This window comes from Gossypium arboreum, chromosome 7 (assembly GCF_025698485.1).
Source record: "Gossypium arboreum isolate Shixiya-1 chromosome 7, ASM2569848v2, whole genome shotgun sequence".
Taxonomy (NCBI): domain Eukaryota; kingdom Viridiplantae; phylum Streptophyta; class Magnoliopsida; order Malvales; family Malvaceae; genus Gossypium; species Gossypium arboreum.
The window spans coordinates 85,626,549-85,698,637 of record NC_069076.1 but is presented as its reverse complement, the minus strand read 5'-3'; the positions used below and the strand labels follow the sequence as shown (position 1 = coordinate 85,698,637).

The following is a 72,089-nucleotide window of genomic DNA, read 5'->3' as shown; positions in this document are numbered from 1 at the left end:
AAATTGTATACATTATTATGTTTGAATTGAATGTTATATATGTGAATTATGAATTTGTTATATAAATGAAAATAATTATATACCCGAGAATTTTTTAGTCTCATTTGAATAGGTGAAATTCGATGGATATAAATTTTTCCCAAATTGGTTGTGGTCTTGCATATGTTGCGGACACACCATGGCTCGAAAGAGCATTCCATTATTAGCCCTCTTGAGCTTCCTGTTACATGGTTTAGCGAGCTTCCTGTTATAGCTTTTCGGAGCATCCCAATAGGTTGTGATCCTACATTTGTTGTGGACACACCTTAGCTCTTATGAGCTTCCCGTTAATTGGCTATTTGTGAGCTTCCCGATAATGCTCGCTTGAACTTCCCGATATTGGCTATTCGGAGCTTCCCGATATGATTCTTTGTGAACTTCCCGACAAGGTTCTTTGTGAACTTCCCGATTATGGCTCTTATGAGCTTCCCGTTATATAGCCCGGATAAGCTTTCTGATAGGCTCTTTATGAACTTCCCAAAATGGCTCTGTGTGAGCTTCCCGTTACAAGGCTCGAGAGTGTGCTTCCTGATTATGTACCCTAATTGGGTACCCTTGAAAGTGAATTGATGAATTATAATAGTGTACACTAAAGTGTACTATATGAGTGTTACCATCGATATTTCTAATAAATTCAATGGGTAAAGTTCTGACATGGCTAAACTAAATTTGAAATGATTTGTCATCAAAGTGTATACGTAATATTGAGTAATATTATGAAAAGCATATGAATATGAAAGACATTAAATGATGGGCTCATCTATGTTCTTGGCATTATGTGAATTACTTGACTAACATGATTTGGTGAAATTGTGTTTTAGGCTATAAGCTAAATTGCTTGGATGCATTATTGTATGTTTATTTTAAATGTAAATATATGGTAAGTTAAATTCTTGTTATACAAACTTACTAAGCATTAAATGCTTACTAGGTTTTCTTTTTTCTATTTCATAGTGCTCGGAAGCTTGTAAAGGTTGGAGATCGGTCGGAGTATCATCACACTATCCTCTAGTTTGTTTTGATATGAAAAGTAATCTTATTTTGATATAATGGCATGTATAGGTTAAATTGGCCTATGTTGGCGTATAAATAGTAGTTTGTAACTTAGCCATTGGAATGGCTAAAATGGATTGTTTTGATATGATAATATAAGGTTATTTATGTCATGTTTAACATATATGTATGTGGTTGGTTAGATTGAATTAGAGTAAAATATAAATCATCACCAGAAGCTAAGTTTAATCATATGAATATGTGATACTATTTCATATATATTAATGATGTTTGCATGATTCATATTATTTGAATTGCTTGGAAAATATATGCAAATGTTATTGTAGGTTGACAGTTAAATTTGGGTGAGAAATAAGGCTAGGAAATGGCCTTATTTTGTCCACACGGGTAGACACATAAGCATTTGTCTTGACCGCGTGTGATACACGGCCTGACACATAGGCATGTGGCTTGGCCGTGTGTCACCTGCATCCTAAAATTGAGAAACAAAATACTCAAAATTGGGCACACGGGTGGAGACACGGGCGTGTGTCTCAGCCGTGTATGCTATACGACCCAGAACACGGACGTGTGTCTTGGCCATGTGAAACCTACACCTAATTTATGAAAATTAAATTGACCACACGGCCTAGCACACGGGTGTGTGGCGGGCAATGTGGCACGAGTCAGAGAGCTACACAGGTAAGGACACGGGCTAAGACACGACCGTGTGCCTCATATCGAATGCCCACACGGCCTGAGACATGGGCATGTCACATAGTCATGTGAGCCACACGGCCTACCCACACAGGTATGTGACCCCTGTATATAAGAAAAATTTTAAAATTTTGCGAAAAATTTTCTAAGTTCCCGATTTAGTCTCATCTTGATTCTAATGTTTAAATTGTGCCTCGATGGTCCATTAAAGGAACAATATGATTAACTTCGGATATGAAAAGTAAATGACATGAATTTTATGAAATTACTCTGTAAACTCTAGTAATGCTCTGTAACCCTGTTTCGACAACGGATACGGGTTAAGGGTATTATATTTATTAGTATTAGAGCTACGGTTTAGTCGATTCTTGGACTAACAGATCAAGTATGAGTTTAGTTATACATGCCATTATATAATTTGTGATAGTGTGATATCTCCTGACCATTTGTATTACTATATGTATATATGTTTTGTTGGGCTAGGATATGAATTACAACACATTCTAGTGTGGCTAAGGTAAGGTTGGCAGTTTGTGACAGTTTCAGATGAACACTTAACAAATAAATGGTTTTCTACAGTTAATTAATTGTGTCAATATCCTTGTAACAAAAGCATCATGTTTATTACACAAGTTATTGTTAATTCATTTAAATACATTAAATATGACACAATTAACTGATTTAAACATGATTTACCTATTTAAATTTTAACACCAATAATAAGTTGTTTTTATATATCAACAATGTAATAAATGAGTTTAAATGGTCTAGATAGCTAACTTGTTAACACAATTCATTAAAAATGTACAAACGAGTTGTATAGTAGTTAGATAGGTCAACCTGTACGAAATATGAATGAGCCTAATAGGTTCAACAAAAAACAAACTTAAACATTGTGCAGTGATCGGGTTTAGGCTACATTATTATTCTTTTGTATTATTTCCTACCTGTTAGTAATTCTTGTATTATAGTAGATGATTGTGTTCTTACATTATCTTTTTGGTAGTTCTAATAAATGGTTTCTTGTATTATAGTAGATGATTGTGTTCTTACATTATCTTTTTGGTAGTTCTAATAAATGGTTGCCTTGTTAATTTGCCCTTTTTCTATTAGGTTCTATTTTTCTAATCATTTCAGAAGTGTATTTCCACACTTGCTTGTATCATTAAATTGTATTGTGCTTTTTGATGCAAGGTAGCCTATCATTGTTCACTTCTCACTTGTGACAGGCTTTTGTAAAGCCATCTGCAGGCAGTATGACGAGAACACTTGTAATTATGGTGGATATTGCAATTTTATGCACCTTTATAGAATCAATCGATAAGATGTTTCTCCAAATCAAAATTAGTTGTATATTATTATTGTTTAATAGGTCTTATTATTCATTGTATTCATCTTCATTAAGGAGATAATACGCTAGTTTTTTGGGAGGTCTAAAAGGAGGTGAAGTCATAGCCAAAGAAAAAGTAGAAGCTCTAGTAGGTTTTGTACTAGCTGTGAGGAGCACTTTTATGGTGGACATGGTCATAGTAAAAGGTATGATGATAGGGATAATTATCATGAAGGCTGAAGAAAAAGGAATAAAGTACAAGTCCTATCCATCGGAGAGGACGAAGTAGAAGCCCTATAGGAAAAAGGAATTGTAACCCAATCCGTGAAGGCAAGAAGGAGAAATGTGCTAAGATTGAGCAATTGAACTAGGAAAGAGAACAACAAGAAAATGCTAAAATTATTGATAAAGATGTTACCAATGATAACAATGAGAATCGTAACAATGGATATGTATAGAATAATGATAAGCACTATCAACAACAGTAGGAGTAGCCTCCGTTTGTGGTAGCACTCTAATCTAAATTAAATTACTATGTTTGGTTTGTCTCTCAAGCTTTTTATTAATAATTTTTATGTTCTTATTGAATATAACAATAAATATTTCTATCTAGAGTATGCATTCAATAAATAGCTTACAACTAATTTTCCACTATACAAGTGGTGTGCAAGTTCACAATTCTTTTATATGAATTGATTTTTTTCCCTTAAGTTCATGCTTGTTGCAACTGTTGTCATGGTGTTTGACTGCATTACTATTTGAAAAGTTTTAAACACAATCTTCTTTTATTCAGTTGTCCTATAAGTTATATTGTTTCCTATACTGTTTTAGCAACTAATTTTTCTTTACCATACCATATTTTCCCTCACTATCTATTTCTTCTCCATTGCTTTGGTCTTTTCAAATTTTGTAGAAGATATTTAGGGATGTTGAGAAATGAGGTTTTAACTTAATAAACAAATCAAAATACATTTTACTTTGTTTTACTCCTCCTTGAAGAGCATGTTTAGGCTATCTTCTCCATTACTTTAGTCATTTCAAATTTTGTAGAAGATATTTAGGATTGTTGAGAAGTGAGGTTTTAACTTATTAAGCAAATCAAAATAAGTTTTACTCCCCCCTAAATCTCATGTTTAGGTCTTGATCTCCTGTGTTCTTTGAATTTTTTTTACTATTGTTGTTCATTCCATTTTTAGTGGTGAATGCAAGATCATAATGTGTAAATTTAAGTCAAGTCTTTGGAAAGCAATCTTGTGCTATAAATTTTTAGCTTAACCTTCAGGGTTAGACAAATGCATGCATTCATTTAAAGTGTTATCTCTGTGTCTAATAATATTACAGTCAGGTACCTTATGATCATTGCCTATCCAAAATATTGAACTATCAAAATATTCGAATATTGTTTATAGAATCAAAATATTCGAATATTGTTTATAGAAGTAAGGCTTATAGAATAAGTTCTAAATAAATAAGGTGCTAGATATGATTAAGTGCTTAAAGTCTATAGAATGCACCCATGGGCAAAGTTTTTGTTAAGGTGAGCTTAGTAGTCTGGCAGGCTCTCTTGCAGGATACACGCCACTTTAGCTAATAGACGTTCAAGTTTATTCCTTAGCCTTAAGTCTTTAGCTTGAAAGAACTGTTGGTTATATTAATATTTTATAGTTTTGGTTAAACCTTTTAGTTGGTCTAAAAAGGACTTGTTAGAATAAGACAAGGTTTCTGAAATTGAAAAGATATGCAATTAAGATTGGAGATAAAGTTATGAGTAACAGGCACCGAATGAAGGGTAGTGGATAAAATAAAACTCCTCAATAAGTTTTCCTTTTGTGTGCACCTATCTAAAGTCAACATATGCTTCCTAAGTAAGTTTATGCTTTCTTTGGCAAACCTTAATTTCTCTCCAAATTTTCTCTGTATTTTCCCCAAGAAAAAAAAAACTCTAACACTAAGACTTACCTGAAGGATTGGATTTGATGTATTCAGCTAACTCCTCCATCATTAAATACTTACACAAGAATCTCATGAAAGGTCCCGAGATAAAGGAAAGGGTCCTGCTATCTAAACTTTTCTGCATCTATTTGTGAGTTCCTTCTTACTCTATATGTGTATGTGTATGCTTTTGGTTTATGTATTGTTTAAGGTAAGTAAACCTATCTTGTGAAGATGAAATGCTTGTGCAAGTGAAGTAGAAGGTGTTGTTAATGGTCTATTTTGGGTATGTTTTTGTGAAAGATGTAAAGGCCTTTCTTTGTCTCCCCCCTCCCCCCCCTGCTTTTGAAATGAACCATATGGTCTGAAAGGGAAAAGAGAATGGAATCATGGAGATGCCTTTAATGAAATGTGCATTGAACTGACAGATCGCAATACATGGAAATGGTTGTATAGCATCTGGTAGGGAAAGTGTTATTGCAAACCAGATTGGCAAGGCATGACAAATGAAAAGAAACGAATGAATGATATGAATCTAAATATGGACTAGGATTCTAGCTAACACAAAGAAGGTTGTCTGTATGATTGCACGGGCATAGTGTACACGCGAAATGAATAGCGTCTGGCGTATTGCCTGTCTGTGTTGGTAGGGGTGAGCAAAATCCGATTCGATTCGAAAAACTAGATAAAATTTTCAAATTTTGAATTAAATAGTTCGAGTTATTTGAGTTAATCAAGTTATTTGGATAAACTCGAATAAAAAAATAAGGTTTTTGGTTTAACTCGAATATAAATTACACAATTCGAGTTATCCGAAAATCCGAATAAGAAAAGGCAAAACTACGTCATTTTGATAAATGTCTACCTTTTCTAAAGTTAAAAGTCAAAACTATTAAGTTAAAAGGTAAAACTATGTTGTTTTGATAACGTTTACTAATTAAGTTAAAAGACAAAACCATTATATTGTTTATGTTGTTAAATAATTTTATACTTCGTTTACTAGTTAAATAATTGGTTCATATAAGTGCAACATTGAGTATAAATAATAGGATTCGTTAACTCGACTCGATTTGACTCGAAATTTCTTGACTCGATTCGATCCGATTCAAAAAAAATTCAAATTGAGTTCGGTTGCTAAAATAGGATTCGTCAACTCGACTAACTCGAAATTTTTTTACTCGATCTGACTCGACTCGGTCGAATACTCACCCTTATGTGTTGGTATTTGCCAACTAGTGAATTGTGTGACTATGCTGAAATGGAAAGGCTTGTTTGAATTGTATAGGATTTTGAATTGTTTACCTTGAAACTCACTAAGTTCTTCGAACTTACTTAATTATCTTTCCTTCTCAAGCCCATTGACGAAGCAAAAGAACCTCCAAAGACTACGCCAAAGGATAAATCACCACCATGAGATTTCTAAGTATTTTTTTATTATGTATGGCATGGGGGTGTTGTCATGAAAATGTCTTTTTGAATAATGAACTTCATATATTTGAACTTATGCTTTTGAAACTGTAGATTTAAAAAGAATTCAACAAAGTTATTACATTTCATAATAAGCCTAAATTTATACAACTTCAATTGATCAATGTTTCGTGCCTCTTTTTTATATATATATATGTTCATGAGTAATGGTGTAATATAATTTGTGGTTTGCGCCCAACATACTTTGAAGAAATAGTAATTTCAAAACAGTGACGCGTCATTTCTGAATCTTCCTTAAGGATCGGGTTTGAAGCATTACAATTTTTATAACATAACTACAAAAAGTATTTAAAGTTGTAAAAGTTTTTTTCTTATAAATTTGGTTTGTCGGAATTCTCAAAAGAGTCAAATTATCAAATCTTTTGGGAACATTTTCATAAAGTTCTTCTTGTTCATTTACAATATTTTTTGAGGTTTGGTTAGACTCTTAGTATTGGTTGAAGGTAAAGCTTATAGAATAATTGGTTCTATTAAGGAAATGAAATATCTCTTTGTTTTTGTATTCCCTACAGGGGCTTCTACTATCAGGATTTTTGGAGTACTAAAATTGCCCACAGGGATACTCTATCATTAACATGCCTAACCCATGATTAACTGAATTGTGTATCAATACTTAACAATAATAATAATAGATTAATAAAGATAGTTAAACTAAAACTTAAAAATATTAAAATAAATTTAAAAATTTCCAAAATTTAGAATTACTTATTCCTCCACTCGTATATCAAATGAGTCCCAAAAAACGAGCCAAAGATTTGTATCAATACTCAAAAAATTAACTGAACATTTGCATAAAAATTTAAGTTTTTAAAACATATAAATATATATTATATACAACAAACTATGGTGTAGTTTATTCAAAAATATTAAATATTTTTGAAAGACAAAATATTTAATATTTAAAACAACTATAACATGAATAAAAATTATAGTAGAAAGTAGGCTTATTGCTACGATAAGGTTTTAGTTTTTTTCAAAATATTCAATTAAATATCTTTGAATTTTTCATCAAATTGAACCCTTAAACTATTAATCTTAACTAAAAATCCTTTTAACCTCATTAAAACTAACAACAACATTAATGTGGTTGTTAATAGACATTACATTAACCAACAAATGTTGATGTAGCAATTCATGACGACAAAAATAAAAATTATTTTTAAAATAAGTACACAAAGAACTTAAACAAATAGTTGACCTAGTGTATTTAAACTCGTACATTAATGTGTCCAGATTTATTATGGAATTATAAAGAACATAAAAAAATTATAAAATTATTAGAAATTGATTAAAAATCATAAAAATTAAAAAAATTATAATAATAAAAAGTAAAGTATTAGTAAGAAATCTGATTTGGTAATTGTGGTCTAAATTAAAGGCAAAAAAAGGAAAAAGAAAAGACCTCATGTAGTGGTCTAACTAATCTTTAGCTTATGTAAACAAAAAGCAATAATGCAAACAAAATGGGTATCAAAATCATTCCAATCCAAAACACAAGTTAAAAGGATATGTTGCATCATATCATTGTCCTGTTTTCTCTTCTATATAACACACCTTTTTTTGGTTGAAACAACAAACCTTTCCTTGCTCACCTCCCAAACCACATGGGAATTTTCATTGATTGGTATACCTATAAATGGAGAGTTCCATTACGTTGCCCAACCATGGTTCCCACAACCAAAAGTAAATTCAGTGAATGAAGTTCCCGTAGTTTCTTTTGGGATCACAATTTTGGGGCTGGGAGACTTCTTCAACTTTCTATTTTAGAATCAAACATGTTTGTAGCCACAGATTAGGATTTATGTTTATATTTAATCGCAACATAGAAAGATGTATATATTTTGAATACAAATTAGGAATTCTTGAAATTATTATTTTTGAATATTTATATTATAAGTTGAAATAATAACATTATTGAAATTATATTTATATTAAATAAAATATTATGAATTAATATAATATTTATGTTAAATAGTAATTGCAAATTATTAAATTTATATGTTAAAAATAATAAATATATTAATTAATAGAATATTTATATTTATTTTGATTTATGAAATATATTAAAAGAAAATATAATTAATTAATTTATAAAAAAATGACACATCAACAAAATTAACAAACATTAACTTTTTCATTCATTTTGGGTGATTTGACAAAAAAACAAATTTAAGGATTAAACAGATAAAAAATTAAATGGAGGACTAAAATAACTTTTTTTTATAAAGTTGAAGGGCCAAAAAATTATTATGCCTATAAAATTGGTCTTCTAGTTATTTTCTAATATAAAAGATTTAAAAGTAAAAAATTCTTATACAATACAATTTATTAATTTATAAAAAATTTAATTATTTTCCAGTTTGAGTTGATATCACTAGGCTCGTGACATCAAACTTAACTAAAGATTTATTTATATTTTTCTTTGTATAATAAATATTCAATTCAGAAACTTTTAAAATATACAGACCAACAAGTCATAACTTGTGAATCAGTTTAAGAATTCAATAACACTACAAAATTTCTATTGCACCCACTTTATTAGTGAAAAATAATAATAATTTAAAATAATAAATTTATTAAATATATTATATTTAAAAATAATTAAAATTAAAAAAATAGATAGATGGTGATTTTCAATGATTATTTATTTGTAAGGATAAAAGAAAAGTAAACGAGTGAAAATATTCTTTTATAATAATGAAGATATTTAGAATAAAAAAAGTAAAAACTCAATTGGCATAGGTATTGTTGCTAATGCGGAAGGACGTGAGTTTGAATGTGCTGGAGTGTATTACCCTCCTATTTATGGGTCGAGGAGGACTGTAAGTAATTATAGGCATTGTATAAAAAATAATAAAAAAGTTAAATAGTACTATTAAAAATTAACTTTTAATATCACATGCATTTAATATTTAATTAGTTTTTAAATATTTTATTTTTAATTATAGTAATTAATGTAAAATAAGAAATTGAACATAATTAAAATAGATTAACTTTTTAATTCAAATATTATAACAGAAAATTTACAAGTAATAGTTAAAGCATTTTAACATATTCAGCATACAATATAGTTTTACTTTATGTAATTAATGCAACGTAACACTATTCAAAATAATAACAAATTCATATAATTAACACTAATATTATTAAGTGATAATTAAGATATTTAGATTTTTTTCAAGTAATAACTCTATTTTACATCAATAAAATTACCACAACTTTCTAAAAATAAAATTAGAATAACTTTTGTTATATTAAAATTTTTAAACTAATAATTGTGATTTATAAATATAATTATCACAACTTATTTTATAGTTTATGCTTAAAGTTTTGTTCAAGTAATAACATTATTTTACAATTAGCACAACATTTTTAACTAATAATTCTAAATTAAATATTATGATTATTTTTATGTCACATCCTAAAAGTAGGGCTAAAAGAAATAGGGATAAAATTTAGAATTTTTTTTTAAGCATAGAGTAAGAGAACTAGAGAGCCTTAAAAATTATTTGTAATAAAAAAAATTAATAAGAATGAGTCTACTAGTTCAATAGTAAAGCCCTAGTTTTCCCTTATGTTCTAAGTTCAAAACCTCTTGTGCACCTTTCAGTCAAAATATTTTATTTTCTTACTTTTTTCCCCATAAAAGTGCCGAATTTCCAGACTAGCCCAGCCCAAAAACTATTTTTTTAATTTAATCCTTAATTTAAATCAATCCCAATCCCAAATGAATTCCTAAAACTATTTCAACTTGGAAAAAATAGTTTTATAAATATAAAATCTTTTCAAACCCTAGATTATTTATCTAGCAAAATTTTCAAGACAAACTCCCAAAGTTCTTTTTTTTCTCCTCTACTGCCGAATCAATTTTCAACCAAGGATTTCAAAGATTTTCTAAATCATCCCTCTCCTCCCAGTAGATCATCAATCTCCTCATCCAAATTAAGGTTTTAGTGTTTTCAAATCAGGTGTGGGATCTAAACCTAAATCATTATGTATAATTAATTGAATTGTTAGAAAGTAGGAAGTCTATACACGAACCCCTTACATGCGAACATTCTATAGGCGAGCTCTGTATGCAAACCTCTTATAGGTGAACCCTCATGCGAACCCCTATAGGCAAGCCCTTGTATGCGAGCCCTTGTATGCGAACACCCTGTATGCGAACCCCTGTATGCGAACCCCCTACATGTGCGAACCTCTATGAAGGAGAACCTTAAGTACGAGCCATTATGTAAATTGTTATATATGTGAGCTCCACTAGGTGAATTGTAGCTAATATGTGCGAACCCTATTGCGAACCCATATGCAAAACCTTATAAGAATCAATATGCAATCCCTTTGTATATTTATACGAACCCCATATGAATATCTTGCGAACCCTATATGTTAATTATGCAAACCCTACATATGTATATGCGAACACTACATATTGTAATATGCGAACCCTACATATTGTAATATGTGAACCCTATATGTTTATCATGCGAGCCCTATATATGTATTTATGCGAACCCTACAAGTAGTAATATGTGAATCTCGTGTATTTAATTGTGCGAACCCTGTATGTGCAAACCCTAGATGTGCGAACCCTGTATGTGTGAACCCAACATGTGCTGTGAACCTGAATGTATGTGATAGCAGAACTAGGCTTGTTGAATACATATGAAGATACTTTATATGTGAAATTGTTTTAATCCATATAAATTAGTTGTATATGTGAAACTGATGTGAACAAGTGCATGAATACATGCTATTAAATGATAATATGAAATATTGAATGTAGCATCAATTGATGATAAATAGCATAACATGCTAAGTATACATAATACATGAAATTAGGTATGGAGGACGGAGGAGTTTCGTAGGAGAAAGTAGCAAATTAAGTCCACACCGAAAGTCAGTAGTGCACGAATTAGGTGGCAATGTCATCAAAACCAAATAAACCACGATGATAGTTTAAAAAGCCATCAAAATGAGGCAACCGAGATGGAAGTTATTGTAGTAAAAGTTATTGTCATGATAAGTGAACGCCCATCTTCACCGGGAAATCCAAGATGGTTAGTTATTGATATGTGTTTTGGAGTGTCGAGCAATGCTCAAGGGCGAATAGGATGGATGGGAGAGAAATTTAAAATTATAATTACATTGCATCATGAGTATAATCTGTACATGTATGGATTTACCGAATGCTTTTTATGATATGCTTAATTTGTTATTATGCCATAAATTGAATGATTTACTATTTGTATGTTTATATATAATGGTTTAAAAATTAGACTCATGCTAAGCTGTCACAAGCTCACCCCTCTTTTCTTTACCTCTCAGGTAACGCAGAGAATTAGGACCGAAATGGCATTGGAGGAACCACGGATTAGCAACTCATTTTCCTTTATATTTAAAAGTTCCCATTAAATTTTTACTTTATCATTTATTTTCGAGGTGTAATTATTAATTTATTGATTTTTAAGGTTTTGGGTTTGTTTAGCTTTTTAATTTTAAAGTATGATACTTAGTTAATACTATGATAATCGCATGCTATTTGGTTTAGAAAACTATCATTCTTAATAATGATTTTCACTTCTTCACAAATACTTTAAGTTTTGAAAAGTTTTTTTTTTGTTAACTTTTAACCATTTTCAAAATGTTACACTAATAATATTGCAATTGAATTACTAAGTAAGCCGATTTAATTAATGGATGTTTTCCTTTAAAACAGAAGAACGATTTTCATATAATCCATCTTAAAACAAAAGAATGGCTTTACATGATCAATTCGGTCATCAAATGTAACGCCTTTGACTTAGCTGAAACTCTTAGGTCGGGGTCAAGGGTGTTACATTTTAAATGTGAATTTAGTGTTATGACAGAAAATAAAAAGTATTCTCGTCAGTTCAAAAAAAATTTCAAACATGTGCTTTTATATATATTATAGATTGGAGACATAAAAGATATTAGATTATAGTATACACACAATGTGGGTTAAAAATTAGGTAAAAAATATATATTAAAAGTTTAGTTAAAATTAAATGAAGATTTGGTTGAGATAGTAAAATTGAAGTACTTAAATGCTATGATGTTAGGTTTAAATTTCATTATAGGTAGATTTGATTGATTTTACATAAAAATATAAAAAGAAAAAAGAAGTATTTTTATAATAATAGAATTTATTTACGATTTTTAATTATTTTTCAATTGAGTTGAAATTTAACTGATTGATGACACAAATTCATTGAGATACTTAAAGAATAATATAGATGATTTTTTTTTTCATAATAACTTATGATTTTATTTAGTCATTTATTTTTTCTTAATAGTACAGATGACACCTAGTTGAAAGATGGAAGTTAGAACGTAGTTGAAAGGTGGAAGTTGGAACATGAAATAGTTTCCAAGTTTATTTTGAGTAGCCGCCAAAGCCTCCAACCCTTATCGACAATTCATCAACCTTAAGACTCTCACCCACTGCTTTTATTACCTTCTCTACTGCTACCTCGACATGGGTTTAAATTGTATTTCAATAGAGGGGACTCACTTTACTTGTTGGAAGCTGCATACGTCGGCATACTGGTTTACTAAAGTGAACAGAAAAGGAACCATCTCAAAGACAATTAAATTAGGAAATATTGCTTTGAATTCTTCTAGAATTTAAATTTTCTCAATTTAATCCAAAATAATTATGATGCTACATTGTATCAACAAATTAAGGAAATGAGGAATGAAATATTCCAGATCCAGTCTAGAAAAAACTATACAGATATTCCATTAACTAATTTAAACAAAATAAACATCATTCAACATGCAAATTTACCCCAAATTCGCACGTATATCTTGTTCATATTCTAAATACACAACTATCTTAATTATTATAATTTTACAAAAATCAAATTCGAAAATGATGGAAAGCAACAAAAAAATTACATTTTTATTTTAACTAGAAATTCATGAATTTGAGCCAAGGTATTATTACGCTCTTTGTAACCTTCTCCGCTTCTTTGGAGCACGATGACGTTGCGTTGTCACCGTCCTTCGACGCCGCCTTTTTGGTGCACAAGAAGAAATTTCGCGATCCCAACGCCATCAGCTTCTCTCCCCTTTCTAAACCTGCGCCCCACCACACAAAAAATATTAGGAATCCATCTCAAATGTACACGAGTACTCAAAAAGATAAACATCACTGATTGAACGGCTAGTTATTCTTTATCAGAAGGTTTTGTCTTACTCTCTAAGCTAAATTGAGAATAATGGAGGTCCAACAGCGAGGCGTCCGTTGACGGTAAGATCGGACGGCGACCTTCCTTCGAATACTGACGAACGGCGGCGGTTATTAAGTCACCGACAGTGTTTTCCGGCGACAGCACTACTTGTACAGCTCCGAGACTCCCTTGAATGGTCACGTTAAACAGCAGCTTCGTCAACTTCGGCCTCGCATCCGGTAAGACGGAAATAGTCCTCTCTGAGAATAGGTCGGGCAGCGTCTTCAGCCGCCTCAGATCCGAGGGAGCCACCGTCGGGATTTTCCCGTGAAACGACGATGCCTTTTCAGATAACTTACCCTTCCGGTTCTTCTCCTGCTCCTTACGATTATTTTTGGAATTCGACATCTTCCAAGTGTTGTATTATACAATAATTCAAACGAGAAATATAAAGAAGAAAATAAAAAAGTAATAAATTAATGAACTTCTCTTCTCCGTGTTTTTTTTTTCTTGTTGGGAATACGGGTGGAGCAGAGTCAACTATTACCTCAAGCGCCGGAAACGGAAGAACCTAACGCGAGGGAAACCGAGAGCTGGAGCGGTGCGGTGGCTCTCGGGTTTCCGGTCACTAAAAGCTATCATACCCTGAATGCTATATCCGTAAATAAACAGAGAAGGCAAGGGGGCAAAAAGAGAAGCTAATAAGAAGCGGATAGGACACAAAGTGGCCTCAACCTCTGGTAGCCAATTTATATGGGAAGGAAAGCGAAGAAAAAGAGTGAGAAACGGCTATGAATCTCTGATTTTTGTTGGGTTACCTGCTACGTCCGGTTGATGGGAAATTCCGTCTTCCGCGTAGTAACTGATAAAATCAAGTGGTGACCGGCAATTGCCCGCTGATACGACATTTGTATGGCTCTGCTTGAGCCTTGAGGGTTAAGTGGTAAACTGCATCGTGCTAAAGTGCGCTGGTGTAGGTTCTTTCGGTGACTACAGCGTACACGTGGAGGGATTCTATGGCCTTTGTGGCTCCGAGACTCGCATGGGTGTTTAGGATGTCGGGTAACAATATCGTTTGCTTTAAGGCGGCTGTTGGTTTACTCGTTTGGAAATTGGGACTACTCACAAATGACATGATGTGCACGTGCGAATTATTGAAGGTTATTAGATATTACGTGGAAGTATCATTGGCCTAAACTATTACTGCTTGGAATCGCTTAGCATAGCAGTAAAAAGGTAAGATCCAGTGAGCTTATGGCACATGGCAAAAGATTGTCCGGAACTAGCAATTTTTTATTTTCAAAAAAATATATATATTGGCGTCTGTTTGCAATTATTTTTTGTCTTATTTATCTTAAATAAAATTATAGTATTTAAAAGTAAATTTCATAATATAGAATTCAAATTATATTTATTGAGAATCCTAACATATTAAAAAGTATACAGGAAACAATCATTCAAATTATTTAAAATGAATAGTAGAATAATATTAGGGAATTAATTGTCGGCACCACCTTGATTTTGGACTCAATTATTGTCTGATAATTGTGTCAGATTTAAAAAACTTAATTTTTGGGATTGGTGGATTTAATTGCCGACACTTGAATATTTTTTTTTATGCAATATCACATTGGTATACATTTATACCGGTATTTGAAAAAAAAATTGTTTGGGGGATAAGTGGCCAGCACCACTTTATAATATTAAAAAAAATAATTTTTTTGGGTGCCGGCACACTGATAGCTGGCACCCACTTTATCAGATAAAAAAATATTTTGGGTTGGGGGTACTAGATGGCTGGCATTAGTTTTTTTGGAGACTGAAAAAAATTTCGAGTGTTTGGCCACTGATGGCTGGCACCCCAATACCAAATTTGAAAAAAAATTTGGTTGTTGGAACACTGATGGCTGAAACCCTCCTAAGTCTCTATATATGGAAGCTATTTGGTTGTGGTATTGTAACTAGATGGGAAAAAATTGTTAAGATTATCTTCAAATGGGAGTGTTTGTGTATATACCATCAAATGGGGATACCGTATTTGAGAGTGTATCATCAAATAGGTGTGATGTAGTGGATTGCAGATGGGAGTGTGTGGGAGTGGACAACAGAATTTCGAGGTTGAATTATATACTGTTATGTTTTAACGGAGTTGAATTATATGTTGTCACATGAACCGTAAAGGCTATGCCATCAAAGGTTGGATGACTTCCTCCATCCTAGATGGCGAGCTGTGTAAACCGGTTACGGATAAAGAATGCTGCGGGCTAACATGGTCGAATTTACTAAATGCAACGTAGACATGATTCAAGCAGAAGACGACTAACTATAGAGAAACTACTATTCAAAATATTTGTATTATTTTGGTATCCATAAATCAATTTTAGTCTGTTTTATTTATTGCTCAAAATTTATATTTTCATATATCAATTTTGTAAAATGTTTGTATTATTTTTGGATCCGTAAAAATATTTTAGTCGTATTATTTACCGATCAAATTTTATATTTTCATATATCAAATTTTTAAAATGTTCGTATTAATTTTGTATATGTAAATAAAAATTAGTCGGTATTATTTGTTAGTCAATTAAATATTTTTGTATATTAGTTTTCTAGGATATTCGTATTTTTTTGTATATATAATTTTTTGGGGTCTTATTATTTTTTCAAGTATTATTTTTTACTTAATCTTTTGTACTCATTTATGCCTAGAAATAATTAAGTTAAAAATTTAAAAAAATTTCATATTGGAAGAATAATTACAAAGTTAATATTTACAAAAAAATCAAAACTGTCTAGATCCAAGCGACGTCCCGGTGGCCGGTGTATAACGATCGGGCTACCTCCATTGGCGATGGCGTGTACCTTAAGGAGACATTTGATAATTGCTTAGGGCGGCCTTCAGTGTCCCTCCCGGTGTACTTAAAGAAGTTGCATAATTGTATACCTCATCATCAAGGGTGAAGGGGTGCAAGACTGGAGGTGTCGAGCCAAAAATATCCTCAATGTTAGGTATAGGTGCTTGTCGATGGAGCACCTGGTGGTATGAGGAAGATCCGGAGTGTGCTGAGTGTTAAGGCTCAGGGTCGTCGCCAAATATGTCATCGAACAAAGGAGGATTCGAATGGGGGGTTTTCGAGGTTTCCTCAGATAATTCATATTCAGGCTCAGGATTGGGGTTTGAGATAGATTCTGTGTTCCCGAATGGTGGAACTCGATTACGACGTGGTCGTATCTCAGTCCTACGCCATCAAGTAAATTCTAATTTCGCGTGCTTTGGGATCATCATGTATCGACCCTGGTATATGTAGGGAAATCCGTTTTCTACATACCATGTTACGTACTCGAGCGAATGAATGAACCTTGTCTCCGAGAAAAACAAAGGAGGTCGCTTCTCATGTCGGGCGTTCTAAAGAATGATGTACAGAGCATGTTGGTTTACCCAATTTATATGGTCCCTCCCCCTTTTGTCCATCTCGTGTATTTCTTTGAAATCATATGGAGGGTTTGGGATAGACTGCATGCAACCGAACTGTCTCAAAACCCGATCCGAGGCATGGCACTCGACCATATAAAAAATTAATCAATGGGACATTTGTCACGAACAGTACTTGCTAGTCGTGAACCCATGATGGTATGAGTGGCGTAAATTTTTTGTCCGAATACGGTATCCATATAAACTGCACAGTATAGAGCATGCATTTTTAACTAAGTTTAATTTTTTTTTGAAAATATTATATTTGGAGAAAAAAACTCGGAAGCGTATTTTACTTAATCCCTAAAGTGAGTCTCTATCATTTGGAAGTACACGGGCACAGTGTATGATCGTCCAATTTCTGATACTATTGCCCATCTGAAATACACATGAATATATTCAATTTTTATTTTGTTTCATGCAAAAAGTACTATACTATAAAATTAATAAACAAAAGGTATAGTCGAATGATAAATCACCTATTTATGAGTGGGCAGGACAACGATTAGTGGTTCACATCTCCCAGAATTGGCATCTGGTATAAGGCCCACAACTGCAGTAGAAGGCAACAACCACTCATGGTCCTAGTAGATGGCTTTGTCACTCGACAAAGCTCGCAGTATAAGTACGCTAGTACTGCTGAGCCCCAACTATAGTTACCAGCTTGGGCTAGGTCTTCTAGTAAGGGGAGGTACATTATGTGGACTTTATTTTGATTTACGTTCGAAATCAATATCCCACCTATGAGCTGCAGAATAAACGCTTTAGTAGTGTAGATAATGTCCATCTCCATTAATAGACAGCCTTAGCTGGACTGCTACGTTTTACAGTGTGATTATTGCCTCCCCACATAGGAGATGGAATGTGTATGTCTCCAGGCACCATCATTCAACTAGTGCTGATATTAAATCAACCCGTAGATCAGTAATCTGAATGTACACGGCTACCCCAAACCTCACAACATCCAAATACAACAAAACCCTTCAATCCAAAAAAATATCCTGGATCATGGAGTCGTGATTTGACAACTTGATATCATTCCTGTATAAATAGTAAAAATAATAAGTTTTATTTATCGTTAAAAAAAACAAATTATTGTAAGTTATGTTTAAAGGTCAATTAGTGAATAATTTACCATATTGTGAACAAATTTAGTAATGTGGTTGACATGCTTTAGAAGAGATTTAGCAGCCATTTCAATATCTGCGTAAAAGTCGAATAAATTATCACTAACGATTTTAAAAATTAAAAAATAACTGAAAAATCTTTAATTTTGATGGAAATGTTTTAGTTAGTAACATATAAGTACCCAAAAAAATGGGGAAAAAAATTCGGTGACTGGCGGTAGCTAACGATGTTCGGCAATAGTCGACGGTGTTAGGCGATAGTGAACGGTGGTCAATGGTAGAACTTGCAATGGTCGGCGGTGGAACTTGCATTGGTGGGACGGTTGGGGTTCAAATGGGGGGTTTTATAGTGGGGGAACCATTGGGATGAGGGAAAAAATTATGAAGAAAAAAAAATACCTGAGAGCACCCGTGCTCGTTGGGTCACGTCGGTGCATGCTTGAAGCCAGCCACCACAGGACCGAGGCCCTACTGACTAGGCTGACACCGGCCATTAAAAGCACGGCCTAACACAGTAGGCTTGCCTGGACCTGACACTAGCCGTCTTATGGCCACCTTAGACCTGCTTCGAATGGCCAACTTGGGCCTAACGTAACAGGCCTAACACTAGCCATCCCTTTCCTAATTTTTTGTCCTTTTCTTTTCAATTAATTATTAAGTTTATTTCAATTAATTATCTATACTTTAATCTGGTTTTAATCTTTAAATTGATTTTGTAATTAAAATTAAGAAATTCATTTAATTTTTAATTTAAACTTTAATTATTAAGTTAAACTTTATGTATTTAATTTTTATTTTTAATTGAAATTATCTATACTTTAATTTATACATTAATTGAATCATGAGAAATTAATAAATCACTCGTCATCTTCCAATCTAGCATTAGGAGAATATTGATCGGGAACATAGACATGATATGGGCAAGTGGATCGGTTGTGGTTGGATGTTCGACATACTATGCATTGTTTAGGTTTGCACTTCTCCCTGACATCCATGTCATTTTGAATCCTTGTCGACTGTGGTCGACCTTTAGGATGTCTATAGAGACTATGGTTCGACAGCATCTCGAAAGCAAGCACTGAAACTTCCAAGTTGGAGACATCCAGCATTATTGGAAATTCATTGCCCCAGATATGCAATGTGCATTGCAGCGTGTAAACCTCATTTATGAGTTGTTTGATATCTAGATTTGCACGCGTATACGCTGAATGAGCATGCACATACGGATATTGAAGAGTCTGGAGCAACTCGTACTCGTACTGTCTATTTCGTAAATCAACTGCATATGACCTAGGCGGAAGACCTGAGCGACGACCAATGTGCTCTTGATCCTGGAAAGTCTCTAAGTCGCACGAATACAATTTTGCGTTCATGCTTTGTGCCCTATTTGCATTAACTTTCATTTCTTTTCGGATGCCCTCAACATACACGTGCCTAACCTCTATCTATTTTACTTGTCTCAGCCCCATCATTAACATTAACATGGCCAGCCTATAGAATGTTGTCAAGAAAATAGCATAAATTGGCAAATGACATGTACGCATCAAAATCGAGTTAATGTAGCTTAAACACACCACTTACAGGCACTTGAAGATTTCTAGCATTCTCCGACATATAAAGACTGCATTGACTTCTTGACTTTGTAGTTGACAGACAACTTCAACTTCAAGCTATATTGCTTTATTACATGTAAGCATTTTACTTGTTATCGAATTGTTGTCCTACGAACAACTCTTCAACTTTCGATTCTTCATCCAGTAGGTGAGCCGGCACTATATCTAGATATTTGGAGAACTCTGCATCAAGATCTACATCAGTTATAAAGGCCACTGGATTATTACGGATAACTACACCGAATCTCGTGTTTTCGGTCGAATGAGGATATACATTTTCACCCTCTATAAAGCCTTCATCGTCTATGTCTTTAGAGATGTCATCCAAATCAGAGTCACTTAAATCTTCACTATCAAACCCTTCATTATCGGAACTTTTATTACCAGACCCTTTATCACCATCTTTTATGATGGCCAACACCTCTAGATGAATCTCTAGACGATGGCTCGGGATTGGGACGTTATAAAAACATCGACCGTAGTTTGGATTTTGGGAGTTTGCAATGACCTTCCACAACCCGACTGATCTTCCCAGCAAACGTTAAGATCAAAATCAATTCTAGAACATTGACTTACTAGAACTACAACTTGAACAGGCTTCGGTTGGGATTATCCAAATCAAGGGGCAATAAATTGCTATCATTTTCCCTAGATCATCATCATCTTCAAGCTCCATTTCTGAAAACTTGAGCAGATCTGTTGAAATTGGAAATTTGTAAAACAATCTCAACATTCACTTCCAACAATGGGTAGCTATCTTTGTACTAATCTTCTATTTCAAATTCGTCAGCAAAACACATTTGTTGAATCTCATTTCAATTTTCTACCGACTTTGAAAGACACGACCTTCTTCAGCTGTATTTAACATTTCACCATTAAAATAAACATAAACAAATATTATCTGGGAACTCATTTTCAACAATTTCTACTTGCTCCTCAACAAACAAAATTGATATTCTTAGTAATGGCTTTCAATTTATAAAGCAAACAAAAAGTTAAAATGGTAGACAAAACAACTCTAGATATTTAAAGGGTGTTGACCATCAGTGTCCCAGAACCTAAATTTTTTTCGATGCCGGCCATATAGTTCCCCTAACCTAAATTTTTTTTATTTGATAAGGTGGGTGCCAGCCATTATTGTGCTAGCACCCAAAATAATTATTTTTTTAATCTGAAAAAGTTGATGCCGGCCATCTAGTACCCCCAACCCAACTTTTTTTAATCTAATAAAATGATGGCCGACACCCAAAAAAATTATTTTTTTAATATTGTGAAGCGGTGTCGGCCACTTATCCCCCCAACCAAAAGTATTTTTTTTAAAATACTAGTATAAATGTATTGCAATATGGTACAATATGAAAAAAAATACTCAGGTGTTGGCTATTAAGTCCCCCAACCTCAAAAATTAATTTTTTTTAAGCTTGACACTCATTAGGCAATGATTGGATCCAAAATCAAGGTGGTGTCGGGTATTAAGTTCTCCCAACTCCATTTTACTATTTATTTCAGGTTATTTAGGTGACTATTTTTTAATTTGAGTCATTTTTATAAGTAATAAATTTTTGGGGTTATTTTGGTAAAATAACTAAAATTTTAGTATTTAAAAAGTAAATCTCATAATATAGAATTGGAATTATATTTATTGAGAATCCTAACATTTTAAAATTGAATTTTTATCGATTTAAATCCATTCAATCTAATCTACGTTATCATTTAATGTTAATTTTAATTATAGAATAAACAAATATTTTTATATATTATGGTTTTAAATTATAATTGAATCAACCAAAATTAAATTTGAGAAAGAGCCTCAAAATATTTCGTCTTCTTTTTGGGGGGCTAGATGGTTGATTGAGAGGTAGGTCGAGATTCTGATTTGCATAATAAAATATAAATTTCTCAGTAACAGCCAGGGAAAGTGACATATTAAATGGCCTCAGCCTGCAACAGAAGACTGAAAGCACCAGACCACTTGATCATAAAAAGGTTTGACTGGTGCAGGTGCTTCTCACAACTCATCATCATAGATAACCTTACATGTAATGCAAGCAGTGACTCAGCATCAGCCCACCACTCCTTCGGCTTTGTCTTTACTCCTTGCATGCTCCCGTATTTTATTTCACTCTGCCATTTACACCTAGATTTTAAATAGAATACCAATCGACAATATTCACATTATAAAAGAATAATGATTAACCACAGTAAAATATTAAATGAATAAATTAATGTAATATACATAGGAAACGACTGTAAATCTCAGATTTGTTATGCACGGATAAAAAAATAATGTAAATATTAAATAAAATATCTATAAATCAATAAACCATATACATTTTGATGAGAAATAGAGTTATGCACATTTCATATTTATGTTTTTGAAGATCTAATCGCTCTTACTTTTCAACCAAAAAAGAGGGTAAAAATACAGACGTGAACAAGTGGAAAAGAACAAATATTATATTAGAAGAGATATCCCGCCTCTATGATTATAAATTGGATGATGGCATGCCACAACATTATCCTCAATCTTGCGGGATTTTCAATGTGTTTTTTCTTTTTGTATTACTTGTTTTTAAATTTCCACTTTTCCGTGTTTTAACCAAATTTTAATCCTTTCATACGTCTTGGGATTTTTCATGTTTACCTCTTTTTTGTTGTGTTTACTTTAAATTCAAATAGCAAGGGCTTTCTCATATTAGGTTATGAATATAAAATACATGAGTTTAATTGCGAGCATAGGCCTTAAATCTTTGATATTTAAGTTTTAATTTTATTATGCGTGACAAGTGTGAGTTTCTATCTCACTTTATATATGTGTCATGTGTGAGTTATTTCAAATTTTTCATTCGCTATATTTTATATTAATTTTAGGATAAACTATAAAAATAGTCACTTTTGTTTGCTTTAGATTACATTTTAATCACTTATGTTTAAAATGTTACATTTTAGTCACTACATTATCGTTTTGTTACGACGTGGTCACTCTATCGTTAAGTTCCGTTACCTCCTTAACATCGGTCCTACGTGGCAGTCCAAATGAGTTTTAAATGCCAACTTGGATATCCAAATGATGGGATGAAAATAGGTTTTTAACAGCGGTCCTACATGGCCGTCTAAATGAGTTTTAAATGCCAACTAGGATATCCAGATGCTAGGATGAAAATAGGTTTTTAATTAAATAAAATTAATTTGGATTGCCACGTAGGACATCTAAGTTGACATTTAAAACCCATTTGGACTGCCACGTAGGACCGCTGTTAGGGAGGTAACGGAGCTTAATAGTAAAGTGACAATTTTGTAATAAAACGATAATTTAAGTGACTAAAACGTAACATTTCAAACATAAATGATTAAAATATAATCTGAGGAAAATAAAAGTGACTATTTTTATAATTTACCCTTGATTTTATGTATCATTGTAGTTAATTGGAAGTTGTACATTATTGTATTAATAATGACACTCAGAAAAACAAACATGAGTTTAATTTGGAAAAAAAAAATGCATGAATGAGTCAAGAGATGTAATTAATAAATTATTTTAAGTAAAAACAAGGAAATAGATAAACAAATTTGGCTTCAAATATTGTCATGAATTTATGAATCGTCTAAATCTTGTTAATATGTTTGATGTGCTCTCGAATTTTGAATATTTAAGTTAAAGTTTTATTATGTGGATTTATAATTTGTGGATCTTTAATTCTAACATATATATTTATTGTGAATGAATTTTACTTTATATTATTTAATTATTCGTCTGTTATGTTTTATATTAATTAAATTTTACTTTGAAATTGCTAAAATTTATATTTATATTGTAATATATTTGTAATAGTAAAAACTTTCAATTTTTTTTAATACAAACATATATGATAATTTTGGGACGGAACATTATAAGAAATTTATATGGCACAGTAAAAATAATTAAAATAAGATACAAAATGAACATATAAATATATTAATAATTTATATTTATGTCCAAAAGAATATTAAAATTTCCGCCAGACAAGTATATAAAATATAAACAAAATATATCAGAGAGAATAAAATTATGTTTAGGCCAGCAAGTTCGTGATTTAACATAAAAGCTATCGAGTACAATCCATTAATCACCTCTAGTTTTCATGTGTTCAACATCTAATTTATAATGATTTCTATCCATCAATAATAAATTTAACTAAATAAATACAAATTTAATTCAAAATTGGATGAATTTGAAAACATTTTTACGTGTAATGAATTTTAAAAATAAAACTAACTTTTAATAAATGAATTTTTTTGGTACACGTAAATAATTTTTTTAGTCGTTAAACATATTTTTTTTAGTCGATTGAGTATTAAGGTTAATTTAGTGTTTTTATTCCAAAAGTATTTCTAAGAAACAATGTTAAACTGACCCTTATCTCGATTGGCATAGACATTATTACCAGTGCAGAAGGATTTGAGTTCGAGTTCGAGTGCGTTGACGAGCATTACCTCTCTATTCATGAGTTAGGGAGAGAGGAGCTATGAGTAATTTAAGACATTGTATCAATGTTAAAAAAAAAATCAATTTTTGTATCTTTCAAATCCCAAAATTAGCATTAAAAATTAAGATAATAACGATATTAAAAGGAAAGCGCTACGACTCATGAACTTAGTTGGGAAAAGCTTGAAAATCCAATTAAAATTTTAATTTGTTTTTATAATTTTTTGATAATTACGATGTTGACATTATTGAAGTTTTACAATTCAGAATTTTTTTTTGAGAAAAAGGAAACATTAAATTAATTAAAAAACAACGTTTGAGCGAAAGTAACACCCATAGACTTGTCCTTATCAATAAAGGTACGAGCCATCACAGAAGGAACGTCAACAACTTGCAAATTGTCTTTCTCGATCAAAGCTTGCTTAGCTAAACAATCCACAACTTGATTTTGGTCCCTCGGAATATACCGCAGAAACCACTGATTTTCTTGAGATAAAAATATTATGAATTCGCCTCATCAAAGCGGAATTTGAAACAGTGGAAGAGCTTCCAAGAATGGATTTAACAACTTCCAAGCTATCAAAATGAATGATAACTTGATCATAGCCCCTTCGTTGAACAACTTTGAGATCGTCAAGAATAACCCAGAGTTCTGCATCAAAAACTGAACATTTACTAAGGAATTGGTGATATCCAACAATCCAATTTCCCTCCTTATTGCGAGCAACACCCCAGCTGCAGCAAGTCCAGAATACAGTTGCACTGCGCTATCAGTATTAAGATAGACTCGTTCCTCAGTGGTATGTGCTTCAAAAGAGCGTTTAAGGTATTTGGAAAGAACTTCTAAAGATGAAGAGAAGAAATGGATCGCCCAACGATAGGATCCTTGAACTATTTTTTTGGAGCTCTAAGGTTTACCTTGAAAAATTTATAAATTTTGATTTTTCCATATAGGCCAAATAAGCAGTCCAAAAAAAAGGCCCAACTAACTCCCCCATCGTGAATCAACCTATTATGCTGCATATTAAGAAAAAACCAACCCTGAGAATGAATAGAAAAAAAAATTGCAATGTACTTACCTGGATTAACCTGAGCCCAAACATCCTTAGCAACAGGACAATCTCGTATAATGTGTAAAATATCTTCTGAGTGATGCCCACAAATGAGACAGGAGGAATAATCCGAAAAACCTCTCCTAACTCTTTCCACATTACTAAGAATTCTTCCCTGTAAAGCAGTTCAAATAAAGATATGAATTCGTTGAGGGCCAAGAAACTTCCAAACATTTTTCCATTTCTCATCTTTTAGATCCCAGTCTCCTTTCTTAAGAGCCTTATAAGCGGTTTTAACAGAAAAAGCACCAGACGAAGTGTGACTCCAAGGAATTCTATCGGGACCTGGATGAGGAGGAGGGATACCCTTAATAGCCTGGATCATATCTTCAGATAACCAAACCTAGAAAAGATCAAAATTCCACAGTCTTTCCTCAGTAGTCATCTCATGCAGAAGGCAGTCAGAGTTGAGATTAACATTAGGAGGAATGTGTCTAACCAGATGCCCAATATTAGGAATCCAATTGTCCTTCCAGCACTGAATTTTGTGACCATCTCCAATAGACCAAAGTAAATTTTCATGAAGTAACACCCAAATTTTGGAGAGAGATTTCTAGAGAAATGAACTCCTATCCCTATCAATGCAAACTAGTAACTCATCATTCATTTGGTACTTCGATCTAAGCACACGAACCCAAAAAGCTTCCTTGTCAAACACCATTTTGAATCCCAACTTTAACAAAAAAGATATATTCTGATCTCCGATTTTCCTCAGTCTAAGTCCACCACACACTTTTGGTTGACAAATAGAATCCCAACCTACTAGGGACATCTTCTTTTTCCTTTCAGAAGACCCTCAGATAAACTATTTGACCGAACTTTCAATCTCATCACGAATTTTCCTAGGTATCATTATGGACTACATGAAGTAACTAGGAATAGATAAAAGGACTGATTGAGCTAAAGTGACGCGTCCAACTAAAGAGAGATTTTTGGCTTCCCAGCTTTGTAACTTACTACACACTTTTTCCACTATGAACTGAAAAGTGCTACTAGTGACCCTCTGGTGAAAAAGAACTCCAAGATAATGACCAAGATTATGAACATACTGAAAGCTAAACATAGTGTTGATCGTATCTACGGTAGATTCATCCACGCCTTTAGAAAAGAAAATTTTGGTCTTCCTAGTATTAATTTTATCCCCAAATAACATACAAAATCTATCCAGAATGTTTTTTAAAACTCTACCATACTTCGAATTTACTTTAATAACCAAATTATCAACAAAAACAAATGTGAGATAGTAGACCCATGTCTAGAAAGATGAATAGGGTTCCGAAATAGCAGACTGAATCAAATAACCAAGCCACTCCATACAGAGCACAAAAAGTTATGGAGAAAAAGGACACGCTTGACGGGTAACTCTAACAGGTCTGAATTTAGATAATGAAGCTCCATTCCACATAACATGCATAGTAAAATTAGAGATAAAGGATGTAATAACATTTTTGAGATAATCGGGGATACCTGTCGCTCAAAGAGAAGCGTCAATGAACTCCTAACTAACTCTATCATAAGCCTTTTCCTAGTCAATTTTAATCACCATCCATTTCCTTTTTTTTTTTTTACTTCTCATAGTATGAATTACCTCTTGTGCCAAGATAATGTTCTCATTAATATTTCTTCTTGTAATAAAGCCAGCCTATTCCTGAGCAATAATTTCAGGGAAGATATGCTTAAAACGATTAACAATTACTTTCATCGTCAACTTGTAGAGAACAGAGTAAAGGCTTATTGGACGGAGTTGACCAAAAACTTCAAGATTCTAAACCTGGGAATAAGAGCGATCAAGGTATTATTCAGATTAAGGTTAATAGAATTTCCATCGAAGACCTTCCTGGCCCAATCACAAACCGTTCCCCCAATAGTGTCCCACTGCTTTTGGAAAAAAAGGGGCATGAAAACCATCACTACCCTGTACTTTAAGAGGTGCTATATCAAAAAGAGCCTCCTTAATCTCCGCATTCGACACCGGTTTCCCCAAAAAACTAATATCAACTGGATCAAGCTAAAAAAATCCGCTATGAGGTAAAATACCCAAAGGCTCATAAATATCTCTATACAATCTTTAAAAGAACTCGTTCGCCTCACCTTCAATGGCCTCAGGGTCGTAAATCCAATTACCATCAGAATTGTAAATTACGGTAATACGATTATTTTTCCTCCTTTGTAATGTACGAGTATGGAAAAACTTGGTGTTCCAGTCACCCAATTTCAACCAGTTACACCTTACTTTTTACTTTCAAAGAAGTTCTTCGTGATGAAGTAAACTCTCAAGTTCTTGGCTAAGAGATAAATCCATCTGATTTAAGCAGTAAGAACCAGAGTATTCCCTTTTCCTTTAGATTTTTGCAATTCTTTTGATAAGTTCTCTTTTGCAAGTGGTAATATTACCATAAACATGTTTATTCCACTCCTTAAGTTTATGAGTGAGCTTACCAAGAGAATCAGACATATTACCAGAGAAATCTCAATTTTCTTTCAAAAAACCATCAAAATCATGATGTTTAACCCATCTAGCCAAAAATCTAAAAGGTCTTCCTCGAGAAAGAGAAATACTTGGGTTTAGAACCAAAAGGAGAGGAAGATGATCCGACCTAATCTTTGAAAGGTGAGAAACCATGCTGTTAGGAAAATTACGGATCAAAGCTTAATTTCCCAAAGCACGGTCTAATCTCTCGAACAGAGAGCCCCTATGCCAAGTGAAGGGTGGGCCTCTGAACTCTAAATCATGAAGCTCAGCTGAATCAACAAAGTCACCAAAATGTAGGCATCTCCTACCCCTAGAGAGGCCACTAGATTTCTTAGAGAGGAGAGGATTGCGTTGAAATCACCAATAGTAATCCATGGGTTCTAACTAAGCGGATTAGTAGACCTCAAATCATTCCAAAGAAATTGGTATGTTTTCCCGTTAGGACTACCATAGACAAAAGAGATGAAAATAGGATGTAAAGAAGACATTTGCCAAACCCGAGTCAAAATGAATTAAGGATGGCTATGGACCACCTCAAGGCGAACGAAATCTCTCCATCCTAGTCAAATACCCTCAGAAAAGCTGATCGTCTCCACGCGATAAGAATACTGAAATCCTAACTTAGCGATAATGCTGTCATCCTTGGCCCCACTAACTCTCAGTTCAGGCAAACTAACAATATCAGGATTGTAGTCCATATTGTATTTTCAAAAATTCTAAGGAATTTAACATTTGCACAACCCTGACAATTCCATGAAAAGATAGTAATATTCATGAAATAAGATAAAAATTAGGAGATCATACCTAACTTTCAAGGCCAACATTGCCTTTCGAATTTGAAACTATACCGTCTAGCTCGGCATTCGAACTCTTACTGAGAATTTGAGGAGATAAGAGCTCCGTCATTGCCTTCATAGACTCAGCTAATGGAATACGCGTGTTCCTAGAAGGTTTAAAATGATTCCCTCAACCTCGTAAAGTGAAAGAGGTCTTTCGGTTACTTCAGCTGCCACTGTCTCTAGCACCGCTCCTTCGATCTTTAGGGCATGTTAAATTCGAACCTGAGGCCGAATCCAGGAATTCCATTAATCACGAGCCTGATTTAACCTGTTGATTAGATTGAACATTTTTTAAAAGTTACTGCTGAGTGCTTACCTAGATCAAAATGTATTATGGAATATAGGAATAATGAATCCTTCGGATTCGTCAAACACAAGATTGTAATGCGCTTTAATTTTTTCTAAATCTCTAGCTTCAATATTAGCCTAGTCCCTAGATTCCAAATTGCCTTGAATGCTTACATCATCAATTGAAATATTTCTTTGTAAGCCTTCCTGCTTCGAACCTGCAAAAACAGAAGAGGACAAATTAGAAATGGGTATTTTAGCAATAGGCCCCCTATTGTTTTTAATAAGCCCACCCATCTCTATTGGCCTTTTCCCCATTGACTTATCCAAAGAATCTTTGGGATTTCGGCCCAAACTTTCCACTCCAAACCTGCCCAAGTTATCACTCATAACGGGCCCCCTAGATAAGCCTAACCCCACATTACTACCATGGCCTGCATCAACTAAAGAAACCCCATCTCTTTTTTTATTAACCCTAAGTTTAAAATTTCTTAAGCTAGCAACCACTACAACATTTGATTTTTCCCCTGAAATTCCTCCAACAGACACCTCCGAATCTACACTTGATTCCTTCTCCATCAACGCCAAAAATCTGACCCTAACGGGTTTTTAGTTTGTTTCGCCATAAGCTCCGCTGAAGGATCCCACTTCCCCTGCCGTGATGATTTTTTTTTCTACCAACATCCACTGCCCAAACTCTGATCCCTTCTCTCTACTGTCTAAACCTGTTGTTTCATCATCCATGCTACCCCTCGAGAGGAAAGGCCACCACGTTCGACGAGTCATCATGATATTTATCAGCCATATTTGACAAAATCGCAGGGTTTTTGTCAGTCACAACCGATGGGCATGTCTCATTAACATGCTCGTACTTACCACAAGTGAAACACACTGTCGGAAGAGCTTCATATTCTACACGTTGACAGCACTGTCAACAATAACCTGAAAAATTCGTGTTTGGCCCCCCAAAGATTTTCAAAGTTTTTTAATTAGATTTCTTTTATAGACTTTATAATTTTTATGATAAATTTAGTAATATTTTTAATTTAATTTGATAAATTAATAGTACCTAAATATTAATTTGGTAAAAATAAGGTTAAATAATTATAAAAATAAAGTTAAATAATTATAATATTTAACAGAAATTGAGCATTTAATTTAATTTAATTTTCCTAAATTTTAGTCGTTAAAATTATCTCAATTTAAAAATATTAAAATATTAGGCCCAACCATAGGATCGAGCCTACTTTGAATATATATATATCAACCTCCCTTATCAATAATTCTAGCTTCGTTCCACATGGAAGTTCAAGATTGCGAGGTGAAAGGTGTTCAATATTTGTTGGAGTCAAGTTCTTTGGAACAACTTATTCGAAGAAGACTGCAATAGTGCTCACTCTTGGTGTAGTTATATCCAATTGAAAGCCCGTATTGAAAACCTTAAATATACTAAAACAATACATAACACATCAGCACTATTATTTAAATATCTGATTGAGTTGATGTCACGAGTTAACTCAACACTAACGTTAGAGAAATTATGAAAATATTTTTTGTATTTAAAATAAAATATAGGTATTTTAGTATTTTTATTTAAATAATAAATAATTTAGATATGATAAGATTTGAACCTATGATGTTTGGGTAGATAAAACTTTAACTTTACCATTCAAATAATGCTTTATCATGAATTTTTTATTTTGTATTTTCTTTTTATTTTGCACACTTTATTATCTCTGTCAATTATATATTTATATTTACTATTATTCAAATTCTTGATTGAGTTGGTGTCACGAGTCAACCGAGTACCAACTTGATTAGAGAAATTACGAAAATATCCTTTCATATTTAAAATAATTTATTTTAAGGTATTTTTATCTTTTTATATAAAAGAAGAATAAATAATTTGCATATGGTGGGATTTGGACCCATGACATTTGTGACGACGAAATTTTAATTTTACCACTCAACCAATGTTTTATCATAAAATATTATATGCATTTTAATTTTATTATGCACTCCATCAATTTTTATATACTAATAATGTTATTGATTGAGTTGGAGTCACAAGTTAACTCGACATCAACTTTAAGATTGATAACAACACCATGATAAACAATTGTATGTATTTAATATTCTTAATTTGATATATTTAGGTGTTTAAATTTTGTTTGACTTACAATTTAATCTAATTTGTTTCATTTTAATATCGTACATATTGCATGCGTTATCATTATTTAGTCACAAACCATATGTTTCATTATTTAATATATGTTATTTTTAAACATACTTTTGTATTTTAAATATGTAATTCCCACGTTCATATCACATGAGCTGCAGATCAAAGCTCGTGATCATTGCACACAGAATGCTCTATAGAGGTCAACTTATTAAATGTGACTTGTTTGATCCACATGAACTGGCCCGATTTATGGAACCCATAAAGAAGCACATGTACTTGAAGCCTCAGTGACCCAGCGAAACACTCTATTAAAACTAGAGTTACCAGGGTAATTAGTATAAATCCTAAAAGGATAGGATTGTATAGAGTTTAAATCCCTTAGGACTCTCAATTATAGATAGGCTCTAATCTTGACCATCGGTGTAACTCAATTGGTACTATTTATTTTGGGGGAGCTCAACTATAAATAGAGGCCTTCCCCTTCATCTATAATCATTCAGTTGTAATTCTTTATAGTAATTGAATACTATTGAGAGCATTTACTAAACACTTGGTGTATGTTATTTTTCTGTGACTTTTTGTTCATTCGTAGCTTCTTTTGTCTTTCAAGTTTTCGTCTATTTTGTTACAGTGCCTTAGAGAATTTTTACAAGAATTATCATTTTCTAAAAGTAGGCTGACTTAGGCAAGATTCAAACTTAAGAAATCGCCTGAAGTCATGTGGTTTGTCAAATTAAAGATCTAGCCCCGTGACACATACGCATGTGATAAAATTTCTAATATATATAGTTGTAACTATATCATTGCAAATTTATGTGGAAAAGAAGGTAGAAGTACCATTGAGGCCCTTGCATTAGGAGTCAGATTGCATTTTGGCCATTATATTAAAAAAAGGACAAATTAGTCTCTGTATATTTGATTAAAGATCAAATTAGTTTTTACTGTGACTGATAGAATAACCAAATAGTGGCATATGGCATGCCACGTGTACATCATGCTCATGTACAACGACCAGTTTTAATAGTAAAAATGGATGAAATTTAAAAAAAAAAAGATTAATTTACTATTTGATCTAACATATATGAACTAATTTATCTTTTTTTAATATAAAAATTAAAATATAATATAATTTTTAGTACAAAAGTCTTCATAATATTTTTACCATAAAAAGAAAGAAAGGCATGAATAGTGGAGGCTTTGCATCCAATTGTGAAATAGTTAGGAGGGAAATTAAAATGAAGTGAACGATGCATTGGATGATTGGAAACACCATTCATTCAACATATGTTATTCATATGTAATACCTAAGCCAAGTGAACTAATTAGCTCCACCATAAAAGTGACCTGTGTTAAAAGATTAATAGTCACATGCTCAATAATTGCAAATTGGATATATTTTTTTATTGAGATTACGGTATCTATTGTTAGTAGTAGTGATTAATTTTTTTATTGTGAATGTTTTTTAAAAAGGTAAACAGATGGTAATGAAATATGTCTCATTCTTATAAGTAAGTATCGAACCTTTGACTATATAATTAAATAACGAATTGAACAACCACTATACCACACTTCATATTTTTTTAGATGGATATTAAAGTTACTGTTGGCTACTTTGTTAGTTGTACCATTTGAGTTGTTGAAGGTGGTTAACCATTGGTTCAAGATTTGTTACTCGATTTGAATTATATGAGCCTTGTAAAATATAGTCCAACATTTCATATCCCACATTTTATTTTGTTCACATACATTCTTAATTTAATTCGGTTTGAATTATAGTATATCTTGCTCCCAACTTGTAATTTTAAAGGTTTGAGCTCCATTGTTACAAATGACTTATAAATTTTGCCAAGTGACTGTATTATGGAAAACCAATTAACCGTTAAATCTGTTGGTTTGTGTTTGATACATTAATGCATAAGTTTATATATTTATAATAAATCACATGTTGATTTTATTGGTAAATATTACACCAAGTTGATGAATTGGGACTAAATTGAATAGTTCAAGGCGTGTTGGATATTGTCATGAAGGATAGTTCATTATATATAGTGTATTTATAGAATTCAAATTTTAACAAAATAAAAATCAATAATAAATGTGAAAAATAAAATAGAATAAAATAAATAAAAATAAAGAACACATAAATTTTACGTGGAAACCCTTTCGGAAAAAAAAACCACGGGCAGAGGAGAAGAAAATTTACTATGTCGAAAAATTTTTACTCAAATACAAGAGGAATAGACTATGTCTATTTATAGGCTTGCAAAGCCATATTCTAGTAGGATTGAAACACCTTATCCTAATCAATATAAAATAGATGGAGTTTAATAAGGTTTAAAACCTTATTCTAAAATAAAATAAAAGAAGTCTAGTTCTATATGGATTTTACTTTTATTTTATTTTCCATCGTATTTTATTTAAATAAGAATTTGGGTCACTTAATTCTAACAATCTCCACCTTGACACAAATTCTCAATGAACAAGTTCTTCATCGCGAACTTTCAATAAACAAGTTCTTCACCTCTTCCAAAAAACCCCTTAAGGGTTTAACTTCAACAATGAACACCAACCAAGTCTAAGCAATGCTCAAACTTGGTTATAGGAAGTGACTTAGTCATCATATCTGCAGGATTTTCATGAGTGCTAATTTTGCTCACAACAATATCACCACGAGCAATAATATCACGAACAAAATGATACCGAATATCAATGTGTTTTGTTCTCTCATGAAACATTTGATCTTTTGTAAGAAAGATGGCACTCTGACTGTCACAAAATACTGTGCTGATTTGAAGGTCTTCATTGAGTTCACTAAATAGTCCCTTCAACCAAATAGCTTCTTTACAAGCCTCAGTAATCGCCATGTACTCAGCTTCAGTGGTAGACAAAGCGACTGTAGTTTGCAAAGTGGCTTTCCAACTAATTGCACAACCTCCGATTGTAAAGACGTAACCTGTGAGAGATCTTCTTCTATCAAGGTCTCTAGCAAAATCAGCATCAACATACCCTATAACTCCATCTTTGGTTCTTCCAAACTGTAAGCAAACATTAGTAGTGCCTCGTAAGTATCTTAAAATCCATCGAAGCGCTTTCCGGTGTTCTTTACCGAGATTCGCCATGTATCGCTAAGCTGACCTTGTTGCATATGATAAATCGGGCGTGAACAAACCATAGCATACATGAGAGATCCTCTGCACTAGAGTATGGAACATGTGACATGTACTCAATCTCATTATCGATTGAGGAGATAAGGCCGATGAAAGTCCGAAATGGGTCTGCTAAAGGAGTACTAACAGGCTTAGCACTCTGCATATTGAACCGCAAAGAACTTTCTCAATGTACCCTTCCGACTTAGGTACAATTTACTTGCTTTTCTATCTCGAGAATCTCCATACCAAGTATCTTCTTTGTTGGTCCTAAATCTTTCATCTCAAATTCTTCACTTAGTTGGGCTTTAACCTTTCTTATCTCTCTTTTATCTTTTCTTGCTATCAACATGTCATCAACATAAAGAAGTAGATACACAAAAGAACCATCACATTTTTCTTAAAGTAGACACAATTGTCAAAACTACTTCTTTTGAAATCATGAGAAGTCATAAAGGAATCAAACCTCTTGTACCACTTGTCTTGGTGACTGTTTCAAACCGTAAAGGGACTTTTTCACAAGCAAACATAGTCCTCTTTTTACGAGACTATAAAACCCTCTCGGTTGTTGCATGTAAATATCTTCCTCAAGTTCTCCATGCAAAAATGCGTTTTACATCTAACTGCTCAAGCTCCAAATCATGCATGGCAACAATACCAAGCAAAGCTCGAATCGAACTATGCTTAACAACCGGAGAGAACACATCTGTGAAGTCCACTCGGAATTTGATGTAACCCTTTGCAACAAGCCTTGCTTTATATCCGGGTTCTTCAACTCCTGAGTCCTTCTTTCTTTTAAACACTCATTTACAACGAATGCCTTTTTACCTTTAGGAAGTTTTACAAGATCCCATGTTACTTTTTGTGGAGTGATTCCATCTCCTCTTGCATAGCAAACATCCACTTTTACGAGTCTTCACACTAATCGCCTCGAATAATTAAATGGCTCTTGATTCGCATCTATATCTTCACCACATTTAAAGCATAAGCAACTAGATCAACCTCGGCATACTTCTTTGGAGGTTTAATTTCTCTTCTTGTCCTGTTTTTGGCGATAGAGTATTGCGGTGAAGAAGCAACTCTATTCTCAATTTTGTCTTGGCTTGAGGAGTTGATTACGTATTAATCGATGCTCCACCGCTTTTGGTTTTCTTTATTGGAAGAGTCTTTAAGAGATAAGTTAGGTAGCATAGCGGTTTCATCAAAAACAACATCTCTGCTAATCACAACTTTTCTATTTTCAGGACACCATAACTTATAGCCTTTTACACCACTTTATAACCAAGAAAACGCATTTAATGGATCTCGGTTCCAATTTTCCATTATCAACATGAGCATCGCAGGACACCCAAAAATCTTTAAATCGAATAATTAGCGGGATTACGGACCATACCTCTTGTGGAGTCTTTTCTCAATGGCAACGGATGGAGATCGGTTGATCAAAAAACATGCAGTAGAGGCTGCTTCTGCCCAAAATGACTTCGGTAAGTTGGCATTTGACAACATACATCGAACCTTCTCCATGATCGTTCTGTTCATTCGTTCTGCAACGCCGTTTTGCTGTGGAGTATGACGAACTGTCAAGTGTCTCATGATCCCTTCTGACTTGCACAATCTATTAAACTCATCGAGCGAACTCTAAGCCATTGTCTGTACGGAGGTATTTTATCTGTTTTCCCGTCTGTTTTTCAATCATAATTTTCCAAGACTTAAATGTGGAAAACACATCGCTTTTCTGCTTCAGGAAGAACGCCCAAACTTTTCTGGAAAAATCATCAATAAAGGTTAGCATATAATTAGCTCCACCTCTCGAAGGCACTCTGGACGGCCCCCCACAGATCAGAATGGATATACTCCAACGTTTCCTTCGTGTTATGGATTCCTCTAGTGAATCGAACTCTCTTTTGCTTCCCAAAAACACAGTGTTCACAGAAATTCAGTTTGCAAATTCCTTGCCCATTAAGAAGTCCTCTTTTGCTTAATTCTGCCATGCCATTCTCACTCATATGCCCTAGGCGCATATCCCAAAGTTTAGTAATATCATCATCGACAAGGAAGAGGAAGCGACAATTGCATCACCGAGAATGAAGAGAACCTCAGAAAACATATAACTTGGCAATCTTTCTTTGCCCTTTCATCACAACAAGGGACCCTTTGAAATCTTTAAAACCCCACTTTCAGCTGTGTATATGTACCCTTTTGAATCAAGAGTACTCAACGAAATTAAATTTCTTTTCAATTCGGAACATGCCGCACGTCACTAAGTGTTCGACAACTCCATCAAACATCTTAACTTTAATTGTTCCAACACTGCGATTTTACATGAAGCATTATTTCCCATCAAAACAACACCTTGAGATCTTGTTTCATAAGTTGTAAACCAATCCCGATTGGGACTCATGTGGAAGGTGCACTGAATCAAGTATCCACTCCTCGCTTACTTTAGAATCATTGATGAAGCAACTAGAAGTTCACCATCATTGTAGTCTTCTACAACATCGCCTTCACCGGAATTTTCGTTTGTTTTCCTTTTGATTCGCAGCCTCCTTTTAATCTTATTTTGTAGCTTATAGCACTCAGATTTAATGTGCCCTTTCTTCTTGCGAAGTTGCAAGTTTTACCTCTGTTTGAAGATTTCGATCTACCCTTAGATTTACCACGAGGATTCCGTTCTCGTGTTCTACCACGATCATCATCAACATTCCGGTCTTGTCTCCCACGAACAATGAGACCCTCTCCCTGAGAGTTGGGTTTAACCACAAGATGCTTCATCTTATCATACGAGGTTAAAGAATCATAAACCTCATCAACTGTGAGAGACTCACGGCTATATAAAATCGTGTCTCTAAAGGTTGAATAAGACGGGCAACGAACAAAGTAGAATCAACCCTAGATCTTCCTTATCATACTGAACCTCCATGGCCTCCAAGTTTGAGAGAATTTCTTTAAACACTGTTAAGTGTTCGTGTACAGACGCACCTTCCTCCAAACGATGAGCATAAAGACGCCGCTTCATATGCAACTTGCTTGTTAGAGTTTTCGACATACATATTTGTTCTAGCCTCTTCCATAATGCAATGCGTTTTCTCTTTCATCACATCCTGCAAAATTTCGTTGGACAAATGCGAGATGTAATTGTGTTAATGCCTTTCGATCCTTACGCTTCTTCTCTTCATCTGTTAATGTCGAAGGCATCTTATCTATCCTAGCAGGGCATCCTCTAGATCCATCGTGCAAGAAGCGCTTGCATCTTAATTTGCCACAACACAAATCGGTGTTGCGATCCAACAATGAATTTCATACTTCAAAGACGCCATTACCGTGATCGAGATGAATAACCCGGAAGCTCGATACCAATTTGTGAAAAAAATAGAATAAAATAAATAAAATAAAGAACACATAAATTTTACGTGGAAACCCTTTCGGAAAAAAAAAACCACAGGCGGAGGAGAAGAAAATTCACTATGTCGAAAAATTTTTACTCAAATACAAGAGGAATAGACTATGTCTATTTATAGGCTTGCAAAGCCATATTCTAGTAGGATTGAAACACCTTATCCTAATCAATATAAAATAGATGGAGTTTAATAAGGTTTAAAAACCTTATTCTAAAATAAAATAAAAGAAGTCTAGTTCTATATGGATTTTACTTTTATTTTATTTTCCATCGTATTTTATTTAAATAAGAATTTGGGTCACTTAATTCTAACAATAAATTACAACAGAAAAATACTCAACAATTTAGTAAGGATGGAGAGGATGAGTGAGTGGAGAAAATAGATTTCTTAAAAAAAAAAAATGAGCCATGGTAATGAATATGGACTTATAGATAGAAAGTGAGGCGTGAGCAATGGTAATAAATCTGAACTTGGCTAAATTTATATCAATATGTGAATAGTTAAGTAATTTATTTTTGTTTGAACTCTTAAAAATTCAGTAAAAAATAATTTTAAAAACAAAAGGACTTGGACGTCTCGATATAATCACACGGAAGGAAATTTACTAATTTACACTACACTAGTTATTAATGCCTAATTCTCACATGCGTGAATCCAGCCTTGTAACTTGGTTCTTATTAATTCAATAAAATATAATTAACTTATAAACAAAGTTTTTCTTAGAAATATGAGATTTAGTTGTTTCAAAAAATCTCAAAATTTTCAACAAATATTTCATCAAAATTATTTAAAATAAATAAAATTAATTCAATTTTCAAGGTATAAAATCATATAATCAAGATTTAATTGGAACAAAGATTAAAACTCTAGTCTTATACTTAAATAATATTTTATTAAAAGAATGGGCTAACACCCTAATATTTCCTTCCCTCACCGATATTCTGTTATATACCCTAAAAATATTACATGATTACCATTAATGTACAAATTTAGACACTTAAGAGTATTAAACATAACACATGTTGTCTGTTGCTGTTCAAATACATTGAATTGGAAAACTTGGGGTTATAGTTAACAATAATTAAGGTTGAAATTGAGTGTGGGAGGGATAAATGTTAGGTCCAAATCATCAATGTTTCCTTAGCTTTTCTTGTGCCATTTTCATAACAAGACAGCATGCAGCACCATTTCTTTTCTGAGTGCTAAATTGACGGTGATGTGAAGTTGATTTCTCAGCAAACAACAGTAGGTTTGGTGTCTTATATTATGTGCTGAATTCTTCATTAGCGATTTTGACACCTTCACCATTAATTTTGTATTCGGTTATGCATTATAATTACATTGAATTTGTATCAAATTATAAAATAAAAATTTAAAGGTTAAATTGTTTTTTTTAATTTTTATATACTTTATATATTTGAAATTTAGTCTCCTACTTTTTATTTAAAACTCTTGTCCAGTTGTTATCACTATTAAAATTCTTCTATTCAATTATTTCTTGTGACATTTCAAATTAAAAAAAATATTCCTTGATAGTCAAATAATAATAAAAATAATGTTGAAATACTTATTAGGATTTTTTCTTAAAAACACCCATTCAAAATTGTCATGATAATTTTTTTTGTTGGAATAGTATTCTTAAGAAAAATTAGGGTTAGCATTTTGATTGAAAGAGTTAACAATATTAACTATTTAAACTAACTAATGGCTAGGGGTGAGCGTTTGATCGAATCGAGTGAAAAATTTTGAGTTGAGTCCTATTTTATCATCCTAACTTGATTTGAATTTTTTTTTAAATTGAGTCAAATGAAATGAAATTCACATCGAGTCAAATCGAGTGAAATTTTTCGAGTTAAATTAAAAAATTAAACATGTCAAATTAAAATTTTGTTATAGTATAACTAGTTCCATGTTAGAGCACATAAATTTGAAACTATATATATTTGAAAACTTTTTCAAAGCAAAATAAATAAATAAACTTTAATACGATAAACTTAATAATTAGTTAACTTATTTAGGTCTCAAATTTATTGTTTTAGAAAATTTTAAAATTTTAAATTTGTTTATATATTTTTAGAATTTTTAAAATATATATATATATTTTAAATTTTATAAATATTTTAAATTTTTGAAAATTGTTTTGAATTTTTTTTGTAATTTTTGTTGAGAGACCAATTTGTTTATTTTCAAAATTGACAGGGAGAAAAGGAGTATTTACACCAATTTGTTATTAGAATTGTAAAATTTAACTCGACTCGAACTTGAAACTCGAAATATTTATTCAAGTTTACTTGAAAAAATCCAACAATATTTTTTCAACTTGAAATTCAAATTTTTATTTTATTTTTTAAATCAAATCGAGTTTTTCTCGCCCCTACTAATGGCATTATAAAAGTAAAGAGACCAAATTATGTAAGAAACTAAAGCATTTAAGTTAAATCTCAAGTTTCTTACATAGTCTAGGGGCCAAAATTGAAATTTGACCATTGTCTTAGTGAAAAAAAAAAGAAGAAGAAGAAGCAAAGTAAACCTAAAAGAAAGAAATATTCATGTGTCAGCCTCTACGACTTTTAAGGCATTCAAATTATATATCACGATATTAACTATTGAGGCTCATTACAAAATATAGGGACCATATTCTATTAAAAATTGAAGTATAGAGTAAATATCATATTTAAAAATTATAGAACGACCAAAATTAAAACTTAACTATTTTCTAAAATGTAAAAAGAAAAAAAAAAGCTTCACTATGAAAGTGGCACGTGTCGAAAGAGGAAGAAAAAAAAAATTAGTTAACAATATTAACTATTGAGACTAATTAATAACATTATAAAATATAGGGACCAAATTATATTAGAAATTAAATTATAAAGTAAACATCAAATTTAAACATATTATAATGACTAAAATTAAATTTTAACCATTTTCTAAAATGTAAAAAAAAAAAAAGCAGCTTCATGATGAAAATGCCACCTGTCAGAAGGTCCTTTGGATCTATAACTAGATAAAATTCGAATGTTTATGCTCAAAATTTGCTTTGAGAGTTTCCAATGCTAATCAAACATAAAAAAAAAATCACTTGAATAAAATTTAAATTCCAAATGATTTTCGAGTATAAATTATCCGATTAATCAAAGCTAAAAATTACATGAAACTCCGGTTAATCATTCCCCCCGGGCCTGAATGAAAGCATCGAAGGAATATGTCATCTGGGCTTTTTCTTTTATAGGAGAAAATGCTCAAAATGCTTTTTCAATGTTTAACTTTGACGTTATTTTTCTTTCTAAGTGCATACTTTAAAATTAAGATTGGCCAAAAAACCAATCAAATGCAACCTTAACAAAGAATGACCCTCGTAGGTGCAATCATTCAAGTTCCTACTATGAGGCTCCATGCCTTTCAGTATCCGCGTATGATTCCAAATTACAAACCGGAATATGCAAAGATAAGATGCTGTCTGAATATTTCTTTGGTGCAGCATGCAGCTCAGAACGGTTAAGATTTCCAGGTTGTCTTACACGGCTTCTGGTAGTAGTTGAAGGACATGATAAGATCTTACATAAGGAGTGTAACTGAGACTTCTTTCCACTAGATTGGTTTTGTGGTTGATACTTCTGATGATCTTGCTTGAATGCCCTCAACCTTCCTTTGTGGCGTAGCACCAAAGGGAAACTGACCGAATCAGTTGTTTTCAATGGATCACTGGCGCTTTCCACACTTGACGAAGGATGGGATTTTAGTGGTAATCTACGTTGTTTCAATGCTAAAATTGATTCTCGCAATGTAGATGGAACCTGTAAAGCGAAAGATGATAAATATTGAAATCCGCAATATAAAAGCAAGGCAACCTCCGAAAGAATACCTATTCAATTAGCCTAAAGGATTGTGAAAATAAACAGAATAGGCATAAATGGTCATTTCAGTTACAATCTGATATCAGAATAAAGGCTTTTCAGACAAATTCCCTATTCATCAAAGAGCAAAGGCTTCACCTTCATAGACCAATTTTTTCTCCACAAGCAAATCAGAGTTAGAACAGAAATGAGAACAAAACATGGAAATAAAAATGAATTGTATAAGACTTACCACTGAAACAAGGCTGCAAGAAGCAAACAATGAAGATGAAGAGAATGGAGGCTCCCTAGGCTTCTTTTCCTTCTGATTGCCAGCAACAGATCCAAAACTGGAAGGTGTAACATCATCATCATCCTCCTCTTCCTCTTCCTCTCCGTCTTCCTCTTCATCGACAACTTTGTCAACATCATCTTTGGGAATGGCTTTGTCCTCTAGGTTAGCCACCAGAGAAGTATCTTCTTCATCCTCCAGCAATCCCATTTCCATCTTCTCCTCCTCTTTTTCTTTCTTCTTTAGTTCTTCATCCATGTCCTCAATGGCCTCTTCTAAACACAGTTCAGCCTCTATAAGATCAAGTTCCTTTTCAATAAGCTTCATCTTCAACTCACCAGCCTTCTTTTTCTCTTCAGTCCACTTTTCTAGTTTATCAAATCCCGGCTTCAACGCATTTTCTATTGCCGTTATTAGATGGTTCCATATATTATCCCTTTTTTGAATCACTTCCCGTCCATAGAACTCATCAAATCCAAGGGGCAGGAACTTAGCCTTCTTTGGATCAATCTCTTCACCTTCTTTCAGAGGTGGCTGCCAAAATAATCGGACACCATGTTCCTCATCCTCAATGTAATTGATCAATTGTCCAGTTGGGGTATGCAAAATGAGTGGGTCTTCAGTATATATTAGCTTTGACGGATCTTCAGGATCAGGTTCCGGTTCTTTGTTGATAAGTACAAATTCAGGAGTCTCATCTGATCAAGAAAATGTAAACATCCATTTAAAAAAACCAAAAAAGAAAAGGATGCTTCATATCACTTTTGGAGACTAAGAAATAGTAACAGAAGCGAATAAAGAATACCTTTCGACCACCAATATTCAAGCTCTGCAGGCATAGGTAACCTCAGGGGAGCTTTATAAAATGAGTTCAGCCACATTTCTCTTTCCTGATCAACTTCATGCACATATGTCTTCCAATAATCAGGAACCTGCCAACAAGCATACTTATTTCTTCTCCCTTTTCATAATTGTGGAAAGAATCCACCACGCAAAAGAAAAGCTTTTACTTACTCCGTAGAACTGATTGATAAAGCCTGGTGCCATCCACACATCTTCCTCCTCATAGAAATAGGGGTGTTGAGGATCACCATAAGGGCCCCTCTCTTCCCTAACCACTATACATGCAAACCAAGATAAAAAGTCAATATTATATAAGGTTAATGTTTAAAATTGTCAGTGATTAAATGTAAAAAGGCATAGGGATTCCGAAGTATCATGTAGAGGGTAAATCCAACAGAGAAAGTCATCCATTCAAATTTCAGAGTATAGTCAAGTCAGGCCTTCCGCAACGAGGAACATCCGACATGACAAACTGCAGTTGAACTTCAAATCTATTCTAGAGGACCCATTAAACAAATTATACAAAACAGTCAACAAGAGGCCCCTTGAATCTCCAAAGAACTTCCTTTTGCATTCAATAAACAGATAAGCAGAAGATTGTGAGGGAGGCTTTTAGCAACAATAACACTTATAAGCTATAACCCATATTCATCTCTAAATATGAGTGTGTACAACTTCAAAAGATTCAGCTTCATCACAAGCCAAAAAGTTGACTTATTCAGTTGCTGCAAGGTACAAAGTTCAGCCACTTCTATTTTCCTTTTTGTTTTCTTCTCTTTCTGTTTCTTACTCTAGCATAGCTCTACAGCCATGATCTAATTAGCACATGCTTGAAACATTGGCATGATTGACACTAGGGGACACAACTCTCATGTCAACCATATCAGACACTTGTAGGGACAATCATAAGAGAAAATTATATGTCAAATATACCTGAACAAGTCGAATTTTAAAGATGTTATGCATTTTTTGTTGAAGAAACTTGCACAGAGATCTATCTTGTTTCCATATATAAAATCTTAAAAGTTACTGTGTCAAACAAGATTTTGTGGTTATGCAAATCTAATAGTTAATAAAGCAAGACTACATACTTCCATCTGGCTTATTAAGAAACATCCGAGCCTTAGCAGCAGCAACCTCTGCAATACCAGCATGCATCTGAAAAACTGCAATGTCAGAGAAATGCCATAATATAGAATTTATTCCAATCCCCTCCCCCGAAACTTCATTTTGAACTATTTATTAAGTAGGAAACAAATTGAGAATACCGCTGAAATGTTCTCATCACAACCATCTAAATCCTCCAATAACTCTCCAAAATAGAATCTACCCTGCACCGTTACAAATTATCGAACACAAAAGCAGTCAAGCACTTTTATAAGACAATTTGAGTAGCAGAAATGGTTCATACAACAAGTGAAAAATAATATATCATATGTGCATGTAATATAGTATCAACCATTAACCAAATAGAACGATGAATGTTTTGCATTCTCTTAAAACCATTATATCGTAGCATCTTTCTTTTGAAAAAATATTGTACAAATTTCCTACTTTTCAACTTTTATGTTACTAGAAAGCATTATTTTAAAGAAAACTGAGGCCTATAAAGCAGAGGCAAAAACTTGGGTGCAGCAACACATACAAAATTTTATGTAAAATAAATCCACACATTCATGGAAGAAATGGATTCAATTACACAAATTGAGAATCAAACAGAACAGTTTATATTTTAAGCACATACATAAATGGTGCGCTCATTGACTTCATATACACCACACCCATGCATTCTGCCATGCTTCCACTGGCCAGCATAGCGGTATCGACCCTTCTCCCTGAAACAGAAATGATTGCCCTCTTAACACCACGAATTGAGATACATGCCTACTAAAGTCTCAAAAGTTCGGCAGAAAAAGTAAGATACAAGTGCCTTGCATGATATAATGTAAATGCTCAACATGTGCATGTGCAGATAGGACAATTGGGTAGGATTAGGAAAAGCAACATGCATATGATCAAAAATAAAAATAAAAGAAGGCAGATTCAAATGCAATGACAAAAATAATAACAAGACAGAAAGAAATAGAATATTTGACGGAGAAACATACGGTTTTCTGCCAAAATGTTTGATCCATATATCACTCTCATAAAATGGTATTTCATATTGCCCATCCGCCAGGCGAATGCTATCCTCAACATCCATCTCTAACCATTCTTTATCTTCTGGAGTCATGAAATCTCTTGATATTATTTTCCCTTCAGCTCGCATTTTTGCTTCAAGCCTAGAAAAATGGGAAAATTCCAACTTCATTGTATCATTTATAATCAATTGCTCAGATTGTAAAACCTATGCTATAATATAAGTGCATCATAAATAGTTCACAAATTGTTACGTACTTGGAACCTGGCACAGGTTCTATATCAGGTATATCAACTTCAACAACCCCATGACCTTCCATATTGTTTTGCAACCATTCACCTTCATACCTATAAAAGGAAGCATCATGTAAATTTTTTCTTTAAAAAAAGCATAAGCAGCTCAGAAGTACTTGATGCAACTTAGCCCAATATGGAACGATTTCTAGACCCATAAAACAGAGGAAAATGAAATATTTAAAGAGCACTCTGGGTTGAATAGTGCAGACGCTGTCATTTCAATCCTAACAGTGTTGTCAAGACCGAGTCACTAGAGCCCACAACGTAGGGAGTTTGATATAGTCTAGCACCTTGGTGCTTGACATCACTGACTCGTATAACTACAAACAATCTTATCTACATGTTTAAGGGTCCTTCAATGCAGGATGGTACTAGAACATAGGTATGAAGAAAGAAGAAAACAGCATTATGATAAAGTGAAGAAATACACATACACAAGAAATCAAGACTGAAGTGTCAAGCATTGACAAACCTGACCAGCCCCTGTTCTGCAACATAAACACCTTTGCCATGAGCCAAATCATCCCAAACCGTGCCTTCATACCTTAAACAAAATGCAGAATGACTATAATGAGTAATCAAACAAGTCAAAGCAAAACCAGAATCAGGCATACCGTTACCCGGAACTTCAAACATGTCAAAGGCAAACTACTGGATTAAAAACGAGTGGAGGACTGACTTTCAACACAAAGCCACAATTTTGCTTCGTGCAATTGACCAAGTTCAAACTTATCCAAATGCACATTTAGCTACCTCATTTACAAACTCCCCAATCCTAAATAAACTACCATACTGCAATTAAGTAATTGCATGCCTTAACAAGACAAATAGTAACAAAATGAGGGAAAAGAGTGAGAGAGAGAGTCGGTTTAACGTACAAGCTTCCATCAGGGAAAATGTAGCTGACCCAATTGAGAAACTCCTCAATCCTATCCAACTCTTCAATAACTGCTTTGGGGTTCGAAATATCATAATGATTGTCCGGTATAGCCGGATAAGGCTTCCGATAAGGAACATAAAACGGGGCAATCCCCGGGTCCCGGCCCTCCTTAATTTCATCCCTCACAATTTCCCAATCTTCCTCATCAGCCCAAACCGGGTCCCAACCGGGTTTGGTCATCTCCAGCGGAGCATCCACCCAATACTCCTTCAAATCTTCTTCCCGCCAATTCTCGGGGTCTGGTGGAAAATCCCATAAGTCTTCGAAGTAAACGTAGTCTTCGTCTTCTTCCTCTTGGATCCTCTTGATTCTCTTGCTCTCCAGCACCCGAGTGTACCTGCGGATGTTGGTTTCAGGGGTGTTTACGGTTTCAGGTGGGGCCTCGCCGGGTCGGGTGTAAGTGAGGGTTTCGGAATCGGATTCCTCGATGTAGTCGTCAGAGGAAGAGGAGGAGTAGTCGGAGTCGGAGTCGGAGTCTGGGTATTGCTGTTGGGACTCAGTAAGTTGTTGTGCTTGTTCTTCTTCTTCATCATCCTCTTCTGGGTCTTGTGACTCAGTGAGTAGTTGTTGTTCCTCTTCGTTCGACATTGTTTTGCAGTAGAAAGAAGGGAGAGGTTGAAGAAGATAAGGTAGAGAATGTTAAGAAGAAAAGGAACGTTAGGATTGAAGACAGCGGTTTATCATTTCAAAAGGGTTTTGGGCGTTTTGGCCTTTTCCATGTCTTTTAAGTGATTTTTGTGGTACCTATGTTTGCTTTCTATTTTCATTTTGGTAAGTATTGACAAATGATGTTTTTTTTCATGTGAATTTGGTAGATAATAATATTTCACTATTTTTAAAATGTTTAACTTTAAATTTAATGCATTTTCTTAATTTTATCTTAATTTTAAATTTTTAAAAATTTTAAAAATTAAAAATTATTAAATGTTTGAAAAAAAAAACATAGAAATTAAAATTTAGCGGGTGAAACAAAAACATGAAATGGATCGATACAAGGGTAGTATTTCAGGGAAGGAGGCACTAACAATTTCAGGGTTCTAGATAAAATTCTCCACACCTTTTTCTTAGGTTATCAAAGGTTAAATTTTTATATTGAACTTAAACAGATAAACTTTTATAGTGCATCATCCATTGCTTATGAACTCATTTACTAAACTTTTGGGCTAGAATTATTGAAGAATCATATTTGACACTCTTTTGATGGATGTATCTTTATTTATATATTTATATGCTTAATTATTGAATTTAAATTGCTAGACTATCCAACAGAAACCTCCATTGTTGGATTTAAATTGATAGCTGGGTATATTTATGTTGACTGCACTGACAGTAGAAAGCAAATTTCTATCTCCATATCAACTATCAACACTAAGCATATCATTGCTTGAAGTTACTGTACACAACTTCTCTAGATAAAGCAAGCGTTAGAGATCACTATGGTGTTAAACAAAGTGTTGCAACATTTGACAACACAAGTACAATAAACATTTCAAAGAATAATATATTGTACCTACGCAAATGATTATGAGCCTCCAAGTGTTAGATGTCATGTTGATTCTTCAAAATTGCAAAAGTGATGGAGTTTTATGGTGATTTAATTATTAGTATTCGTTATTTTTAGACCACAATATTTGCTGAGGAGTCTTTGTACTTATAGCACATGATTATGAATGTTGGTTCTTCAAGATTGGAGAAGTAATGGAGTTTTATGGTGTTTAAACATTAATTTTCGTTGCATTTGGACCACAATATTTGCTGAGGAGTCTTGAGCTTCAGATGCACAGTTTGCAGAAGTGATGGAATTTTATGGTGGTTTAAACAAATATTCTTGACTTGAAATGCAAGGGAATTTTACTTTAAACATCAATCTTGAGATTGCTCCATTTACCATGTTTACTTGATAAAAGAATAAAACCATTTCTCATGATTCATATTCGGTTGTTAATGTTCAAAATTTGATACGAATACGAATCAAAGTCAAGCTCAAATATTAAAGCTCATGTGATAGCTCAACTTGCTGTAAATCACAAAGTAGAATTCAAATTTGATTTCCAATATTCAAAAAACCTTCAAGCCAAACCCAAATATCTTCCAAGAGTATAAATTTTTCCCATTTGCACTCCTAGCCACAGCACTCCCAATGTGAAATTTTACATGAAAATAAAACCAATAGGACCAAAAGTATTGAAGTTGATCATTCACCCCAAATCCCAATTGCCTGAATGAAACTTTCGTTGATCCTTCAACTTTCTTCTAAGAATCAAAGCATCCAAGAAATATTCCAGATGAGATTTTGCCAATGGTCTAAGCTTTTTCTTTGCATAGGAAAAAATGTGCCAAAGCTCAATGATTTTTCAATGTCTTAACTTAGACGTTACTTTTCTCTGTTTTCAAAAAATAAAAGCTAAGTGTATACTTTAAATTAAGATTGGCCAAAAAAGCAATCAAATGCAACCTCAACAAAGACTCTGACCCTCGTAAGTGCAATCATTCAAGTTCCTACAATGAGGCTCAATGCCTTTTAGTATCTGGGTATGATTCCAAATAACAAACCGGAATATGCAAAGATAAGATGTCTGAATATTTCTTCGGTGCAGCATGCAGCTCAGAACGGTTAAGATTTCCAGGTCGTCTTACACGACTTCTGGTAGTAGTTGAAGGACATGATAAGATCTTGCATAAGGAGTGTAACTGACACTTCTTTCCACTAGATTGGTTTTCTGGTTGAAACTTATGATGATCTTGCTTGAATGCCCTCAACCTTCCTTTGTGGCCTAGCACAAAAGGGAAACTGACCGAATCAATTATTTTCAATGGATCACTGGCGCTTTCCACACTTGACGGAGGATGGGATTTTAGTGGTAATCTACGTTGTTTCAGTGCTAAAATTGATTCTCGCAATGTAGATGGAACCTGTAAAGCAAAAGATAGTAACTATTGAAATCTGCAATATAAAAGCAATGCAACTTCCAAATGACTACCCATTCAATTAGCATAAAGAATTGTGAAAATAAACAGAATAGACATTAATGGTCATTTCGGTTACAATCTGATATCGGAATAAAGGCTTTTCAGACAAATTCCCTATTAGTCAAAGAGCAAAGGCTATACCTTCATAGACCATTTTTTCCTCCACATGCAAATTACAGAGTTAGAACAGAAATGAGAACAAAACATGGAAATAAAATTGAATTGTATAAGAATTTACCGCTGAAACAAGGCTGCAAGAAGCAAACGACAATGAAGATGAAGAGAATGGAGGCTCCCTAGGCTTCTTTCCGTTCTGATCAGCAGCAACAGATCCAAAACTGGACTGTGTAACATCATCATCATCATCCTCTTCGTCTTCATCTTCGTCTTCGTCTTCCTCTCCATCTTCCTCTTCATCAACAACTTTGTGAACATCTTTGGGAATGCCTTTTTCCTCTTGGTTAGCCACGACAGAAGTACCTTCTTCATCCTCCAGCAAACCCATTTCCATCTTCTTCTCCTCCTCTTTCTCTTTCTTCTTTAACTCTTCATCCATGTCTTCAATGGCCTCTTCCAAACACAGTTCAGCCTCTATAAGATCAAGTTCCTTTTCAATAAGCTTCATCTTCAACTCACTAGCCTTCTTCTTCTCTTCAGTCCACTTTTCTAGTTTATCAAATCCTGGCTTCAACGCATTTTCTATTGCCGTTATTAGACGCTTCCATATATTATCCCTTTTTTGAATCACTTCCCGTCCATAGAACTCATCAAATCCAAGGGGCAGGAACTTAGCCTTCTTTGGATCAATCTCTTCACCTTCTTTCAGAGGTGGCTGCCAAAATAATCGGACACCATGTTCCTCGTCCTCAATGTAATTGATCAATCGTCCAGTTGGGGTATGCAAAATGAGTGGGTCTTCAGTATATATTAGCTTTGACGGATCTTCAGGATCAGGTTCCGGTTCTTTGTTGATAAGTACAAACTCAGGAGTCTCATCTGATCAAGAAAATGGTAAACATCCATTTAAAAAAAACCAAAAAAGAAAAAGAATTTTTGATATCCCTTTCGGAGACTTAAGAAATAATAACTGAAGCGAATAAAGAATACCTTTCGACCACCAATATTCAAGCTCTGCAGGCATTGGTAACCTAAGGGGAGCTTTATAAAATGAGTTTAGCCACATTTCTCTTTCCTGATCAACTTCATGCACGTATGTCTTCCAATAATCAGGAACCTGCCAAGTGCCAACTAACATACTTATTTTTTCTCCCTTTTCATTATTACAGGAAGAATCCACCATGCAAAAGAAAAGCTTTTACTTACTTCGTAGAACTGATTGATAAAGCCTGGTGCCATCCACACATCTTCCTCCTCATAGAAATATGGATGTTGAGGATCACCATAAGGACCTCTCTCTTCCCTAACCACTATGCGTGCAAGTCAAGATTATATAAGGTTAATGTTTAAAATTGTCAGTGATTAAATGTAAAAAGGCATAGAGATTAGGGATTCCAAAGTACCATGTAGAGGGTAAATCCAACAGAAAAAGTCATGCATTCAAATTTCAGATAACAAATTATACAGAACAGTCATCAAGAGGCTCCATGAATCTCCAAAGAGCTTCCTTTTGCTCCCAATAAACAGATAAGCAGAAGACTTCGAGGGAGGTTTTAGCATCGATAACTTATAGCCCATATTCATCTCTAAATATAAGAATCTACAACTTCAATATAGTCACCTTCATCACAAGTCAAAATGTTGACTTATCCAGTTACCACAAGGTACAAAGTTCAGCCACTTCTATTTTCCTTTTAGTTTCCTCTCTTTCCATTTCTTAATCGAGCATAGCTCTACAACCATGATCTATATAGCACAAGCTTGAACATTGGTTGGCATGATTGACACTAGCGGAGAGAACTCTTGTGTCAACCATAACAGATGCTTGTAGGGACAATTATAAGAGAATTACGTCAAATATACCTCATGCATTTTTGTCGAAGAAACTTGCAGTGTTGAGAACGTGGGGATAGGACCAAGTCACTGGGTGATTAACAGGAACGCTGGAAGCGATGGCCTTCCCTTTATCACTATTCCTAGAATGACCTATGGTGATTGATGATCAACTCATCGAAGGGAGACTGAAACCTTTAGGGCTCATTTAGAGAGAGACCTAGATCTCTTAAAAAATAGATAGAAATTCTGCTTATGTTTTTATTCTCCAATAAGTCCTTAAATAGGGATTAATTACATAAAACTATGTTTCTAGAAGGAAATAAAACAACTAAATCCTAATAATTAAAAATAGCTTAAAATAAACTAAACCCAAAGTAAAAGTGACGTAAAATCGCTTTAAAGACTTAGACGGATGCCTTTTTCCTCTTAAATATGCAACCAATAAAAGTGTCCACAACACACAGAGATCTATCATGTTTCTATGTATAAACTCATAGAAGTTACTGTGTCAAACAAGATTTTGTGCCTATTCAAATCTAATAGTTAATAAAGCAAGACTACATACTTCCATCTGGCTTATTAACAAACATCCGAGCCTTAGCAGCAGCAACCTCTGCAATACCAGCATGCATCTGAAAAAAATACAATGTCAGAGAAATACCATAATATAGAATTTACTCCCCCCAACTTCATTTTGAACTATTTATTAAGTAGAAAAAAATCTAAGAATACCGCTGAAATGTTATCATCGCAACCATCTAAATCATCCAATAGCTCTCCAAAATAGAATCTACCCTGCACCATTACAAATTATGGAATACAAAAGCAGTCAAGCACTTTTATAAGAGAGTTTGAGTAGCTGAAATGGTTCATACAACAAGTAAAGAATAATATATTATGTGTGTGTATATATATAGTATCAACCACCAACCAAATTGATCGATGAATGTGTTGCATTCTCTTAAAACCATTATATCTTAGCATCTTTCTTTTGAAAAATATTGAATAAATTTTCTATTTTTCAACTATTATGTTACTAGAAAGCATTATTTTTAAAGAAAACTGAGGCCTATAAAGTAGAGGGCAAAACTGAGCTGCAGCAACAATTATTGAATCTTATGTACACTACATCTTCATGGAAGAAATGGATTCAATTACACAAATTCAGACTCAAACAAAATGGTTTATATTTTAAGCACATACATAGATGGTGCGCTCATTGACCTCATATACACCACATCCATGCATTCTGCCATGCTTCCACTGGCCAGCATAACGGTATCGACCCTTCTCCCTGAAACAGAAATGTTTGTCTTCATAACACCACAATTGAGAGATATGCCTGCTAAAGTCTCAAAAGTTTGGCAGAAAAAGGTACAAGTGCCTCGCATGATACAACGTAAATGCTCAATATGTGCACATGCAGATTGGACCATTGAGTAGATTAGGAAAAGCAACATGCACATGATCAAAAATTAAAATGAGGCAGATTCGAATGCAATGACGACAATAATAAGACAGAAAGAAATAGAATACTTGATAAAGAAACATACGGTTTTCTGCCAAAATGTTTGATCCATATATCACTCTCATAAAATGGTATTTCATATTGCCCATCCGCCAGGCGAATGCTATCCTCAACATCCATCTCTAACCATTCTCTATCTTCTGGAGTCATGAAATCTCTTGATATTATTTTCCCTTCAGCTCGCATTTTTGCTTCAAGCCTAGCAAAATGGGAAAATTCCAACTTCGTTTATAAATCCATTGCTGAGATTGTGAAACCTATACTATAACAAAGTGCATCATAAATAGTTCACAAATTGTTACATACTTGGAACCTGGCACAGGTTCTATATCAGGTATATCAACTTCAACAACCCCATGACCTTCCATGTTGTTTTGCAGCCATTCACCTTCATACCTATAAAAGGAAGCATCTTGTAATTTTTTTTCAGCTCAAAAGTACTTGATGCAACTTATTAGTCCAATACAGAACAATTTATGGAACCATAAAAGAGAGGAAAATGAAATATTCAAAGAGCACTCTCAGGGTTGAATAATGCAAACGTGACAATTTCAATCCTGCTAATGTTGTCAAGGGCACAAGGTGCACTCAAGTCACTAGAGCCACGCAGGTAAGGAATTTGATATTGTCCACTTTTTTTATTTATAATAATAATAATAATAAGAGAAATGGAAGAGTACTTCAATTGGGCAAGCTTCTATTTGCACCTACCGCCATACAAGAAAGCACACCTAGGTGCACCAGCCACCAGGTATGTGACTGATCTAATGTGCCTTGCCCGAAAGGGTCTCATTGCTTTTATACCCTAGCACCTCAGTGCTTGACATCACTGACTCCTACAACTACAAACAATCTTATCTGCATGTTTAAGGATCCTTCGATCCAGGATGGTACGAGAACATATGTATGAAGAAAGCAGAAAACAGCATTATGATAAAGTAAAGAGATACAAACATTCAAGAAATCAAGACTGAAGAGTTAAGCATTGAAAAACCTGACCAGCCCCTGTTCTGCAACATAAACACCTTTTCCATGAGCCAAATCATCCCAAACCGTGCCTTCATACCTTAAACAAAATGCAGAATGACTATAATGAGTAATCAAACAAGTCAAAGGAAGACAAGAACCAGGCATACCATTACCCGGAACTTCAAACATGTCAAAAGCAAACTACTGGGTTAAAAACGAGTGGAGGACTGACTTTCAACATAAAGCTACAATTTTGCTTCGTGCAATTGACCAAGTTCAAACTTATCCAAATGCACATTTAGCTACCTCATTTGCAAACTCCCCAGTCCTAAATAAACTACCATACTGCAATTAAGTAATTGCATGCCTTAACAAGACAAATAGTAACAAAATGAGGGGAAAAGAGTAAGAGAGAGAGTCGGTTTAACATACGAGCTTCCATCAGGGAAAATGTAGCTGACCCAATTGAGAAACTCCTCAATCCTATCCAACTCTTCAATAACTGCTTTGGGGTTCGAAATATCATAATGATTGTCCGGTATAGCCGGATAAGGCTTCCGATAAGGAACATAAAACGGGGCAATCCCCGGGTCCCGGCCCTCCTTAATCTCATCCCTAACAATTTCCCAATCTTCCTCATCAGCCCAAACCGGGTCCCAACCGGGTTTGGTCATCTCCAGCGGAGCATCCACCCAATACTCCTTCAAATCCTCTTCCCGCCAATTCTCGGGGTCTGGTGGAAAATCCCATAAGTCTTCAAAGTAAACGTAGTCTTCGTCTTCTTCCTCTTGGATCCTCTTGATTCTCTTGCTCTCCAGCACCCGAGTGTACCTGCGGATGTTGGTTTCGGGGGTGTTTACGGTTTCGGGTGGGGCCTCTCCGGGTCGGGTGTAGGTGAGGGTTTCGGAATCAGATTCCTCGATGTAGTCGTCAGAGGAAGAGGAGGAGTAGTCGGAGTCGGAGTCGGAGTCTGGATATTGCTGTTGCGACTCAGTAAGTTGTGGTGCTTGCTCTTCTTCTTCATCATCTTCTGGGTCTTGTGACTCAGTGAGTTGTTGTTCCTCTTCGTTCGACATTGCTTTGCAGTAGAAAGAAGGGAGAGGTTGAAGAAGATAAGGTAGAGAATGTTAAGAAGAAAAGGATCGTTAGGATTGAAGACAGCGGTTTATCATTTCAAAAGGGTTTCGGGCGTTTTGGCATTTTCCACGTCTTTTAGTGATTTTTGTCCTTTCAATTTTGGGTAAATGTAATTTTTGGTATCTAGATTTAATTTTGATGTTGATTTTGGTAATTATTTTTTTTTTGTTAATTTGATAAAAAGGATTATTTTAAAAGTCAATTATGGATTTAGGTCGATTTTCTTAAATTTAGGAAAATAGATCAATTTTTGAGAAAAAAACTGAAAATGTGTCCTCTAGTAAGCTTTTTTTTTCTCAGATAGCAACCAAGAGAAGCATTTTCCGCTAAGGTGGCAGCCATGAGGCTGAAAGCACGCCCTATAGGACCGTTGCATCACTCAATCAGATTCATGCCTAAACTCGAATTGGCGCATCACTCACAAATATGTGCATCTCGATCATTGCAAAAACTATCAATGGCACTTTGACGTGCCAAATATTGCGATTCGCCAAAAATTCAATCGAATCAGAGTACGGCATCCATTTAAACTACAATATGAAATTATAAATTTTAAGGTTAAATATAAAATTGGTACGTGAACTTGTACATTTCTCTCAAATTGGTATTTATGGTTTTTTTTTATCCTAGACTAGTACCTAAACTTGTTTTTTCGTCTACTATATTGGTACCTAAGCCTAATGGCATTAAATTTTTGCTGATGTGGAAGTGCTGGCCACTTGCATGCTGCCACGTGCCACTTTTTTTAGCCTGAAAAGCTATCCCCCTTTAATTATTTTCCATGTCATTTTATTTTTTTAAAAAACCTTTTAATTTATTTTTTTTCCTTTGAAATTTTTTTCCCCATCGTCTTCTTCTACCTCTTTGGCTGCAACAACTTTTTTTCTTTTTTTTTTCATTTTTTCCTTCCTTGTTTTGCAGTGACAGTCAACTTTTTTTTGCACAATCTTTTCCTTCCTCAACCTTAAAACCCTTCTCTTCCATTCGCTTTTTTCTGTTTGATTCTCGAGAAAAAAAAATCTAATTCACCTCTCTTCCTTAACCAAACACTTCTTCTTCACAACCAATTTTGCTAAAAAAAAATTTGATTGCCATTCAACAATGTATCGAACAATCTCATGAACTTCATCTCATGAATGCTTTGAACCACATGTAGACAACAAAGATGCAAAAAGACATTTCCTATCATATAAATTTTAAAGGGAAAACTATTGCTAATAACTTTTATGATAGATGAAAAGTTTATCACCATCTTTTTACACAATAGACATGATGAATACCATGTTAAGTGCAAATAAGCAATGGTTATTATTTCCCTTTTTTTCAGGTTACTTTCCATGACTATAATGGTTCAAAGATTTCAGAAATAAACATTACTCCACGAAACATTAATGTCCAATCTTCACCTCCTATTTCTCTCCCCATTAAACCCTCAAACCCTAACATCAAAACCCCAAATTCACCCATTAACTTCTATTACAACACCCTGCAACAACCCATAAACCTAAACTTCGTCCCCACTCAATGATTCAATTTGAACTCTCAAAACCCTTTTTGAAACAAGTTTCATGTTTTCCTAGAACAAAACATATCCATGTTCTCTATAAACTTAAATTCTCCCTTTTCCAAACATATATTAAAAAGGGTTTTGATTAAACATAAATAAGAAACAGAGAAGAAGCTTTTGATTAAAAAATTGAAAGTTTTTTAGAATTGAAAATTTGAGAAAAAAGAAATGAAAGAGATTTGAAAAGTCTAAGAAAAGAAGGAGATGAAGTTGGAGAAGACTAAAAATCGTTGAAATTTTCGATTGTTTTCTTCCTTCAATATATGCGTTATGAACATATTACACAAAGAGATAGAAAACAAAAATATTGGTAAAAGGAAAAAAAAAAGAGGAAAAAAAAACAAAACGAATAGAATAGAGGTAAAAGATGAAGAGGTCAGGTAGAGTTGGGGAAAGGAAAAATAAATAAATGAAAGGGTTTTTAAAAATATAAAATGAAAGTTTCACGCATTTCAAGCCAAATAGAGTGACACATGGTAGCGCGTGAATGGCCAACGTAAAATCGAAACTTTTGATAAATTTTGAGAGTTTCGTGCAGAAGTGGAAAAATAATTAGATTTATCCATAAAGAATCTTTGGCCTGGCTGAGGAATACTTGTCTGACAAGTTCTTAGGATACCTCATAAGGTATGAGATTTTATCCTAGTTGACTGCGCCGTGTACTCCCCAGTAGAATGACATAGCTGATAGAAGGAATAGAACCTTACTTGACATGGTTCGTTCAATGTTAAACTATTCACAACTCCCTATTTCCTTCTAGGATATGCAATACAAACGATTTACTATATTATAAGTGATATGTCATCCAAGTATACTTGTAAGACACCTTATGAACTGTGGCATGGAAAGAAACCTGCTCTAAATTACTTTAAAATATGGGATTGTCCGACCCACGTTCTGGATAAAGATGCAAAGAAGTTTGGTGCATAGATAGAATTATGCATGTTTGTAGGATATTCGAAGGAAACAAATGGTGGATTATTCTACAAGCCAAAATGTAATACGATTAAAGTTCCTATTCATGCTACTTTTCTGGAGGAAAGCTACATGGATAACTTTAAGCCTCGAAGTAAAGTTGTAACAACCCGTTTTCAGTGAAATCAAAACAGTGGTTTTGGGACCACAAATTTGACGTGAAAATTTTATTATTATTATTTTAATGTCAACGGTGTGTTGGTAGTGTAGTATAAAAAATTCGTTAAGAAATTTTGTCATTTGCATGCTTAATTAAGTAAAAAAGACTAAAACGTAAAAGGTGCAAAAGTATAGTTCCATTAGTTAAAGGTGTCTATTAGCTATGAAATTAAATTTTTAAGGGATTTATGTGGTAATTAGACCATTATTATTATGAGTGGACATTTTTAGACATAAATTAGATGATTTTAAGTTAAAAGTTAAAGGTTAATAAAGTAATTTAATAAATAAATTAGGTAAAATATGTAAAAACAAAAGACATCATCTTTTAATGTCTTTTTCCACCAAATTGAGAAAGGGAGAATTCTCCATTTTTGCACCTTGAGCATTCAGTTATATCTCCCTTGCATGTAAGTGTGTTTTCATTCCGTTTTTATTGATTTCTATGTTTTCGGGATCATTGTAGCTTAATCTAGTTAGCCTAGGGACTAATTTGCAAAAATTTTAAAGAATTAGGGTTTTACCATGAATTCTATTGCATGATTTATGAATTTTGATGAAATATTGTGAGTCCTTGTTGTTAAATAAACAACTTTTGTAAAGTGATTTTTGATAAAATTATCATTTGGGGACTTATTTGTTAAAGTAGTAAAATATCATGATAAAATTGTGAATTTCTAATTTGTGTGGGTTGATATGAGTCCATAGATAAATCAGCATGCATGATATGTGGATGAAATTGCATAAATGTTAATTTATGAGCTTAAGGACTAAATTGTAAAGAAGTTAAAATATTAGGGGTAAAAATGTAATTTTTCAAAAGTATGAATTTTGGACTGAATTGAATAGAATAAGTATTAAATGGATTGAATTTGCTCATTTAGATCAAGTTAAGCCTTATACGGATCTAGATCAAGGAAAAGATAAAGTCTCGAATTTGTGATTATATTTCGACATCTTTAAAATCGAGGTAAGTTCGTATGTTTAATAACGTTTTAATGTTATTTGATTTATATGCTATTATGCTATTTATCATATCATGTTACGACAGAAATCCAACAATGTTACGACAACTATCGAGCCCCGTTTGAACCTTAAGAATGTATAGGATACAAATGACATGTCATTAGGGTTACCATGTTTCAAGTGCCGGTCTTGCATGTCCTACCGATGGCTGATTTTTGGCATTTGTTGCAGATACTCACCAGCTTGTGTGAGTGCCATCATGTAGCTACACTCCAACCATCAGCTTGTGTGAGCAAACCCATTTATGGCTTGAGTGAGCATCAATGTAAATGAAAAGGAAAAGGAATGGTTTTAACCATATGTTTAGCACACTTTGTGTGAGCTTCCTACGTATGCGATATTATTCTAAGAAGTTCAATGGGCATGAAAAGGGAAGGAACGATAAGTGTTCCAATAGCTGAATTGAGAACTTATGGAAATGTATGAATTGTTGTTGATCAAAGTATGTATAACCATGTTTATGGAAAGTATGATTTCAAATGTGCTATATACATGAAATTTATCTTACCATGTGATAATTTTGTTAAATTATGTGTGTAAGTATGAATTCAAATGTGCTATGTACATGAAATCTATCTTACCATGTGATGATTTTGTTAAGTTATGTGTTTAAAGACTAACTTGTGTTGTTGATGATGTTTAGGCTTGTGCCAAGCTTATGTTGGATTGGTTCATGTTTAAATTTTAAAGTTGTGCATAGAAATGGAAAGTTATGTTCATGTTATGCAAACTTACTAAGCATTAGATGCTTACGTTGTTTTCAATCCTATGTTTTATATATTATTAAAAGCTCAATCGGTTTGGAAGCTCGTCAGAGACCTTTCACACTATCCAAAGATTATATCGATAGATTTCGATGTTTTAGTCATGGTTATAATGGCATGTATAGGTGGACTTGTGTTCAATGAGCTAGTTGTTATGTTTGGCTTGTATATATGGTATTATGGTTGGTGGGCTTTTGGCACTTTGATGTTTGATGGTTGGTGTTTATATGGTCAAATTGATGCATGGTTTTATGGCCAAAGTGGTAAGTGTTGGCATGTTTGCAATGTGATCAATTAGGGTATGCTTTGATATAGAAATTAGTTAAGCATGTTTGGATGAAATATGACAATTTAAACAAATTTAGGTATGAATGCTTGTTTGTGATTGAGGTGCCTATTGAATTGGTCTCATTATGCATGTTTTGAGCATGTTTTAACGTATTAGTTGTATGTGCAAATGGCTTGTAGGTACATGCTTGAATTGGGTGAAAGAAATGGCTTCATTTTGGCCTATTTCTTGTCCACACAACCTAAGACACGGGTGTGTGTGGCACACGGCCATGTGACACAGTCGTGTGTCCTCTGTAGCTTTTAAAAGGTTGCAAGTCAGGCAGCTACACGGCCTAGCACACAAGTGTGAGGCCATTTCAAAAGTTACATGGCCTGGCACATAGGCTTGTGGCTTGACTGCGTGACCCAACTCAGAGAGTTACACGGGCTGGGACATGACCATGTGTCCCTATTTCAAATGTTACACGGGAGTGTGTCTGTAACACCCCCTAACCCTTTTTAGTCACCGGAACAAGATTACGGCGCATTACCAGTCAATACAGTTCAATCACTTTAAATCACATTCAAACCTACTCAAATCATGTCAAATTAGACATTTTACGTGCTTATATGATGAATCTTTTTAAGTATTTCACATACATTATCAAATAGTTTAAATTTCTTACCAAATAAGCCAATTCCTAACATATACTGTTACCAAATCTAAATTTACTTATTTTATCCTTACCTTGACAATCCAAAATGACACATATAAACATTTTAGGTACATGCCATTACCAAAAATTAATATACTTCACCACATTGAGTTTGGGATCGACCTGGGATGTTGATTCAACAATCTGACTTTAACCTATCCTGCGCACGGAAACAAACCGTACGCTGAGTATGAACTCAGTGGTATTTCTATAATCCGAACACTTAATAATATAACATACATTTAAAAATCATATGACAATCACAATTATATATTTGTTCACTACAAAGATAAATCCTTTATAACTCACTCAATTTTTCTCATCTACTAACCCGATTAGCTTTCCAAAATAAATTCACAAATCATTTGAACAATAATGTTTTCCATTCATAGATAAGTTCAGAGATACATAATTCATATGTCTCACTCATACTTCAGTTTACTATTCAATATCAGTAAATAATATTCAACTATTCACTTTTCAATTAGTATTTTGTACTTATCCATTTCAATAACAGTCAATATTTTCAGTAACGATCAATTCATCTTTATTATTTAGTAACAATCAATCATTAAAGAAATCAGTCATTCAGTATTTTTATTTACCCCTATTAACATGACTCAGACATTGACGGATACAAGGATCCAACCAACACACCAGTACGACACTCAGTGCCTCATCGGCTTTGCTCAAGAAAACAGTAACAGTACAGTACTCAGTACCTCATTGGATTAAACCGATGTAACAGTAGCAGTACGACACACATAGTGCCTCATCGACTCGAAGTCGAAGTAACAGTACGACACTTATAGTGCCTCATCGACTCAAGGTCGAAGTATCCCTGAACACTTCCAATCCTATGGCATGCCAACTATATCCGACTTAGCCCGATACAGTTAATAGGGTATTCAATTCACTTTCAACTTTTCCAATCAATACACATTTTAATTAACCACATAAATTCATAATTCAATACAATTCAATTCACTTTTCAATAACACATATTCAAATTCCACAATAATCACATATTCATATTTATTTCATCACATTCCCAATCAATTTAATTTTCAATATAACATACATTTAATATTCAATTTCCACATCAATCACATATATCCATATAAATTCAATAAATTTATCACATACCAAATCAATCCATTTCAATTGTAAAACACAATACAAATAATTCTCACCTTAATTACTTATCATAACATTTAATCAAAATGTAACAATTAATAATTAAATTCACTTTTCAATTTCAACCAATGTTCACTCCAATTCAAATAATCATCTCAATGCACTTACCATACATATTAAATAATAATTTCAACAATTAAATATTAAGTTCGGATTATAGAAATACAAACCGTAATTTCTTGAATTATTCTTCGTCCACCTTTTCTTTTCCTTTCTTCGTGGATGCCTCGGGTGCAATGTTAGCTACGGAAAATTAAGATAATTTTCATAATCATTAATGCAATACTAATTTACATTTAATATTTAAATTTCTTATTCAATTTCTACTTTAATTTCAATTTTAATCTTAACTAAATTTACTTACTTTTCTGTCTCAATTCATACTTTGTTTCTACTCAATTTTCAACCAAACTTAGACATAACTATCTAAATTTCATCATAAAATCCTAATTTTGAAATTCTTGCAATTTAGTCCCTACTATGTAAAACTTATAATTCATTTTTCAATTCAATCCTTATTTCACTTCTAACTTGAAATTCTATCAATTTAATCCCTAATTCTTCAATTTATTCAACATGAAAAATACCTAGAAATCTAATGACTTTCAAAATTTCCACTTAAACAAGTAGTATTTATCTTTAGGATTCCAAAAACATCAAAATTACAAGAAAAAGGACTAAATTGACTTACCAAACTAAACCCCAAGCTTTAAAAACCCTATTTCTCCCTTTTCTTTCTTTTTCTTCTCTCCATCCTCTATTTTCGAATGGTTTTGTTTCTTTTTTATGCTCTATTTTGTTTGTTTTATCTTTTATTTTACTCTAGTTTATTATATTATATTAACTTAATAATTATTATTATTTCTTAAATAATAAGTAAATAAATATGTATTTTACAATTATATGTATATAATTTATTACACTTGTATTTTACTATCACTATATATTTGTCAACTTATTAATTTGTTCATTGATCTAATAATATAATATCAATTAAATAATTATTATCATTATTATTACAATAATAAATATCTATTTAATAACAAATATAAATATTATAAATGTACACATATATATTTTACATTTGTATTTTATCATCACCATGCACTTGTCATAATTTCAATTTATTTATCATATAAAAATCTTTTACTAATTAATAATAAATAATAAAATATCTTTTTACTAATTATATATAAATAATACAAATGTACTGATTTAAATTAATACACTTGTATTTTATTTTTTACCTTACACTTATCTTTTCTTAATTTATTTCATAATATAATAATATAATCAATTTAATTTACAATATAATAAATTAATAAAAATAATAATATATTTTAAAATTAAACAATCATAAAAATCATAGATTTTTATGCTTTACCGCTACATTCATTAGAATAGGCTTAATTCCCTATTTAGTCTCCCTTATCTTCTTTTGATCTATAATTAGACTTTCACACCTTATTCAATTCAGTCCTTTTTCCTAATATCTATTAATTAAGCTAAATTCACCCAATTTGAACCTAATTAAACACTCAACTAGACTTATGATTACTCCTAATAATTATTTACAAACTCAGTTTACTAAGATGGGAGCCCTATAACTCACTTTTTCGGTGCCTGTGAATTTTGGGTCATTACAGTGTCTCAGCCATGTGAGTCACACGGCCTGGCCACACAGCCGTGTAACCCTCTGCAGTATAAATTTTTCTAACTTTTCCCTCAATGTTTTAAATGTTCCCAATTTAGTCTCGAATTGTTTCTAAAGTGTTTCTAAGGTCTCGAGGGCTCAAATAAAGGACAATATGCACATGTTTGAATGGATTATGCTATGATTTATGAAATATTTGGAACTGAATATTTTTAAGTTATGTTTTTATGGTAATGTACTGTAACCCTATTCTAGCGACGGATATGGGTTAAGGGTGTTACAAAAGTGGTACTTAAGGAAATTTCGGGTGTTGTAGAACAATCACCAAGTTCAATTCTCGAGAAAGTTGTTGAAAGACTTGTAAATAATCAATAACATAGAGGAATCTGTCGTAGTTGAAGAGTTTCTAAAAAATCGAACTTCTTTATCTATGATGGTAGTATTTATAATACGGAAGTCAATCACGAGGATCATGATCTACTCGCTTATAAGGAGGCTATGTAGGACGTTAATTCCAAGCTTTGGAAACAAGTCATGGATGTCGAAATGGATTCGATGAAATCTAATATAGTGTGGGAACTTGTAAACTTACCGGTTGGGATCTACAAGAGTAAGAGAATGTGGAAGGGAAAATGGAAACACATAAAGTTAAACTTGTAGGAAAAGACTACACACAGAAAGAAGGTATCGATTACGATGAGACATTCTCTTTAGTAGCTATGGTCAAGTCTATCCGCATACATGGCTCAACCCACTGGCTATCTTAATGAAACCATTTACATGGCTCAACCCACTGGCTATGTTGTCAAATGAAAGGAACAAAAAGCTTGCAAACTGATAAGATCCATTTATGGACTTAAGCAGGCGTTCCGTTCATGGAATAAAAGATTTGATCAAACGATTAAAAATTTTGTGTTTGAGCAAAATGCTAATGAACCTTGTGTTTATAAGCATATAAAGGACAAAAATATGGTCTTCCTTGTTTTGCATGTCGATGATATTTCACTTATCAAAAACAATGTAGAAGAGTTGTCATCGGTTAAACTGTGGTTAACTCAACAGTTTAGCATGAAAGACTTGAGTGAAGCTAGTTATATTCTTAGAATTCGAATCTTTAGGAATCGAAAGAATAAAATGATAGCTCAATTACAAGCTTCACATATCACAAGGTACTGAAACAGTTTGCAATGATTGATATGAAGCCAGACGCTCAGTCAACTACATCGAGTTCTCATCTTTCTTTGGATGATTGTCCTAAGCAGCAGAAGGAGAACATATGAGTAAGGTTCCATATGTTTTGACAGTTGAAAGCCTTATGTATGCGATGTTTTGCACACGTCCAAATATCTGTTTCGTAGTAGGAATATTATATGTGGTGAAAGTAGCTTCTGAAGATAACCTTGTGGATCTATTTGTTAAGACTCTTGTAACTAGGAGTTTTAACAAACACATCGAGAATATGGGAATGTGAAACATGAAACATTTACTTCACTAGGACAAGTGGGAGATTATTGGGAAATGTGTCCATATTGTAGTAAAAATGTAATTGTTTTCTATATATTTGAATGATAAATAAATAAATAAAGTTAATTTCACATTTCACTATTATATTTTTTTTGTTTTTTTCTTTCATGTTTTGCATGCATAGCAAAATTGTGACAAACAAATATTAGCTCATTGATTGTCTAAGTTCAAACTAATGAAAAGTGGCACTGTAAGAATGTTTACATTGCTAGAAATATAACTTACTTCAGTAAATAATCTAAACGAGTTGGTAATCTCGTAAAAGAATCAAAGTGAGCATTTGATTTAAATACTTAGAAGCATTATTATGTCATCTAGAATTCCAATTGGGGAGATGACTAATATTGACTACCGGAGCAGTTAACTCCACAGGTAAAGACATAGATGCATTCATTGGAAGAATGATACATTAGACTAGACCCAAGATAAATTAATTCTAAATTCGTTTGTGAATTAATTCACTTATGACGTTTATGGTATGATTTACCTAAATCCTAAGTTAGTTACTGTTGTGCTTTGATATAAGTGGAGGATTATTCTCTAAAGATGATCGAGTACACAGCCAGTATGTTGGGTACATGATTTGTGTATGGCATGACTTTACTAGCAATAATGGAATTTATAGCTCGATTAAAGAGTTAATGATATCCTCTCATTGATATTTTATGGATTGATAAATATATAACGTGACAATGGGTTTCTTGTTCTTGAACGATTGTCATAATCATTTATTGGCAGTGATTTTATTAATCATTAAGAAGACATAAATGTGACAATGAGATAAAAAAAGATTATATTGAGTGAACGTATTTAACTCAAAGGAATCAATGATATCATATGAGGGTAACATTCACATGACGAGGTCATTGGATAAAGCAGTTGGATTAATTACTTTCGTAAAGAGTATACAATAAGGAGTTTTCAATCATGGTACTTCTTGTGGACTAACTCCATAATTAAGTAAATTACGAATTATTGGAACAATGGTTTTGGACATAATTGCAATTACTAAAGCCTAATTGTATATGTTCGATTGGTCCCTCCGCTAACTCAACAAAAGCTCGTTCAGACTGCATTTGAATTAGAAGGAAATTCTACGACTTTGGAAATAATTTAATTGAGTTGATTTATTCAATGTGGACTAAATTAGGTGGCCATGAGAATTGTTCAACTAGAGAATTTGATTAAAGAATTTTCTTGAAAAGTTAATGTAACACCTCTTACCCATGTCTGACGCCATTACAGGATACGGGGCATTACCGGACTTAAACATACACTTACATGTAAAACCGAGCCATAAAATTTCTTTGAATATAAAGTTGTACACACACATGCAACTCGTCTCTATTACGGGCCTACGAGGCCCAAAACTTACATCGGGGGTGGTTCGGAACTAATCTGAGAACTTCTAAAAATTTTACAACACTCAAAGAAATTTTCCATGATTAGAGAATCACACGCCCGAGTGGATTAGGCCGTATGGTCACACACGCCCGTGTGGCTTGGGACACGCCCGTGTCTTCAGCCCGTGTAACTCTCTGTTTATGACGTCAGCGATGAAATAGGGTCACACGATCAAGTCACACGCCCGTGTGCTAAGGCCTTATCCCCCATACGGCTGAGACACACGACCGTGTCTCTGCCCGTGTGGTCAACACTTAGGCTATTTTTCAAGCCTTGGTCAACCATAAACCCTCACACATTTAGACAACATCAAGGACATATATCATGGCATCCATTTAATGATTAAACATCTTCAATTAGGCCACAACATAACATTTACATGTCATGATACATGTGTTTTACATACTCATTTTATACTAAGTTAAACACACCAATTCACACTTGTTTAGCCTTGTCTATTATGTTATTACTTATACTTTTATACCATGGTTATCATCATACCAAAAGATTTCAACTTAATCATCAAACATTCATATTGAAGGCTAACTCACGACTTTATAAAATACCAACATATTGTCCATACGTAGAATAACATGCTTGTTTAAGACATTGCACACCATATCAAGTCACATACACACATCACATGAAACTTTTAAGCTTGTGCTTGCACATATAATAGGGTTACAACCCAATAATCAATATAAGCCACATCTCATGGCTATAGACAATTGAATCATTATAAGCCAATGCATTTGGCTAAATTATAAAACACATATCACAAAGAACTAAGTCTCTATACATGCCACTTACTTGAAAACACTTAAGTTTTATTAATACCCCAATTTGATGATTTGTTAGTGTGATGCTGCCTCTAACGATCTCCAACCCCAAGCTAACCTGGAACACTAAAGAAATGAAAAGGAGAGGGTAAGCTATATATCTTAGTAAGTCCATATGAAAATAATAAGCAATTTATTAACATGCTTCTACCAATTCTCACATCATGATCTCAAGGTAAAACAATTATAATTGCACTTAATTCCACTATTTACTCATATTCCAGCCAAGTTGTCTACGCGAGTCATAGTCACTAAATTATTGATAACTTGAGCTACAGAGTTCTAAATTAATATCTGTTAAAATAATTTGAAACTAGACTCATATATCTTTCTACCATAAAATTTTCAGAATTTATGGATTAGCCAATAAGTAAATTTTATTCTTCAAAGTTACCCTTATTCTGCTGTTTGACAGCTTCGACCTTTCTTTACTGAAAATTAATTATCTCTTAGTACAGGATTTGGAAGATGTTCCCATTTCTTTCTTTTGAAAATATATTCATTAAGGATTATAAGCATATAAATTATAACCATAATTATTTTTTTACAATTTCTAATGATTTTTCAAAGTTAAGAAAGGGGAACCCGAAATCACTCTGTCCTTGTCTCACAAAAATTCAAATATCTCATAATATAAAATTCTTTTGCTTACATGTTTTGTCTATGTGAAACCAGACTCAATAAGCTTTAATTTCATATTTTATTCAACCTCCAACTCAATTTCCACAATTTTTGGTGGATTTTCAAAGTCAGACTGCTGCTGCTGTCCAAAATTGTTTTAGTGCAATATGATGATAACTATCATAAGTTCATTTTCAACTAATCATGAACTCACCATTTCATGGATTCCATGTTCAATTAAACAATGTAAGTTAGCATGATATTGCAACAAAATTCATAATCATAGTTCATACATCTTAGCTCACCAAGGTCTCGACATTTCATAGTCTCAAAAACCATAAGCTTAGTGTTCATACATGTACCTCTTCAACACTTTTCACATATTACTCCACTTCTTAACCATAATCTTGAATGACCCATTGAACCATCCGGAATGTTGAAGGATGTTTGGAATCATTATGCACCAAATAGAGTGCCAAAGCTATGTCCCAGACGCAGGGGCGAAGCCAGAACAAATTTTTAGGGGGGCCGAATAAAAATTTAATTTTTTATAGTCTATATCTTTATAATTTTTAAAGGATTAAATCAAATTTTTATAATTTTAGGGGGGCAAAGTACAATTTTACCTTTATTAATTTAAAATTTTAAAAAAAATTTAAGAGCTTAAATATAAATTTTCCATTTTAGGGGGCCAGGACCACTGCAAGCCCCCCTTGTATCCGTCTTTGCCCAGACATGGTCTTACGTAGATCCACATATCGATGCCATATCCCGGATATGGTCTTATATGAAATCTCATGTCAGTGCCAATGCCATGTCCCAGACATAGTCTTACACTAGCACACATATCAACGTCAATGCCATGTCCCACATGTCAACGCCGATGCCATGTCCCAGACATGGTTTTACACTGGCTCACATATCAACGTCGATGCCATGTCCCAGACATGGTCTTACACTAGCTATCATATCAACACTGATGCCATGTTCAAGACATGGTCTTACATTGGCTCTCATTAATTGTGGTTTCATGATATCCAAATCCTAAGCACTCCTCAGGGTCACCTGAGACTTTCGAGATATAAGGCTATCACCAAACTTTCAGTAAATCGTCACAAGCCAATTTCATTAGATCATTCAAACATGTATCATATAACATCAATTATTAAACGCATGATAATGGAATTGTTAAATTACTTGCACCCAACTTACAATTAATGTAATATCAAACAATAACATTCAAGTATGATATTGCATTATTAATATCACACGAACTTACCTCGATACCAAAAATGGCAAAAAGGGACCTAACCGTCAATTTCTCGTTTTCCCCCCGTTCTAGGTCCGAACTTCATTTTATTTGATCTATAATGTCACATTTAGTCTATTTATTAGTTACATTAGTCAATGTGATCCAAAAATAAAAATTACATTTTTGCCCCTAAACTTTATCATATTTATACTTTTGCCTCTAAGTTCGTAAAATGAATTTTATTCAATTTCTTTGCAATTTAAGCCTAGCTGAATCATTTTCATAACTATAACAACCCAAAATTTCACTAGAACACATTTTTACTACATATTTTATAACTTTTACTATTTAGTCCTTTTAAGCATTTCACCGAAAATCACTTAGCAAGAATTGTTTCTCCAACCATAAACATGCATAATCTACCATTAAACATCAAAATGCACAAATTTCCAACACGGGTCAAACCCTAGACCTTCACATAACTCAAATAAATGGTAGAAATAGGTGGATCTTGTTACAAAGATTTCAAAAACATAAAAATCATTAAAAACAGGACAAGAACAGACTTACAATCGATCTTGAAAGCTTGGAAAACCCTAGCCATGGTTTCTTCATGCAATATTCGGTGAAGGAAGAAGATGGACAAGAAATTTTGACTTTTTTTTTGTTTTTTAATTTATTTTAATTACTAGATTACCAAAATGCCCCTAACTTAAAAATATTCTATTTCACCCATTTCATGTCCATTTTTGTCCAAAAAATTATCCAATGGTCTAATTAGAATTTAAGGACCTCCAATTTAAAATTTCATAACAATTAGACACCTCTAACATTTAGAACTCATCTTTTTCACTTTTTACAATTTAGTCCATTTGACCAAATTGAGTACCCAAACGTCAAAATTTTCAAATGAAATTTTCAAAAAATCACCTCGTGAATTTGTAGACCATAAAAATATAATAAAAATAAATTTTCTTACGTTGGATTTGTAGTCCCGAAACCACTGTTCCGACTAGGCCCAAAATCAGAATGTTACAGTTAATTTGGAAAATCTAAGTGATTTTTTTAGAAAACTAATTTTAATCAACTAAAATTGAATTAATATGATATTTTTTAAAATTAATTTTCAAGTCCGACAATTGACCTAATGGGTCATTAAACTTGAAAATTGGACTTGATATTGAAAATTGGGCCTAAAAACCCAAAATCGATACCCAAAAATTGGTCAAATCGGGCATGATATGTGAAACCGGACTAACAGTCCAACCAATGGCTAGATCGGATTCATTGGGCCATCACTAGCCTGGATCAAATTGGCTTGGGATGTCGTAAGACTGTCGCACTTGCGATGGCACCATCGGATGCGACGGTGCTAGCGGCGACGACGGTGACATTCCAATGACAAATAAATATTATTTTACCGGTTAATTTGATTTCAAATTAACTATTTCAAAAATAACATTATTTTAATAAATTTAATATTTAATTTAATTTAATACTTATCATGATAGTATTTTATTAATTTAATATTAAAATGATGATCTTAATATTAAATTTAATCTAATATTTGTCTTGATAAGTATTATATTAATTTATGATTAAGTTTAATCATAGTTAAACTCTCTAAACTCTCCCTATATTAAGAGTCATGGGTCATGATTTTTGAAACACTTGAATTTAAGAGAAAATTGTAGAGAGAAAATTTTCTGAAGAAATTATTTCAAAAATTTTTAGAGATATTTTCTTATCTACAACTTAACCCAAAAGTTTAGAGAAATTGTTGAATTACCCTACTGGTAATTTTCTAAAAAATTTTATGATTCGAAGCAAGCCGAAACTCGACAAGCATGAGCTTAAGGATAGTGGAGAAGACTACTCGGTCTAAGCGTTCATCCTAAACGAATCGAAATGATACAATTTTGATTAAGTGTTTGTTATTTTAGATATCACAACCAAGTTCTAGTTTTAGAAAAAAATTAAAACTCTATTTTTCCTTAAACTTATTTTTCTTTTGCGTTTTCCAAACCTGATTTTCCAACATTATGCATGTCACATAAATCAGTATGTGTCAAATCAAACTTTTTTTTTTCTTTTTAACCTTAGGGAAAGGGTTTCTAGTAATTTTAGCTAGCATACATGTATTAAATTTTTCAATATGATTATTAAAAACATGAATTAAATATAACTTATGAATGTTATTCAATTTTCTATAATTGAATGACCTAATCTATAATGCCACAAACAAGAAGATTCAATCATATAAGCAAAAAGAATATATTTATTCTTATTAATAATATTGAGTTTTAACATACCTTTATACATATACCTTTTCCCAAAAAATCCCTATGTTAGATAGAATAAACTTATCTACCTCAAAAATAAACTTTAAACCAAACTTATTTAACAAACTTCGAGACACTAAATTCTTCCTAACTTCTAGTACCTAATATACATCATTCAATATTAAAACCTTTCCAAAAGTGAATTGTAGTTTAACAAACCTTTTGTCTTTGATTACTAAGGTGGAAAAATTCCATACGTACAAGTCATTGCCATATTCACATTGTGTGAACTTTGTGAATATACTTTTGTCTTTGCAACATGTTTGGTTGCTCCAGTATCAATCCACCATGCATTATCATATTGTGCCATATTAATTTCAAAAATCACGGCTGTAATACCTTGAAAATTTCTATAGTAAGATATTATGCTTGATATAGAAAAATAAGAAAATAAGTGACAAAAAGGGAAGTTTTGAGTTATGACAACATTGGGAAGTAAATTATGATATCTTGGTTTAGGAAATGACTAAATTGTAAAAATGTGAAAAGTTTTGTTGTCTAAGAGTAAAAACTCAAAACTTGAGGGGTTAAAGTGTAAATATGAGAAATTTGAAGGGCCAAAAGTAAATATTTTAAGGGTGGAATGATCTAGAAACTAAGGAAAATGGATGAGTTAGGACCAAATTGAATAGGTGAAGAATTATGAGGGACTAAATTATAATTTTACCAAATTAAATACTGACTCAATGATGGAATTTTAAAAGATAATAAAGGACAAAATGATCAATTGGAAGAGAGAAATGTAGAAAGTAATGATGATGTTGATGATATTTTGTAATTATTTAATTAAGATAAATATTATTTTAATATTTTAATGAGATATTTTATTATTTATTATTATTTTATTATTAATTTATTTAATATATAAGGAAGGAAAGATGAAGAATTTCTATCATCTTTCCATCCATGCAATTCATGTTAGAAGAAAAGAGAAGAAAGAAAGTTTTCTTTTCTTTACAATTTGGTCCTTCCACAAAAAATCCACCATTTTTACTTAGAAATCAAAAGAATTTCCATAACTATCAAGAGAGAAAGATGACAAGGAGACCATGAGGAGCTAGAATATCA

General features: G+C 33.2%; 4 protein-coding genes across 5 annotated transcripts; all 4 read right to left on the bottom strand.

Moving 5' to 3' along the window:
- Positions 1-13,135: 13,135 nt before the first annotated feature.
- Positions 13,136-14,742, bottom strand: LOC108470894 (uncharacterized). The gene is made up of 2 exons (XM_017772410.2): positions 13,722-14,742; positions 13,136-13,603 (listed from the first exon to the last, which is right to left on the bottom strand). The coding sequence occupies exons 1-2, from the start codon at positions 14,101-14,103 to the stop codon at positions 13,434-13,436; spliced, it is 552 nt and encodes a 183-aa protein (XP_017627899.1). The 5' UTR covers positions 14,104-14,742; the 3' UTR covers positions 13,136-13,433.
- A 4,409-nt stretch (positions 14,743-19,151) lies between these two features.
- On the bottom strand, positions 19,152-19,697 carry LOC108477940 (uncharacterized). Its single transcript, XM_017780405.1, has one exon. It carries the CDS (start codon positions 19,695-19,697, stop codon positions 19,152-19,154), a length of 546 nt encoding a protein of 181 aa, XP_017635894.1.
- A 21,218-nt stretch (positions 19,698-40,915) lies between these two features.
- LOC108458212 (protein TIC 100-like) lies at positions 40,916-46,933 on the bottom strand. Its single transcript, XM_017757521.2, has 11 exons — positions 46,093-46,933; positions 45,687-45,758; positions 45,176-45,265; positions 44,887-45,060; positions 44,523-44,613; positions 44,047-44,109; positions 43,870-43,936; positions 42,950-43,053; positions 42,741-42,867; positions 41,897-42,633; positions 40,916-41,604 (listed from the first exon to the last, which is right to left on the bottom strand). Exons 1-11 carry the CDS (start codon positions 46,740-46,742, stop codon positions 41,191-41,193), a joined length of 2,589 nt encoding a protein of 862 aa, XP_017613010.1. The 5' UTR covers positions 46,743-46,933; the 3' UTR covers positions 40,916-41,190.
- Positions 46,934-48,445: 1,512 nt separating this feature from the next.
- LOC108452989 (protein TIC 100-like) lies at positions 48,446-54,826 on the bottom strand. 2 transcript variants are annotated; one of them, XM_017750846.2, is made up of 11 exons: positions 54,007-54,826; positions 53,600-53,671; positions 52,912-53,001; positions 52,631-52,804; positions 52,281-52,371; positions 51,810-51,872; positions 51,643-51,709; positions 50,448-50,551; positions 50,232-50,358; positions 49,363-50,120; positions 48,446-49,067 (listed from the first exon to the last, which is right to left on the bottom strand). In XM_017750846.2, the coding sequence occupies exons 1-11, from the start codon at positions 54,648-54,650 to the stop codon at positions 48,666-48,668; spliced, it is 2,592 nt and encodes an 863-aa protein (XP_017606335.1). In that variant the 5' UTR covers positions 54,651-54,826; the 3' UTR covers positions 48,446-48,665. The 2 variants fall into 2 exon arrangements, with proteins under 2 accessions (XP_017606335.1, XP_017606345.1); XM_017750856.2 differs by having other exon boundaries at positions 53,605-53,671.
- Between the last annotated feature and the right edge of the window lie 17,263 nt (positions 54,827-72,089).

Bases quoted from the DNA above. Each gene is read 5' to 3' on its own strand.
- LOC108470894 (XM_017772410.2), bottom strand. From the start codon at position 14,103: ATGTCGAATTCCAAAAATAATCGTAAGGAGCAGGAGAAGAACCGGAAG. The intron at 13,604-13,721 runs GTAAGACAAAAC...GGTGGGGCGCAG, and splicing joins TTCTCAATTTAGCTTAGAGA to GTTTAGAAAGGGGAGAGAAG.
- LOC108477940 (XM_017780405.1), bottom strand. From the start codon at position 19,697: ATGAAAGTTAATGCAAATAGGGCACAAAGCATGAACGCAAAATTGTAT.
- LOC108458212 (XM_017757521.2), bottom strand. From the start codon at position 46,742: ATGTCGAACGAAGAGGAACAACAACTACTCACTGAGTCACAAGACCCA. The intron at 44,614-44,886 runs GTATGTTTCTCC...TTTCTGTTTCAG, and splicing joins AAACATTTTGGCAGAAAACC to GGAGAAGGGTCGATACCGCT. The intron at 43,054-43,869 runs GTATGTAGTCTT...TTGCATGTATAG, and splicing joins TCTTAATAAGCCAGATGGAA to TGGTTAGGGAAGAGAGGGGC.
- LOC108452989 (XM_017750846.2), bottom strand. From the start codon at position 54,650: ATGTCGAACGAAGAGGAACAACAACTCACTGAGTCACAAGACCCAGAA. The intron at 53,672-54,006 runs GTATGTTAAACC...ATTTTGTTTAAG, and splicing joins ATTTTCCCTGATGGAAGCTC to GTATGAAGGCACGGTTTGGG. The intron at 50,359-50,447 runs GTAAGTAAAAGC...GGCACTTGGCAG, and splicing joins TTATCAATCAGTTCTACGAA to GTTCCTGATTATTGGAAGAC.